This window comes from Oncorhynchus masou, chromosome 5 (genome assembly GCF_036934945.1).
Source record: "Oncorhynchus masou masou isolate Uvic2021 chromosome 5, UVic_Omas_1.1, whole genome shotgun sequence".
NCBI classification, from domain to species: Eukaryota; Metazoa; Chordata; class Actinopteri; order Salmoniformes; family Salmonidae; genus Oncorhynchus; species Oncorhynchus masou.
Window position 1 is genome coordinate 12,036,508 of NC_088216.1, and position 72,089 is coordinate 12,108,596.

A 72,089-nucleotide genomic window follows, 5' to 3' on the forward strand; every position below is an offset into this window, starting at 1 on the left:
ACCTGTAACACACACAATCATCCTACATGGGATGAGACCCGTAACACACACACAATGATTCCACATGGGACAAGACCAGTAATCATCTGCACAATCCACAATGGCACGAAAGCCAACACAACATAGCACAGGTACTCACACGCACCAACGGACATTGAGACAATAATCGACCGGACAATGGTGAACAAAGGGCACACTTATACAATTACTAATCACTGGGAATAGGAACCAGGTGTGCGTAATGACAGTTCCGGAGGGATCCGTGACAGATATACTGGTGATGCGAAATACACACCAGAGTAAAAAGTGACAACCAACCCCAGTCCCCCTACTAATGTGCTGGGTGGACACAGCACCCCAAACACACAGGGTGTATTCAGGTGGTGACAATGTAATGTAAATGTAAAGGAATCTGTTACTTTATTGTAACTATTCCCTCTTCATTTTCTGACAGTTTTACTGAAGCCAGTCCAGCTGCTAAGTGGTTCACCTCAGAGTGTAATAAATGTTTGAGACAGCTATATCGCTGTCAGCAATATGAGTGGATAAGATGATTGAAATACTGTACTGGTGTTATGTAAGTCATAAGAATCCTACTGGACCGTTTTAGCCAACTGAAATGTGAGACAAATAAAAGCGCCTTGAGAATCTTTTTAATAGATCATACTGTAGATAAATAACACATTAGATTTAACGGTTTTATAAGCTGTTATTGAAAGCCTGAATGTGTCCGTTCAAGCTTTCAAATATTAATTTAATGTGGTTCCACAGGGGTGATAAATCAAATTAAGCAAAGCACGAGGTAAAGGCCGACTCCGTCACAAGCATGAGGTGAGGAGACAGTTCAGATGTGTTTACAAGCTAAATATTATAAATAATAGGTGAACATATATATAAACTTGATGAGGATTAATGCTACTAAAATGGAACTAAATCAGGTCAGATTAGATTTAATGAAAACTATTTTAGTTCTAGTGGGGCAACATGGACTCAGTCCATTACAGTATATGAGGTTCCGTAGAAGTAACATTGGGATGAATCAAACTTTTGATATTGTCATAATTATTAGTAATGACATCTCTCATTTACGTAAAATCAGTGAAATTCAATTCAGAGACAAATATGACATTAAAAAGTCATGTAATGGGAGTGTGGTGCTCCTGGAAGTGGGAGGTGCTAGTGAGACACAGACACACAGAGGTCTCTCATCCAATACATGTCCTTTCCCAGAGTGGTCCATAATTAACTTTTGCCTGGTTGGCACTTCCAACCAGATATAAGGAGGCTGAGGCCCCAGCATCCATAAGTCAGATACCTTCTTCCTCTGTGGTAAGACCTCTCCACCTCCTTAGATTTGTACATTTGTCTCATCTTTACTCAGCAACTGAGGCAGTAGCTAACTGCACTGTTTGAATTGAGTGCTGCATGTCTCTTAAGATTTTACAATATGCAATCAAGTGTAATCCAGTAAAAAGGGCTTTATAAATACATTTAATTAATTGATTGAGTGCCATTGGTTTTAAAAAAAGTTTTTAATTAGTTTTTCTTTAAATGTGTATTACTTCAAATCTGTAAGTTCCTTCCTTTTATGTCCAAAAGTTGTGCTCCTGCACTTGTTTATAAATTAAGGGAGATGTCTAGAATTTAACAGGGTTTTCAGGGGTATTTATTTCAATATATGACAATGCGTAGTAAAGTGCCACTAGGAAAATTAAAGTTGGCAGCTGCACCTGTAGTTGAATTTGATATGGTTTTAATTATATAGTTGAATGTTTTTTGTTTTTTAACGTTTGGGCATTAAAATGGTAAGGCTTTAGACTTGTGCTTTTTCACAACACCTTACATTTCACAGGGTCCTCCAAGAAGTACACATTCATCTGTAGGAGGGGAAAAAGAAGGTGAGACATGGTTTGACTCTTCACATAAAAAGTGAGAGAATATTTGGTTAGAGATACCGCTCACCTAACTCTGTTGACTGGAGAGGAAGCACCACAGAGTCAATCATGTTTCTTGTTTTAACTCTTTCCTAGTTATCCGTCACCATGAGTACGGACGCTGAGATGCAAATCTACGGCAAGGCTGCCATATACCTCCGTAAGCCTGAGAGGGAAAGGATTGAGGCACAAACCGCACCCTTTGATTCAAAGAACTCCTGCTATGTGACAGACAAGGCGGAGCTGTACCTTAAGGGTCTGGTCACTGCCAGGGCCGACGGGAAGTGTACTGTAACAGTCACTAAACCTGACGGCACTAAGGAGGTAAGTCTGATCTGAAAAGTATTCAAGTTCAAGTTTGTGTAATTACTCTTTCATGAAAAATCATCAAAAACATTTCAATAGACAATGTGTCATCAGTAACAACAGATAGATTGAACATGCATTTAAATAGACCGGTTGCCATTGTATTAATTGTTCAGCAGCCTTATGGGGTAGAAACTGTTAAGGGCTTTCCTCTGACACCGCCTTTTATATAGGTCCAGGATGGCAGGAAGCTTGGCCCCAGCGATGTACTGGGCCGTGATCTGTATGTAATCTATATTCCTGACTATTTCAGGAAGGAAAAGAGTTCAAAGATGCAGACATCTTCGAGATGAACCCCCCTAAGTATGACAAGATTGAGGACATGGCCATGATGACCTACCTGAATGAAGCCTCTGTGTTGTATAACCTCAAAGAGCGTTATGCAGCATGGATGATCTATGTAAGAAACCTGCACATACACAAACAAAATAAATTCACACATACAGCACATAAATGAACGGAAGAAACCAAAACATACTGTATCAATACAGTAGACCCACATCAGTATACCGAAGTACACCCACATCCTCGCATAAATCCAGGCAAAAGTCCATCTGACTTTACTAATACACTAATTTAATCACTTTCATCCAGACCTACTCTGGGCTCTTCTGTGCCACGGTGAACCCCTACAAGTGGCTCCCTGTGTACGACGCAGAAGTTGTCAACGCCTACAGAGGGAAGAAGAGGATGGAGGCTCCACCCCATATCTTCTCCGTCTCTGACAACGCCTTTCAGTTCATGATGATTGGTACGATATCTCATGGATGGATGGAGGGATGAATGGTTGGTTGGATAGTTGGATGGATGTCCATTAAGTGCTCATGGATAGATGAACGGATGCATCAATGGAAATTGAAATGTGCTTCAGAGAGGTATCTACTATTTTCTAGTCTAGGTAATAACAGTTTGCTGGGAAAATCTGATTTCACTACCCTTGAATGGAAAATGTTCCAAATAGAAATTTGTGATGATGCTATGAATTAAATAATGTCCCCATGTGTTTTGAGCATGATAAGTAATGTGTTTTTTGGTTCCAGATAAGGAGAACCAGTCCGTCCTGATTACGTAAGTTGTTTACTAAAATGTCACTTGAGAAAGTGTTTCTATTGTAATAAGTTGGGTCACTTGGTGTGATGAAATACATGACAATATGAATGGATTAGAGCATCGGGTTATGTGTAATAGCGAGTTGATGAGAAGGATTATTTGTTAAAGATTTATGTCAGAACACAGGTTAACAGTGTATTTTTCTATGCTATTTCTTAGTGAAAGCCAATCTGACACTCAAACATGTAACTAAAACCCCTCTTTCTCTGTCATATAAACCAGCGGAGAATCCGGTGCAGGAAAGACTGTCAACACCAAGCGTGTCATCCAGTACTTTGCCACCATTGCAGTGTCTGGGGCCAAGAAGGAAGCAGAACCAGGCAAAATGCAGGTAAGTCATTCTTATGTTTGCCTTTTTAACACATTTCAGTTTGGTTGGCTGTGTAAACTGTTTTTCCAGTGGTGAATCCTCTTTCAAGCTATTGAGAAAAACTAACTTGAGCATGTTACCAGTTTTTGAGCAACTTGTGTTTGTCTCAATCAGGGGTCTCTTGAGGATCAGATCATTGCAGCTAACCCTCTGCTGGAGTCTTACGGTAATGCCAAGACAGTGAGGAACGACAACTCGTCTCGCTTTGTAAGTATGAAGGGCATACTGTGGAAGTTACCTTATATTGGAAAAATGTAATTCAGATGTTCCCTTCTATTATACAGATATTAGATGTTATGTTTATCTCTGGTTTAGTTGCTGAAAATTTGAAATTCAAACTTCTAGTGTTTTTAACGTTTTAAAATGTGAATATTTCCATTTAAAGTTTCAGACTTAATTCGCTGTAATATTATTGTTTTATCAACTCCTACAAAACAATGTCCATTATTTATAATCCACATTATAATTCACATTTACCGTTGCTGCAGGATTCTTTCCTCTGCTGTAGCAAACTGGATCATACATCCTACAACTGTATCAATAGACCCAACATCTGTCCAACAAACTAACATTTACAGGGGTCTATCAAAGTAAAATGTTAAGATTAATTTGTTGACCTATTTATAACCCCCATAATCTTCAACAGGGTAAATTCATCAGGATTCACTTCCAAGGTGGTAAACTGGCTAAAGCTGACATTGAGACATGTGAGTTGGTTTTGATTGTTTCTCAATGCTTTCCTAAATTCACACACATTTTTGGGGCGATCAAATTGAAATGTATCTCATGTTCTCTTTCTTGCTCTCTCTCTCTCATTCTCACTCTACTCTTCCTCTGTGTGTCATTCACTATCTCTCTCAGACCTGCTGGAGAAGTCCAGAGTGTCCTTCCAGCTGCCCGATGAGAGAGGCTACCACATCTTCTTCCAGATGATGACAGGCCACAAACCTGAGCTAGTTGGTACGACAAAATAGAGGTTCAGGGGAAATTATTCCCACCCCCATCAACGGAATCTAAAAAATATATTAATAATCCACAATATGAATAAAATTACATTAAAATTACAATGATTACATGCAAGGTATCAAGACTCTGGGAAATATCTATCAAGTAATGCACTGTGATCACACTAGTCTCAGTCTCCTCTTTTGATGCTATTTATTATATACTACATGTATCCTTGAGTCCATCTTTTGAGTAAAGGAGGGAGAGATACTGTTTATTTTTTTGTATTTAACCTTTATTTAACTAGGCAAGTCAGTTAAGAATAAATTCTTATTTACAATGATAGCCTCCCCAGGCCAAACAAAAACCCCGGACGACGGTGGGCCAATTGTGTGCCGCCCTACGGAACTCCAAATCACTGCTGGAATCGAGCCAGGGTCTGTAGTGACGCCTCTAGCACCAAGATGCAGTACCTTAAACCGCTGCGCCACTCAGGAGCCCCCCAAAAAACTGTAAAGGTGGGACAGCAGAATTCTAAGAGATTTAACTGACAAGCTGTTCTCTGTTGTCCACAGAATTGGCGCTCATCACCACCAACCCCTACGACTTCCCCATGTGCAGTCAGGGACAGATCACTGTGGCCAGCATCAACGACAATGAAGAGTTGGATGCCACAGATGTGAGTCAAACAAAGGGTTAACAAAACTCTAGATATGGAATGGATAGGACCACCATACACACTGAATGTACTGTGAAATTCCAACTTGGTGGCAGCTGGGAATTATCATGTGTTTTTGTTTGATTCTAAATGCCTTGTGTCAGTTAGGCATGTGCCTCAAGGAACTCTTCATGCCTTCCACTATAGAGCACCACTAAGTGCCCTGTGGAACTATGTAAAACAAATTTTGTGCTGCCATCTACTAATGTGTTTTCCAAGCGTAATCATGTGGAACAGAGAATCCAGTCAAATCTATCCATCCCATTTGTTCTGCAGTGAGCAGCACAGAACTGTAGTGTAATTGACCAAACTACAGTTCAGTTCATCTCTGTTGTACTTCCTCTTTAATGCCAGGATGCCATTACCATCCTGGGCTTCAGTAACGATGAGAAGCTTGGCATCTACAAGCTGACAGGAGCTGTATTGCACCATGGAAACTTGAAATTCAAGCAGAAGCAGCGTGAGGAGCAGGCCGAGCCAGACGGCACAGAGGGTGAGTCCCACTCATAGATATACAATATGTAGAGCATTAGTCCCATTCCCCAACATAGAAATAGGTGTTCTAAGACAGACAGTGCCACATGAAAGTCAGGCAGGAGATCATTTTTGGAGAACAAATTCTAATTCTAACCCCACAAAGAACCAAACTATTTTGTCAGTGTGATATCCAAAACAAGTGACCTTGTGTCCCTGAGTCTGTTGTTGTTGGTTCTCTCTCCAGTGGCTGATAAAATCGCCTACCTGCTGGGCCTGAACTCAGCTGAGATGTTGAAAGCTCTGTGCTACCCCAGAGTGAAGGTCGGCAACGAGTATGTGACCAAGGGACAGACTGTGCCTCAGGTAAGGTGGCCAAACACAGAATCTACCATTTTCTGAGCACAGGAATTATTTTGGGGACGAGTGCATTGCTTTTATTTTTACAAAGCTTGTTTCACCTTATCACCAGACATAGTCAATATCTCATGTATTAATTTGAGGTATTATCATTGCAGGTTAATAACTCAGTCAGTGCTCTGGCTAAGTCCATCTATGAGAGGATGTTCTTGTGGATGGTCATCCGTATCAATGAGATGTTGGACACCAAGAATCCAAGGCAGTTCTATATCGGTGTGCTTGACATTGCCGGGTTTGAGATCTTTGATGTGAGTATGAGACCAAAACAAGACAATTAGTTGTGATTTAGATTGATTACAGCCTTGTATGATGAAATTATCCCTTTTAAAATTCCATCAACAGTACAACAGCATGGAGCAGCTGTGCATCAACTTCACCAATGAGAAACTGCAACAGTTTTTCAACCACACCATGTTCGTCCTGGAGCAAGAGGAGTACAAGAAGGAGGGAATCGTCTGGGCCTTCATTGACTTCGGCATGGACTTGGCTGCCTGCATTGAGCTTATTGAGAAGGTAAGATGTCTGTGAGGATTTTAATGGACCATTATAATGAACCACTACAGCAAAGCTCATATGGAGCGTTGTGTGAAATATTCTCACAGTGGTACAACGTATACAGTATTAAAATCACTGGGGAAGCCAATCGAGTCAAAAAAATCCATATAAAAACCAATGTGTTAATTGCGTTGTTTGCTCTGTAACCTGTTAGTTTATATGCCGTGCCACTGTGATATATAGGTCTAAGGCCGAGACAATAAGAAGACACAGTGGCAGAATAAATTCAACCACATCTTTGTTTCCTCACAAAACCGGAGAGCAACATCTGTCCAGTGGAGTCCATAATGAATGTAACAAACAGTTACATGACCTACAACATGGTCAGTCAAGAACATTTTGCTGGCATTTTCGGACCACTAAACATCTATTGATTTAGAAACACGGAGAGTTACCGCAAATTGCGAAGAAAACAGGTTTTGTTGAGAGAGTTGCCTCCCTCCAATATTCCAGCGCCATTTCAACATCATCAAATCACCTATGCTGAGTCTAATACAGTGAAAACTAAAAGATTCCAAAAACTATTTTAGTCCAATCAACATAAACTAAATATCATATGGCTGTCCATGGTACTAATTTATGTGTTTGTGTGAGTAAGTAGAAAATACATGTTGAAAATACATCAATACATCAATAAAATTATGAGTACAAGTCCCTATCTCCATCCATGGTGAATTTAGGAAAGGGACCTGTTTTCCTCCAGAGGAAAACAGAGATGCAACAATTGAAGTTTTTCTTTCTGCCAATGACGTTGGGCTGGAATTGGTGTGAAGCCAAATCCAAACTGACTTCACTTGACACGGTTTTCGGTGCACCAGGACCAATCACAGATTAGCTCACTCAGTTTAGCTCAACTCTGATTCGCTGTAATTGTACACAAAAAAAATATCAAGGGAGGCCAAATGATCGCTGGCTTCTCTTGCATTCAATGATACAATATCATGCTCTTTTTGTCCAGACAGCATCAGATAGAAGGGCTACACATACAGGGACAGAGGGGCGCAGTTTTGCTCACTCGGATGCTTTACCTGGAGAGATACATTCAGCCTCTGGCTAAACGAGACAAAATATACTTTATTTTATATGTTAATTTTTGGGGGAAGCCTCACTTCCCTTGGCACCCATTAATATACGCCACTGACAAGTTATCTGACTGTTGAGAACTCAATATGTTTCCTATTATGTGTCCCTAAATTATTATAATCCTATTATAGCATGTTCGCTAAATGAATAAATGTGATCCTAAATGGAAATATCACTAATTTGAAATCTCTTTTCGTAAAGCCATTGGGCATCTTCTCCATCCTTGAAGAGGAGTGCATGTTCCCCAAGTCTTCAGACACTACCTTCAAGGACAAGCTGTACGCCCAGCATCTTGGCAAAACAAATGCATTTGAGAAGCCCAAGCCTGCCAAAGGCAAGGCAGAGGCCCACTTCTCCCTGGTGCACTACGCCGGAACTGTGGACTACAACATCACTGGATGGCTGGAGAAGAACAAGGACCCCCTGAACGACTCAGTTTGTCAGTTGTACCAGAAGTCCTCTGTCAAAATTCTGGCTGCCCTGTATCCCCCTCCCCCTCCTGAGGGTAAGACTGTCATCACGTCACAATATTTAACTAAATACTAGTTATAACTCAGAACCAAATGTTCTTTAAAGTCTTTCAATGTACCACAATTTCTTAGGGTTTATCACCTGGTTGATTTACTAATACACTTGGTTAATTTAATACAACAATAGATGTTATTCTACACAATCTCATTGGCAGCATTTGCCTCTAGATATGTGTGAAGTTAACCAGAGATTCTCTGGTTTATAATTAGTGTTTGCTGAAGACAAGACCACTCTAGATTTCTTACATACTCTTATTATTATTATTCTATTTATTCCACCCGCTCTAGGAAATGTACTTTTCTAGTCATCTTTAACTTTCCCCCATTTTAACAGATAAAGCCAAGAAAGGAGGCAAGAAGAAGGGTGGTTCCATGCAGACTGTGTCCTCCCAGTTCAGGGTGAGCTTTTGAAATGTGTATATTCAGTCCTTCAAAAGGTGCAATTATCATAAATGATGTCTGAGAAAATGGTTTGTAACCCTCTTACAGGAGAACTTACATAAGCTGATGACCAACTTGAGGAGCACTCATCCTCACTTTGTGCGCTGCCTGATCCCCAACGAGTCAAAGACTCCAGGTACAAGAAATATTGAGTTAAATATGTCATCTTATCAGTACAGTATCAGTAACCTTAACGATCCCAATCTAGAACCTGTTTATTAGTATTAAAAGAGACTTGTTTTGTTTTACCAGGTCTGATGGAGAACTTCCTGGTTATCCACCAGCTCAGGTGTAATGGTGTACTGGAGGGTATCAGGATCTGCAGAAAGGGATTCCCCAGCAGAATCATCTATGCTGACTTCAAGCAGAGGTACATACGCACAGGCACACAAACACACACACACACACACACACACACACACACACACACACACACACACACACACACACACACACACACACAATATATAAAATATCTGCTTCAAGGGTTTTCCCAGCATCAGAATAGGCTTACCTTTTACGAAATATAACCAACATATTACAACTTGACATGTTAAAAATGTCTCCTCATTCAGGTACAAAGTACTGAATGCCAGTGTCATCCCCGAGGGCCAGTTCATGGACAACAAGAAGGCTTCTGAGAAGCTGCTTGGGTCCATTGATGTGAATCACGAGGATTACAAATTTGGACACACCAAGGTCAGTCAAAAAACCCCAGCAAAAGCTGACAACAAAACACAACTTCAATGATAATTTAAACCCTTAACATAGAAAATCTCTCCAGTTTATCTATCCATCCTTTTGTTCTTTCTTCTTCATTTAACTAATGGAAAAGGTGGAATAACATTGTACTGTTTATTTTTTCAAAGCTGCAGGTATATGTATCTGTACATTATTAATCTACAACTGTACAATAACTAACATCTTAGAAACAACCTATCCCATGGTTTGTTTGAAACCGTTGCAAAGTGAATGTTGTTTAAATCAATCTAGTGGTGTTGTTCCCCTCTTTTGATTCAACCCTTTCTGTCTGTGGTTCTATTGACCATGTTAACCTGTGTTTCAGGTGTTCTTCAAAGCCGGTCTGCTGGGTGTCCTGGAGGAGATGAGAGATGAGAAGCTGGCCACTCTGGTCGGCATGGTCCAGGCTCTCAGTCGTGGATTCCTCATGAGGAGAGAGTTCACCAAGATGATGGAGAGGAGGTGAGGAATAGTAGACATCTTGGCAAAGCTTTCTGTCAACCACTTGTATCTAATGCATTATGATGACATACTGTATATGCTGTGAGTTGTTCAGAATGAGAAAGTACATCTTATAATGGTCTACTACAGCTTTTGGGTTAATTAATTTAGTCCAGAAATGGATGTAGCAACTAAGGATTCTAGCTTAATAGTTGGAGTTTGAGACTTGGCTGTTCAATTGTCATTTACATTTGTGGAATTTACCCATTCATTCTTGAAGTATATAAAATGCCTCATGAGCTTAGAATGCATGAACAGTCAGTACTTGCATCTAGAGAGCTGTCTATGTATTTAAGAGGGGTTACATTTCTCAAGCCCCATTCCTCTGCTGTAAACAAACATTGGAGGGGGGCCATTTTGTTGTTCTTCGAGTCACAGAGTGTAGCTTTAAGCATGTCACTCACCATGACACTCTATTCTTTCTGTCGATCAGAGAATCAGTTTACGCCATCCAGTACAACATCCGCTCATTCATGAATGTCAAAACCTGGCCATGGATGAAGTTGTACTTCAAGATCAAGCCCCTGCTGCAGAGCGCTGAGACTGAGAAGGAGCTGGCCAACATGAAGGAGAACTATGATAAGATGACGACAGACCTGGCCAAGGCTCTGGCCACAAAGAAGCAAATGGAGGAGAAGTTGGTGGCCCTGACACAAGAGAAGAACGACCTGGCGCTCCAAGTCGCATCTGTGGGTGAAAAAACAACCTTCATTACTGTCAAATTTACATTCACATGAATAAACATACATATGAACACACCTTTTTATTGCCAATATTATATACTTGACATATCTCGTGAATTTCGATTGATTTACTCTGACCTTCAATACACAAAGTGAGGCCTCTGATTTTTCCCCCTCTGCTCTGAAACCAGGAAGGAGAGAGTCTGAACGATGCTGAGGAAAGGTGTGAGGGGCTCATCAAGAGCAAGATCCAGCTGGAGGCCAAACTCAAAGAGACGACCGAGAGGCTGGAGGATGAGGAGGAGATCAATGCTGAGTTGACTGCCAAGAAGAGGAAGCTGGAAGATGAGTGCTCTGAGCTGAAGAAGGACATTGATGACCTGGAGCTCACCCTGGCCAAAGTGGAGAAGGAGAAGCATGCCACTGAAAACAAGGTCTTGTGTCTTACCATAGACAGTCTAACCAAACAATAAACCAAACAATAATCAACTCAAAACATAGCTTAACAGAAATGTAATTCACGTTGTACAATAGTAGAATTTCAGTTGTGGGGTACTCCCAGCATTCATTGCATGTTCTGCTCCCCCTCATTTATGACTTCCATTCAGTACACTGGCATGGTGAACACTGACATCTAGTGTTGAATATATAGTACAGTAATTGTTGATGCAGTGCGAATCTAAATTAAATTAATGCAATATATAACAAACTAACTCTCCCCTTTATGGTGGAGTGACCAAAGACTAATTTTGATGTTGCCGTTTTCAGGTTAAAAACCTGACAGAGGAGATGGCGTCTATGGATGAGAGTGTTGCCAAGCTGACCAAGGAGAAGAAAGCCCTCCAAGAGGCCCACCAGCAGACACTGGATGACCTGCAGGCAGAGGAGGACAAAGTCAACACTCTGACCAAGGCCAAGACCAAGCTGGAACAGCAAGTGGACGACGTGAGTGGAGTTTAACATTTTGGCCATGATAGTGTGTAAGATGATATTATCTTCAGTTGTTTAGATTTTAACAATATCTGTGTTTTTATCTTATAGCTTGAGGGTTCTCTGGAGCAAGAGAAGAAGCTCCGTATGGACCTTGAGAGAGCCAAGAGAAAGCTGGAGGGAGATCTGAAACTGGCCCAGGAGTCCATAATGGACCTGGAGAATGACAAGCAGCAAGCTGATGAGAAAATCAAGAAGTAAACACAAACAAATGAGAACAGTATTACCTGCTCTAATGGTTGTTTTTGACGAATTATTGTAATTATGAATTAGCATATGATTCAGTAAGGAAAGTGAATGGTATAATACTCTCCCTTTACACTATCAAAGCAAAAACAACTCTACAATCAACGTGTTTGTGTTTCTTAGGAAGGAGTTTGAGACCACCCAGCTCCTCAGCAAGGTTGAGGATGAGCAGTCTCTGGGAGCTCAGCTGCAGAAGAAGATCAAGGAACTCCAGGTACAGTACAGGATATAAGCTCCAGTACAGAAAAGCACAGACTTGAATCATTTCCTTTAAAAAATAATTACACTTTTTCTGGCAGCACAGTTTTCCAGGTGGCTTCTGATGGCTCAGTAGGTTGGAAGATGGTGTTTCTTGTTGGTGCTTCTTACCATCCCCACTCAGCCCTCAATGACAATATCCATGTTAAAATGGCTTATATCCATCTAGAGTCCTCTGTCTAACTTCTTACCTTTGAGGGTTTGGTTACTGCATGGGCCACTGTCTACTGAATATATTAGTGTAACTGGGTTTTTATTAAACACATTTATGCAAAATATACATACTATTATTATTTTGTGAGGTTCAATTGTTTCAACTGTATTGTAGTGTTCATCCCCCTGCTCCTGCCCCTGTTCTAGGCCCGTATTGAGGAGCTGGAGGAGGAAATTGAGGCTGAGCGTGCTGCCAGGGCTAAGGTTGAGAAGCAGAGGGCCGATCTCTCCAGGGAACTTGAGGAGATCAGCGAGAGGCTGGAGGAGGCAGGAGGCGCCACTGCTGCTCAGATTGAGATGAACAAGAAGCGTGAGGCTGAGTTCCAGAAGCTGCGTCGTGATCTTGAAGAGTCCACCCTGCAGCATGAGGCCACAGCCGCCGCTCTGCGCAAGAAGCAGGCCGACAGTGTGGCTGAGCTCGGGGAGCAGATCGACAACCTGCAGCGCGTCAAGCAGAAGCTGGAGAAGGAGAAGAGCGAATACAAGATGGAGATTGATGACCTCTCCAGCAACATGGAGGCCGTCGCCAAGACTAAAGTGAGTAGTGATGTTTTGATCAAGCAGTGTTGAGGAGGGTCAACTACATTACCATTCAAGTGAACTGAAGTTGAGAGGAGTCACATATATAAAGTAATGATGGAACATGTTTCACTAACAGGGCAATCTGGAGAAGATGTGCCGTACTCTTGAGGACCAGCTGAGTGAGCTCAAGACTAAGAATGATGAGAATGTTCGCCAGGTCAACGACATCAGCGGACAGAGGGCCAGACTCCTGACAGAAAATGGTACCATCAACAATGAACAACAAGCCAATGCTTTCCTTCAGTAGAACACAACATGTATTAGGGGCTATATCCACATAGTTTATACTGTACTATTCACCACCTAACATTGCCCTATGATACCTCAGAATCCATTTTCAATCTTAGAGAACAAAGACCCTATTAACAAGATGTCCCTCTGTCCCTGCAGGTGAGTTTGGTCGCCAGCTGGAGGAGAAGGAAGCCCTGGTGTCTCAGCTGACCAGAGGAAAACAGGCCTTCACCCAGCAGGTGGAGGAGCTGAAGAGGGCAATTGAGGAGGAGGTCAAGGTAAGGGACCCAAAATGGAGAGTTTAGAGCCATATCTTTACATAGACGGTGACTACACCATCCTCAAGACTCTTCTACTGTCTCTCCACCCTCACGATACTCCTACTGTCTCTCCACCCTCAGAGACTCCTACTGTCTCTCCACCCTCACGAGACTCCTACTGTCTCTCCACCCACAGAGACTCCTACTGTCTCTCCACCCTCAGAGACTTCTACTGTCTCTCCACCCTCAGAGACTTCTACTGTCTCTCCACCCTCACGAGACTGTCTCTCCACCCTCAGTCTCTCCCACCCTCAGAGACTCCTACTGTCTCTCCACCCTCAGAGACTCCTACTGTCTCTCCACCCTCACGAGACTCCTACTGACCCTCCTACTGTCTCTCCACCCACAGAGACTCCTACTGTCTCTCCACCCACAGAGACTCCTACTGTCTCTCCACCCTCACAAGACTTCTACTGTCTCTCCACCCACAGAGACTCCTACTGTCTCTCCACCCTCACGAGACTCCTACTGTCTCTCCACCCACAGAGACTCCTACTGTCTCTCCACCCTCAGAGACTCCTACCGTCTCTCCACGCTCAGAGACTCCTACTGTCTTTCCACTCTAAGAGACTCGTGTAACCAGGAGGACTATCTGTACATATTGGTGGCACAGACGCTGTTTCATCCTTTCCTACACTTAAATTACCCTTGCGTCTGAAGCTGGGCTTGCAGCAAGGCTATCCTCAACATAAGGTGATCGTTCTCCTGTATATTATGAGTACAGCGACTGCAGTTAGAAGGCATAATGTTAATGCTGGTGGAGGTCGTGTAGAACCATGTCCAGATAAAGTGTCAGGGGTGAAAAAGTTGAATGTAAAAAGTTGAATGAGGGAAAAAAATATATATATAAAACGGTAATTAAAAAGTAAAAACGTAATTTTGGCAGGTAGCAAAGTAACGTTAGCAACAAACTGCACAGCTTCACGTAAACAAGTCCACATAATTTGTTTGACTATCTCACTCATCTCTCCTTGTCTTTCTCTCTCACAGGCTAAAAATGCACTGGCACACGGTGTTCAGTCTGCCCGCCATGACTGTGACCTCCTGAGGGAGCAGTTTGAGGAGGAGCAGGAGGCCAAGGCAGAGCTGCAACGCGGCATGTCCAAGGCCAACAGTGAGGTGGCTCAGTGGAGGACTAAGTATGAAACTGATGCTATCCAGCGCACAGAGGAGCTGGAGGAGGCCAAGTGAGTCACACGCAACAGAACAACTCAAATATGGTGTGGATGGTGAGGGTGGTAGGGGGCTCTGAGAAAATGTTACATCAATATGTATTGTAACATATCTTTCACACCATAAAACCGACCTCTGTTGTCCAACAGGAAGAAGCTGGCCCAGCGTCTGCAGGAGGCGGAGGAGACCATTGAGGCGACCAACTCCAAGTGCGCCTCCCTGGAGAAGACCAAGCAGAGGCTGCAAGGAGAGGTGGAGGACCTCATGATTGATGTTGAGAGAGCCAACGCATTGGCCGCCAACCTCGACAAGAAGCAGAGGAACTTTGACAAGGTGAAAATGAATAAACCTATATTTTTTAATCAACTGTACAATCTTTGCATATTTCAAATTTAAAAACTCTTCATCTATGACTTCTAATGAAAATCCCATGGATTCTCCTAGGTTCTGGCAGAGTGGAAGCAGAAGTATGAGGAGGGCCAGGCTGAGCTGGAAGGAGCTCAGAAGGAGGCTCGCTCTATGAGCACTGAACTCTTCAAGATGAAGAACTCCTACGAGGAGGCTCTGGATCATCTGGAGACTCTGAAGAGAGAGAACAAGAACCTGCAACGTGAGCATTTGACGGCAAATCTATCATGTTTCATTTGCAATATTAATTGTTGTTAATAAATTCCCTGTTATTATGATTCAATGTCAACTTCAGTGCATTGGCGATATCCACTGAAAATCTCCCAAGTGTAAACTGCTTCTGTGTGTGTGTGTGTGTGTGTGTGTGCAGAGGAGATCTCTGACCTGACTGAGCAGATCGGAGAGACTGGCAAGAGCATCCATGAGCTGGAGAAGGCCAAGAAGACCGTGGAAACAGAGAAGTCTGAGATCCAGACCGCTCTGGAGGAGGCTGAGGTACAAACTACAGTCCAATGATCCCTGTATTGGAGTTTATTGTAGTCATATATATTTAATTCCTACATCCAAATATACTGAACACAATTGGCCTGACTGCTTCTGTTTGTCCAGGGAACACTGGAGCACGAGGAATCCAAGATTCTGCGTGTGCAGCTGGAGCTGAACCAGATCAAGGGAGAGGTGGACAGGAAGATCGCTGAAAAGGATGAGGAGATGGAGCAGATCAAGAGGAACAGCCAGAGGGTGGTTGACTCCATGCAGAGCACCCTGGACTCTGAGGTCAGGAGCAGGAATGATGCCCTGAGGGTGAAGAAGAAGATGGAGGGAGACCTGAACGAGATGGAGATCCAGCTGAGCCACGCCAACAGGCAGGCAGCTGAGGCCCAGAAACAGCTGAGGAATGTCCAGGGACAGCTCAAGGTAAAGGGACTGGGACATCAGGTTCAAACACCTGAAGATGGAGAGGGATTTGTTTTTGAATCTGTGGAAAATAATACAACAGAGGATTTGAATAGAGTGGTTTATGTACTAAAGGTAGCGATACTGGGGAAATTCTTACCAGTGAACATTTCTATCACTGATCGATCCTATCACCTCTACTTCCACAAGTCCTAATGAACGTATGTCATTGTGAACCCCAGGATGCCCAATTGCACCTTGATGACGCCGTCCGTGTCGCAGAAGACATGAAGGAGCAAGCAGCCATGGTGGAGCGCAGAAACGGTCTGATGGTGGCTGAAATCGAGGAGCTGAGAGTTGCTCTGGAGCAGACAGAGAGAGGCCGCAAAGTGGCTGAGACTGAGCTGGTAGACGCCAGCGAGCGTGTTGGACTACTGCACTCCCAAGTATGTGTCAAAGCCATTTCTAATGAAACTCAACCAAGCATACAGTTTAAACACACCTGTAATTGGACCGTGCTTGCCTTAGATTTTCATAATTTCAGTCTTGTGACTTGCAAGTTCTCTTGAGAGTCAAACAAATCGTCTTGTTTCCCCCATTCAGAACACCAGCCTTCTGAACACCAAGAAGAAGCTGGAGACTGACCTGGTGCAGGTGCAGGGAGAGGTGGACGACATCGTCCAGGAGGCCAGGAATGCAGAGGAGAAGGCCAAGAAGGCAATCACTGACGTGAGTCCTTGAATTACATCAACTTGTTTTGTCCCCAAGTGCCAATGGTAGCTGGGCTGGATAAGAACCACAAAGATCTCAGAGGGACGTTATGATTGGTGCCAAATGGTGCATAAATTAAACAAACTACTATTCCAGGCGGCTATGATGGCTGAGGAGCTGAAGAAGGAGCAGGACACCAGTTCTCACCTGGAGAGGATGAAGAAGAACCTGGAGGTCACAGTCAAGGACCTGCAGCACCGCCTGGATGAGGCTGAGAATCTGGCCATGAAGGGAGGCAAGAAGCAGCTCCAGAAACTGGAGTCCAGGGTGAGATACCTGCAGGGTGGATTAGGGTGGATTGAAAGACTGACTGCTGGAAATGAATTTGACCATATAAAAATAAACAGGAACATTGTTTAATGACTTGTTGTCGCAAAAACTCACCTCGATCAGGGGTTCCCAAATTTCTTTGCATCGGGGACCACCCCTTTTGTGATAGCGAATTCATCAGGGACCCCCTTCATAATATCAGAAAACAACCCCTACTTTAAAGTGCGATAAAAATAGCATCCACACATTCCTATGACTTCTTTAGTGCATGACTGGACTAACCAAGTCTCGGGCCCTGGGAAATACATTTTTTAAGTCCCCCCTCTTTGCATCAGAGAGAAAATGTTGCCGTTTTGAAGGTCATTTACTGTCACTCTACACATTTTGCCTTGGGACAAAGAGAAAATGTTGCAGTTCAAGTTCATAACAAAACAAATTATCATAATTGTACACTTATTTAGTGGAGTTGATGCAGGACCTTTAAATAAATTAAAATGTATTAATCTAGTTGCTTCATTCAGGCTTAATTGTCTCAGTAGACTTCTTCTAATCTGCCATTTCATTCAAAATAATAATAATTCACAGTAAATATCAACACAGAATATAATATACATTCATCGGTTTCATGTCATAGTAATAATAATAATAAGTAATAATCTCTCTGTTGTTACCTCTCAGTCACTTGCCGTTGCTAGGGAAGCTAGCGTTGCTACCAGGCTAATGGCTGAATTAGCTTGTTGGCTAGCGGACGTTAATAAGTTCATAAAACCTAAAAACACAACTTAACATCTCAACAAACATATGTATATACTCAAACATTACCGTCTTGAATATAGTGATTTTACACTCGCTTACCTTCAAAATAAAGAAAAACATGTATTTATGTCGGTGCTTCTGTCTTGCTGTTGGCTCACTTGGCAAACTACTCTCAACTGCCAAAGCGCGAGCTCCATAATAGAAGCAATGTCACAAATGTAATATTTGTGTTGTGAAGAAATGACCAGACAGGAGACGGGAATACAGTTAGTTTTCGTTTAGTCAAAACCCCTCGTGCTCTACAGTTCCCGGCACCCCAGTGCGCATGTGCATTTCCTATTAGGTGTAGTAACGTAACACTGCCGAAATGCATTACTGCTTAGTAACAGCACAGTATCTAATATAAACAGATGTCGATCCCAGATACTACAACAACATTAAAACATGCGAGGGGCGGCCTCTAGTTGCCGTACTGGTACGGCACCATACACCACAAAACTTATGAAAACATGGTTGAAAGTCATATTTCAAAAACAAGAAGAATTGAGTTGTGAGCCTCCCAGACCCGTTATTTAATCTAAGAGTTAATAACATAAATTGTGGATGAATAATATTATATTGTACAGTATTGCACCCTCCCACCCACCCATTTTCAAAAGATCCCGGGCTGTTTAATCTGTTCTTGCTATAAATATACATAAACAATTTGAAATGTAAATTCCACTTTGTGAACCACTGACCTAGATAATGAAAAGTTGTTGTTATTATTACAGCCCCCTTCAATTAACATTTTAAAAGAGTACATGGGAACAGATTACAATTGTGCCCCCTTGACTGGGTAGAAAACTATACCTCTTATACAAATATTTGTTACGATTTCACGACCTCCAATCAATTCCTACGTTTATTTCTTCCACAAAGGTGCGCGAGCTCGAGACTGAGGTGGAGGCCGAGCAGAGAAGAGGTGTAGATGCAGTCAAGGGAGTCCGCAAGTATGAGCGCAGAGTCAAGGAGCTCACTTACCAGGTAAGAGATAGAGAAAGTGCATTCTTCACACACTTGTCACTAACACAGACAGGTTTGTGTATAAAACTATTGTGACACTGATTCTTTGCTCTTCTCCCACAGACTGAGGAGGATAAGAAGAACGTTAACAGACTTCAGGACCTGGTAGATAAGCTGCAGATGAAAGTGAAGGCCTACAAGAGGCATTCTGAGGAATCGGTGAGTCACAGACTCTGAGCGCATACATTCGAAAATGTAGATTTTCTCTACAAACGTAATGTGCATATGGTTTAGTTGAAGTGTTGCTACAGCACGCCAGTCAACAATGACAATTGATAGTGCAAGTACATGCTGGAGAAATTATACACATTTGTGAGTGTCCCCTATGCCAATGTGTTACCATCTTAAAGGAGAGGGGGTTGAATATGAATTTGCTGGTCGAGTGGTAGTGCTGGAGGCAGCGGTTTGTTCCCGTTCTGCCACTCACTTTCTCTGCAGTATCATATATCTCCCTGTATACATTGCTATCCTAAATCTGCTAATATGTGTTTTGTTGAAAATATTATTTATATTTGCTACCTGAAGCTTCAAACGCTAATGTTCTGCTCTCCCTCCCTTTCCTCACACAGGAGGAAGCTGCAAACCAGCACATGTCTAAGTTCAGGAAGGTTCAGCATGAGCTGGAGGAGGCTGAGGAGCGTGCTGACATCGCTGAGACTCAGGTCAACAAGCTCAGAGCCAAGACCCGTGACTCTGGAAAGGTACAGAACTGCTGCTAAACCTGTACCTGACTCATGTTCAGATATGACCACATCATCACCACCTATGATTCAGTCTCCTCAGAAGTCAATACAGACCTTTTACACTCAACTGTATTGAAGATCTCTAAGAAGAACATTTCAGGGCAAAAATAATAAAAATATATTTCAAGCTGGTAGTTCAAAATTGAAAATCCAAGCTGAGCAGAGCATTAAATGCTCGATCCAAATATTTATCATGTTCATTGTTAACATTGATCCATTATATTCTATCCAAGTCTATCCGTATATTTATCATTTTCATTATTATTACTGATCCATTATATTCTACCCATAAATTTATCATGTTCATTATTATTACTGATCCATTATATTCTATCCATATATTTATCATGTTGATTGTTATTACTGATCCATTATATTATATCCATATATTTATCATGTTGATTGTTATTACTGATCCATTATATTCTATCCATATATTTATCATGTTTATTATTATTACTGATCCATTATATTCTTTCTTTCTTCTTACAGGGAAAAGAGGTTGCTGAATAAACAAGACCAAAGAATTGAAGATCAAAGTCTTACCATTTTCCTGTGATGCATAAAATATGATTTTCATAGTGAAATGTTGAGCATTGATTAAAAACATGTGGATCTACATACACTTCCTTTGTGACTGTGGACTTATTACTCAGAAAACAGCTTTTTAATACCATAAAATATTGTACTTTAAATAATGGAGCAATCTGGGATTCCAATAGCAATAGTGGTCACCCCGAAAAAGCAGTCAGTTTTTGTGGTAAACAGATGAGGGATGAGACTGGAGAAATGTAACCACTCTCAAATTCAGGATCCTTGGGACTTCCCTACCCTAAACACTAACCATGACCTTGACCCCTACCATTACCCTGACCTTGACCCCAGCCCTAAACCCTGAGCCTGACCCCTACCTTTACCCTAAACCTCAACTTAAAGGGATACTTCAGAATTTTGACAATGAAGCACTTTGTCTACTTCCCCAGAGTCAAATGACTCATGGATACCATTAATATGTCTATACATCCAGTATAAAATAACTTAAGAGTTTCGCAAGACAATGCTAACTTGCGTTAGCGCAATGACTGGAAGTCTATGGTATCTGTAGTGGCTCAACACTTAGTACTTATTGATGTAATAAGAAAGACTCTGAACACAAGCAATTGAACTGGAGCTTCACATTTACTCAAACGAGTTAGTACCAGAATAACATAGAACAACATTGCCATGACCAAGGGTGCTCCCGCCTTAAAGGGGACATCAGTAATTAACAGAACATAACATTCCTTCTCTTATACAATCAGAGTTACTTTTACCAAACCACAACTGAAACATTTCCCAGAACTTGTTGTAGTTATTTTGCATCTTTTAATTTGAACAGTTCGTTTTTGTTTGTTTGTTTATAAGTCTCGTCTGTCTGGTGGACGGTGCCTTCGTTCTGGGCAGCGCCTCGGATTGTCTGGAGGCTCCTGAACATCCTCAGTGTGTGCTTTTTCCATTATTGCTTCTGCTATAGCAGCACCTTCATCAACACGTTCCCTTCTTTCAGCCTGGGGTCTCTTTACTGCCCCACCGTCCTCTACAGTTCCCTGTGTGTCACTCTCAGGATCTCTCTGTGCCTGTTCTCTCTCGATTGTTGTGCTGTTTTCCGTAGAATGCATTTGGTTAATGTGACGCAGCCACATTATGTCTGGGCTCACTTGAACCTGGTAAGTTCTGGGTCCCGTTTGTGTGTGTACGGCCCCTCTTGTCCATTTCCCTCCTCTTCTGTAGTCTCACACCATCACTTCCTGTCTTGTTTGGAGATGGCGCTCCCGGCCACCGGAGAGCATCTTGGCTTGTTTATTCAGCACTTCATTACGCCTGTTTGGCTTCATGATGTCCAGCTGTGTGCGGAGAGGCCTCCCGAACATCAGTGCGGCTGGGCTTTCATTTGTCGTGGCATGTGGGGTGTTTCAGTAGGAGGCCAGGAACTTGGCCAGTTTTGTTTGCAAAGTCCCTTCATCTCGTTTTGCTGCACGGAGTCCTTGCTTTAGAGTTTACACAAAGCGTTCTGCCAACCCATTGGTGGCAGGGTGGTACGGAGCTGAGGTTGAGTGTTTGATTCCATTTACTAACATGAATCTTGTAAACTCGTCACTTACAAAAGCTTGCGCGTTGTCACTTACCAGCTGCAGCGGCAAACCGAAGCGTGCAAACGTTGCTCTGAGACACTCTATCGTCTGAGCTGAGGTGGAGGAGTCAGTGCAAAACACCTCTGGCCATTTGGAATGGGCATCAACTAGAACCAGAAACATGTGCTTTTCAAAGGGACCAGCGTAGTCCACATGAATTCTCTACCATGGCTCTTTGGGCCATTCCCATGGGTGGACTGGGACAGGAGCAGGCATGTGAAGGGTTTCCAAACATCCGCTACAGTTCTTTGCCATATTTTGTATCTGTTGGTCCAGACCTGGCCACCAGAAGTGGCTCCTTGCGAGCAGCTTCATTTTGACAGTTCCAATATGACCTTCATGTAGTTGCTGCAAGACTAGATGTTGGCATTTCTGGGGTATCATGACTCTCATTCCCCACATCAAACATCCTTGGTACGTTGTAATTTTGTTTCTCCGCTGGAAATACAGAGTCAGCTCCTTTCTGCCAGTAGCTGGCCATCCTGACATGGTGTAGGTGTACACCTTTGACAAGATCACATCGTTCCTTGTCTCATGTTTGATAACTGTGCTTGTGACTGCTACTGCTGGGAGAAATCACTGTGTTTAACTCCATTGTACCAATGAATTGTTCATCTGAATCGCTGCCACTGTTCTCTGCTAGTGCATTCACAGACCCTTTAATTTCTCAGTTTTCATGTTGTGACTAAATTTTGCTTTGCATGCTCTTTGAATGTGCCCCCTTCTACTGCATTTGTGACAAATTTTGTATTTGAAACGTCTGTCACGCCTGTTGCATTTGTCGGCCACATGGGGGCGCTGTCGACTGCGTGAAAACTTGTGTAGGGAAATTTGTGATAGGTCAGTACTTCTTTTACTTTGCAACTCAAATGCATCTTTAGTCGCGATTTCCATAGCCACAGCAATTTCAACAGCCTTTGCAAACGTGAGCTCTGATTCTGTGAGCAAACGTTTTTGAATGTGTTCATGTTTCAGTCCACAAACAAATCTATCCCTTAATGTGTCATTTAGGTTCTCTCCAAACTGGCAATGTTCAGACAGTTTATTCAACACTGCTACATATGTACTAACACCCTCCCCTCAATCTGATATCTCTTGTGGAAACGAAAACGTTCCGCGATGAGTGATTTTGCAATATCTCCACAATCTCTGTGAATGTTTTATTTGAGGGCTTCAGAGGGGCAGTCAGATCTCTTAGGAAACTGTATGTTTTTGGGCCAATTAAACTCAACAACGCAGGTACTCTTTTGTTATCAGCAATGTCGATTGCAATGAAGTACTGTTCCAGTCGTTCAATGTAAGTTGCCCAGTTTTCTTGCGTGTCATCAAACACATCTATTTTCCCGATGCTAGCCATTCTCTTTACCTCCGGCTCCACGGGTCTTTGATCTGCCGCCTCGTTCTCGTCAGCTCTCCCCTCGTCTTCGCTGCTTGCTAGCTGTTGTGCTACAGGGTCAAAATCTTCCTCTCTTCCTACGTCTTAACTCCATCTGTTTATTAATAAGTGATGCAATACAAGCAATTAATCATCCTCATTTACTCAAACATTGTAGTGTCTTAACACTAGTACTTATTTATGTAATAAGAAAGGGGACTCTGTAATTACAAACAATTTGAACTGGAGCTTCCATTTAATCAAAATCGAGTTAGTAAACCCCGAATAACATAGAACAACACTGCCGACATGAGCTGTTAAGTAATCGGAAGGTTGCAAGTCATTACTGGTCATTGTTGAACCAAGGGTGCTCCCGCCTTAAAGGGGACATCAGTAATTAACAGAACATAACAGTATCTACAAGTATGCAATTTATTGATATCTCCAAACACCTGTAGTATAACTATTCTCCAATAGAGGGCACTAAACACCAAGATTAGATGAAGCTATATGACGGGCCTTTTTTTGCCTGCCACTGCAAAGTTTCTGGAGGTGTCTGAAAGAGATCCTGGAGGGGAATGGGAGGAGCCTAAAGCATTGCGGAATCGGAGGAGTCGAAAGCATTGAGGAATGGGAGAAGCCTAAATCATTGCCAAAACAAACAGTTAATAATAACCAGAGTTAACCTCTCCACCCTGACCGTCTGCGAGTCAGCATGTAGTGAGGGCTTTCCCTGACAGTTGGTTGGTTGGTTAGCATATTTATAGACGACGTATGTGTGTTTTAGGAAGCTGGGGATCACGGCTGTACTCAGCAAGGGCTTCCCCTGGGCTGGCTGACAGTATTTATGGTCTACCGTGGTGTGTGTGTGCTCTTTAAGAAACAGACGGGATCACCGCTGTACATATGTGCACATAGAAGGAAATTGAATTATTTTCCCACCCAGTTTTTTAAAACCTTAATTAGCACGAGCAATGCAAACGGGTAATAATTATTTATAATTATAATATATTAAACTTCTATAGCGATTTTTCAACAGAAAGTAATCTTAAGGTGCTTCAAGAGCAATAAACAAACAACCAATACATTATCATGAGTAGCTTAGCTATAGCTAGCTAGGTCAACCAATATATCATCATGAGTAGCTTAGCTATAGATAGCTAGGTCAACCAATACATCATCATGAGTAGCTTAGCTATAGATAGCTAGGTCAACCAATACATAATCATGAGTAGCTTAGCTATAGCTAGCTAGGTCAACCAATACATAATCATGAGTAGCTTAGCTATAGCTAGCTAGGTCAACCAATACATTATCATGAGTAGCTTAGCTATAGCTAGCTAGGTCAACCAATACATCATCATGAGTAGCTTAGCTATAGATAGCTAGGTCAATCAATACATAATCATGAGTAGCTTAGCTATAGATAGCTAGGTCAACCAATACATAATCATGAGTAGCTTAGCTATAGATAGCTAGGTCAACCAATGCATCATATGTAGGTCAAACAATCATGAGTAGCTTAGCTATAGCTAGGTAGGTCAACCAATACATCATAATGGGTAGCTTTGCTATAGCTAGCTAGGTCAACTAATACATCAACATGAGTATCCTAGCTATAGCTAGCTAGGTCAACCAATAGAGGCCAAGTATTTTCGTGCATGCATGGAGAGGGACAGTTCCTGGCTTGATCAGAGGAAGGTGGTCAGAGAGATGGTTGATGAAGATGGGAGTCTAGTGACGATCTTGTAGAGGGCTACTCTGGGAACCAGCCTGAGTCATGTAGCCACTGGAATTCTCCTCCTTTGCAATGTGTAGCACAGACTTGGGTGATTCCTCAGCAGCTCTGGGTGCCAGAAAGCTCTCCACATATACAGTTCAGAGTAGTAGCCAGTCGTCCTCACTGAGCCCTCTGCCTCAGTACTACATTCCTACTGGGTCTCCTATTCCTCTCAAGCTTCAGGTGACTCCTCAAATGAAGGAACCAGCAGCCAGGTGAAACAAGACGCTGGTACTGTGTCCAGATGCATCATTCAAACAAAAACATAAGCCAGCTAGCTAGCAATGAAGAGTTACCCTGCCAGACAATCTGCAAACCTGTGGGTGAAAACCACCAGATATATGCAATAAAAACTACATGTTACCAAAAACAAAATACCTAAACATATAACTATTAAAAACACTTCAACATCCTGAGTGGTGTAGCGGTCTAAGGTGCTGCATCTCAGTCCAAGAGGTGTCACTGTAGTCCCTGGCTCAAATCCAGGCTGCATCACATCTGGCTGTGATTGGGAGTCCCATAGGACGGTGCACAATTGGCCCAGTGTTGTCTGGGCTAGGCCGTCATTGCAAATAAGAATGTGTTCTTTAACTGACTTGCCTAGTTAAATTAAGGTTTTCACGCATTTTTCACACCAGTAAATATTTACACAGAGATTTTCACACCAGTAGACCAGCCAGGTTTGCAGCCAGGTTTTCAATAGAGAAAATAGACCAGCCAGGTTTTCACACCAGTAGAGTAGCCAGGTTTCATAGACCAGCCAGGTTTTCATAGACATTTTCAACAGTAGAGTAGCCAGGTTTTCACTCAGTTTTCACACCAGTTTTTCAAATTCAGCCAGGATCCAGTGATGCCAGGTTTTCACACCAGTAGACCAGCACAGATATAGACCAGCCAGGTTTTCACACCAGTAGACCAGCCAGGTTTTCACACCAGTAGAGTAGCCACACCCTGCAGCCAGGTTTTCACACCAGTAGACCAGCCAGGTTTTCACACCAGTAGACCAGCCAGGTTTTCACACCAGTAGACCAGCCAGGTTTTCACACCAGTAGAGTAGCCAGGTTTTCACACCAGTAGACCAGCCAGGTTTTCACACCAGTAGACCAGCCAGGTTTTCACACCAGTAGACCAGCCAGGTTTTCACACCAGTAGACCAGCTCGCTACGTAAGCAACACCTTCTGTGGACATGTGATGATGGTTACAAGGCAGTGCATATTTAAATTTGTCAAGATAATATTTTTAATACGTTATGGTGTATTAAAAGGAGCAGTGTGTGACGCAGTGGCGGCAGCAGGAATATTTCCCTGAGGGTGGCTTGGTCACTGAGTAGGAGTGCTTAAGCAATAACAAGCAATAACAAGTCCATACCACGTTTAGAAGGAATAAAATGTTAATGTATTCGGTAATGTTACACTTATCCACGTTTACCAGAGGGTTCAAATTGCAATGAGTTAGATGCTAGATATCTTTGTCAGCATAGGCCTATCAAACACATAGCCGAGGCTTCACAGTTTTATGAGATGGCTATAAATAGAATCCACAGTGGCGGGAGAGGTTGGAATGAAGGCCCAACAGTCAGCCAACACAGACTAGATACATGGTGTCAGAAGGCAGGTTTTGGAGCAGTGAGCATTTACCTACTCTGTCAGATTACATTAGTTGTAGGTTTTGTGAAATCTGTGGTTCTGAAACACAATGGCCACCCTCCATGCTGACTACATTGAAGACGCATGCCAGATCCCAGAACGCCTGGATTGATGTTCATGAACATATCAGTTAACCACATCACATGGTTTAGCAATCTGACAATGGCACGCAACCATATGTTGATGCAATGCAACCAATAAGAGACTCTGGAGTCATGATCCTATATGACCTAAAGAGAAAGGTCCTGCCCCAAGGCCTTGGAGTGTGAGGGCAAGTTGATCAGACACATTGGTTCCACACTAATGTCACTTCAATGTGATTTTGAACATATTTAGCGTTCAACATGTAAAAATGAAGTGGATTATGAATACGTTCTGAAAGAGGAAACATTAACTACTTGAGAAAGGAAGGTTATCTAGAAAGTCACAGTCTCCATGTCACATAAGTGTAGCTATTAGAAAGCTATTGGGGTGGTTCCTCACCAAAATGGAATAACAAAATACAGATTTGGGAATTTTCAAATAATTTAATCCATAGAAGGGTCCGTTGGAGGAAGGATTGTTGACATATATTGGACATTTATATCTTAAAACATAATTAATTAATTAAAGTTGGAACATTTGTGACTTTTAACAACCCTGTTCTAAACAGTGATCATTGGTGGGGTCATCTAGTGGATTGGGCTGTCACTTGTCCTGACTCTTCTGAAAGGCTTGGCTTGGATGAGTCCCCTGCTCCCCCAGAGACGGTTGTGTTCCAAAAGGCTTGGCTAGGATGAGTCCCCTGCTCCCCCAGAGACGGTTGTGTTCCAACAGGCTTGGCTAGGATGAGTCCCCTGCTCCCCCAGAGACGGTTGTGTTCCAAAAGGCTTGGCTAGGAAGAGTCCCCTGCTCCCCCAGAGACGGTTGTGTTCCAAAAGGCTTGGCTAGGAAGAGTCCCCTGCTCCCCCAGAGACGGTTGTGTTCCAACAGATGCAGCTGAAGGGAGGTTGTGGGATTCCCAGTATTTGACTGGCCCATTTAATAGCCATATCGGGTATAAGTCTGTTTTGTATATGGTCATATCCTCTGGTGCACAGCTCAAATGGCAATATATCTGCCAATAAACCAATGTCAAAATACCTGAGATATATTGCTGTGGAAGCTGGATTTATTTCTGACACACCCATTTTTGAACATGGCCATATTGGGATTGTAAATGATGTGTTGCTTTGGCACACTTCTTGTAACTTTACCATCGACTGTATGGGATCAAATTGGAGTTTCAAGATCAGTTCAGCAGATGAGGTTTGATACCGTCTTTATGACGCAGGGTCATGAATCAATCCCAAACTACTTCAGGCTGCATGTATTTCTGATACCCGGATTAGAACAAGGCCATGTTTGGAAAAGGTCACAGGCAGGGAGTAATACTGTTGGAGTTGATCTGTAGATCTTACTGAAAAACACAACAGCTCTCCATTTGATCCAAGTGTTTCTCCTTGTAAATGTATTAGATTAATATTACATTTAGCCCTCCATTAACTTCACACCGTAAGCTGAAAAGTGAAGACGACATTCCTATACTGAGATATCTGATACAGGCCATCACATTATTTTGACCTTATTAGTCGACCATGAGGTCCTCACATTGCTGACACCATATAATAAATTTACAGCGAGATATGTGACCCTAGGAAATAAGATCTGAATTATCCGAGCCAAGCTTGGTTGTTTTGTGGATCCATGGCACAGCATGTGACATTTCATTTCCAGATTTAGATTTTTACTGGCTGTGACATTTGAATGGATCGAATCATGAAAATAATTCTGATGTGAGCCAAGGCGCTGGGGTGTCTCAGGTCAAACTCCTGTCTGTGGTGATAAAACTACTTTGTGAGTCGTTTCAAGCACCCTTAAAATGTATTGGATCAAGAGTTACTATCCAATCCTTCCAATACCCTGTTAATATATGTAAACAAGGTATCATACGTTTTATAATGACAGTTTACTCAACCGCTTAATGACATCTGAAACAAACTCCATCATGGCCACGTAGTGAGTAGTGTGTCTGCCAACATTTTGGAGAACATTTGTGAGCAAGTTGGTAAATCTTCATCTATTTTTAAGAAGTGTCGCAACTGAACATCTAATATATGAAAAAAATATGTAAAGTATAGTTTTGGGACTAAAATGTATGTTTTCTGGGATGTTCATCTGTCCAAATAAAAGATAACCAGCCACATGTTAGCCAAGGGGATTTTTTTTTTACAAAATGATAGTAGTTAAACACATAAATGACAACTTAATGTATTTTGATTTTTTTTTTTACAAATGTTTTATGCCTCCACTGCCTTGTTGTCAAGGATGTAACCCACATTGCCTTCCGAGAGTATTGCCTGTTTCCACATTTTGAACATTACAGCCGTATTCTAAAATTTATTAAATCGTTTTTTTCCCTTCATCAATCTACACACAATACCCAAAAATGACAAAGCAAAAAAACAGTTTTTTTTTAAATTGTAGAAAAATGTTCACAATATTAAAAACTGAAATATCACATTTATGTAAGTATTCAGACCCTTTACTTAGTACTTTGTTGAAGCACTTTTGGCAGCGACTACAGCCTCGAGTCTTCTTGGGTATGATTCTACAAGCTTAGCACACCTGTATTTGGGGAGTTTCTCCCAGTCTTCTCCAGAGATCCTCACAAGCTCTGTCAGATTGGATGGGGAGCGTCGCTGCACAGCTATTTTCAGGTCTCTCCCAAAGACGTTTGATCGGGTTCAAGTCTGGGCTCTTGCTGGGCCTCTCAAGGGCATTCAGAGACTTGTCCTTAAGCAACTCCTGCATTGTCTTAGCTGTGTGCTTAGGTTTTCATCTCTCTGTACTTGGCTCCGTTCATCTTTTCCTTGATCCCGACTAGTCTCCCAGTCCCTGCCGCTGAAAAACATCCTCACAGCGTGATGGTGCCACCACCATGCTTCACCGTAGGGATGGTGCCAGGCTTCATCCAGACGTGACTCTTGACATTCAGGCCAAAGAGTTCAATCTTGGTTTCATCAGAACAGAGAATCTTGTTTCTCATGGTCTGAGAGTCTTTTGTTGCCTTTTGGCAAACTCCAAGCGGGCTGTCATGTGCCTTTTACTGAGGAGTGGCTTCCTTCTGGCCACTCTACCATAAATGCCTGATTGGTGGAGTGCTGCAGAGATGGTTTTCTTTCTGTAAGGTTCTCCCATCTCCACAGAGGAACACTAGTGCTCTGTCAGAGTGACCATCCCAGGGCGGCCAGCTCTAGGAAGAGTTTCGGTGGTTCCAAACTTCTTCCATTTAAGAATGATGGAGGCCACTGTGTTCTTGGGGACCTTCAATGCTGCTTTTTTTTTATACCCTTCCCCAGATCTGTGCCTCAACACAAACCTGTCAAAAAACTCTACAGACAATACCTTCGACCTCATGGCTTGGTTTTTGCTCTGGCATGCATTGTCAATGCTGGGACCTTATATAGACAGGTGTGTGCCTTTCCAAATCATGTCCAATCAATTGAATTGGCCACAGGTGGACTCCAATCAAGTTGTAGAAACATCTCAAGGATGATCAATGGAAACAGGAGGCAGCTGAGCTCAATTCAGAGTCTCATAGTGAAGGTTCAGAAATTTTTTTAGGCCTTGGCTCGGGTGGCTGAGGTCCTTGATGATCTTCTTGGCCTTTCTGTGACACCGGGTACTGTAGATGTCCCGGAGGGCATGCAGTGTGCCTCCGGTGATGCGTTGGGTGGACTGCACCACCCTCTGGAGAGCCCTGTGCTTGCGGGCGGTGCAATTGCCTTACCAAGGAGTAATATAGCCCAACAGAATAATCTCGATGGTGCAACTGTAGAAGTTTGTGAGGTTCTTAGGAACCAAGCCAAATTTTGGTGTCGCGGTAGAGGGACCATTTCCGGTCCTCAGCGATGTGCATGCCAATTTGGAGGCGTGCTCTCTCTGCTGTCTCCTGTAGAGGTTATTTTCCAATTACCACTCTGCCAGGGCGCTCACCTTGTCCCTGTACTCTTGTTGTTATTGGTAATCAGGCCTACCACTGTTGTGTCGTCAGCAAACTTGATGATTGAGTTAGAGTCGTTCGTATCCACACAGTCATGTGAGGGTACAAGAGGGGGATGAGACTTCACCGTTGTGGTTTCCCTGTGTTGAGGATCAAAGTGGTGGAGGTATCGCTTGCTACCTTCATCAGCTGGGGTTGGCCAATCAGGAAGTCTAGGACCCAGTTGCACAGGAAGGGGTTCAGACATATGACCTAATGGCGATTCCGCGGATCTGTTGGAGCGGTATGCAAATTGTAGTGGGTCTTGGGTGTCTTGGTAAGGTGTAGGTGATAAGATCTAGCCTCTCAAAACACTTCATGATGACAGAATTGCTATGTGGTGATAGTCATTTAGTTCAGTTACTTTCGCTTTCTTTGACACAGGAACAACGGTGGACATCTTGAAGCAAGTGGGGACAACAGACTGGGATAGGGAAAGATTGAATATGTCTGTAAACAATCCAATATATAAATCAAAATGTGTCAATTTTGTAAGAAAATATTGTAATTTCACATAACCATACCACAAGGTAGCTACTCTACCTGCTTCATTCATGACAAGAAAACTAACTGGAACTAGCTAGTTAGCCAAGTTACTAGTTAGTTACTTCGCTAAGTAGCCAGCTAGTTAAGCAGTAAAACAAAATACGCCTAAATGTTTTAAAACAAAACGTTAGCTGTCACCTTGAGGGTTGATAAAGGGTAAAAATGTTATTCCCTGAAGGAAATTTCGTTATTTGTTAGCTCGCTAGGCTACCAGTTAGCTTTACCCCTCTATCAAGCCTAGCTAGCTAGCCCTTATCTACCATATCAAAATGCATATCAAGATCCTGATATAGACCTCAGCCAAGAGCATATGCATTGTACACGTGCTGAGAGAATATACTATGTACACCTTTTTGATTTAATATTTGTCAAATTATTGAGCATGTGCTGAAAAATCAGAAATGCATCAGAAATGGTCCTTATTTCAGCATATCAAGATCCGGATATGAACCAGGAGATGCACATCTGGACTCAATGTAGCTTCACACGTTGAATGTGCTGAGAAAACACAGCTATGCTATGTATACAGTCAGTATTTTTCAACATGAAGAGAGGAAATAGGATATGAACCAGGATATGCACATCTGGACTCCATATAGCTTCACACGTTGAATGTGCTGAGAAAACACAGCTATGCTATCTATACAGTCAGTATTTTTCAACATGAAGAGAGGAAATAGGATATCACATATCTCAGGATATTGAATGAGTCCATATCTGGCCATAGGAAATGTCCATGTGTGATATTCTGAGTATTCCCAGTATTATACATGTTTAAAAGACATCTGTATTCAGAATTTGTCAGGATTCGTTGCAAATCCACAAAACTACAGATACACATTGGAAATGGTCTGTATTCTCTACAATATCAAAAATGGGTCATGTAAAGATATCCCCAAAATATGGACCCTATTCGCCAAGTGGTGCAGAATTTTAGCAACCAGAAAATGGCAGAGCGATTTCTACATTGGCCGCTTGCCCCAGCCTGCCATTGTTCGTTGTGCTCGAGGAGGAGACGACCACGCCATTTAGTGATGCCGATGCAAAAGAGGGAGGGTGCAGTTTTCCCATCTAGAAGCCGGTCTGGCTTTTGTTGTCAAATAGAACGTCTGCATTTTTTAAGGAGATTTTGTATTGGATCAAAACATTTTTGAGGTGAAAGAATATTGCGAAACACTATCATTTCACTATTACTGCACATAAATGATCGAACCAGGGACCCTCTGCACACAGACAACAGTCACCCACGAAGCATCGTTACCCATCGCTCCACAAACTTCACATCCGTTACATAGGCAGAAGCTCAAAACAGGAAGTACCTGTGCAACAGACTATTCGACACTAGTCTGACCAATTGGAATCCATGCTTCTAGATTGTTTTGATTACACGGACTGGGATATTGTTCCTGGGTAGCCTCAGAGTAATATCGACGATATATCGACAGGATACAGTGACTGAGTTTACCAGGAAGTGTATAGGAGATGTTATACCCACCTTGACTATTAAAGCTCCCCACACCAGAAACCGTGGATAGATGGCAGCATTCGCCCACAACTGAAAGTGTGAACCATCGCATTTAACCATGGCGACTGGGAATATGGCCGAATACAAACAGTGTCGTTATTCCCTCCTCAATGCAATCAAACAGGCAAAACGTCAGTACAGAGACAAAGTGGAGTCACAATTTTTTTTTTTTTTACCTTTATTTAACCAGGCAAGTCAGTTAATAACAAATTCTTATTTTCAATGACGGCCTGTGAACAGTGGGTTAACTGCCTGTTCAGGGGCAGAACGACAGATTTGTACCTTGTCAGCTCGGGGGCTTGAACTTGCAACCTTCCGGTTACTAGCCTAACACTCTAACCACTAGGCTACCCTGACACCCCAATTCAATGGTTCAGACACATGACGTATGTGGTGGGGTCCATAGACAATCACGGACTACAGAGGGAAAACCAGCCACGTGAGGATGCCACCGGCCAGCTACTAAGGACTGTGGGCTCTCCTTCTCCGTGGCCAACGTGAGTAAGACATGGCCAACGTGAGTAAGACATTTAAGTAACGTAAGTAACGTAAGTAAGACATTTAAGCGTGTTAATCCTCAAGGCTGCCGGCCCAGAAGGCATCCATAGACGCGTCCTCAGAGCATGTGCAGGCCAGCTGGCTGGAGTGTTTACAGACATGTTCAATCTCTCCCTATCCTTGTCGGCTATCCCCACATGCTTTAACATGTGCACAATTGTTCCTGTACCCAAGAAAGCAAAGGTAACTGAACTAAGCACTCACTTCTGTCATCATGAAGTGCTTTGAGAGACTAGTCAAGGATCATATCACCTCCACCCTACCTGACACCCTAGACCCACTCCAATTTGCTTACCGCCCCAATAGATCCACAGACGATGCCATCGCCTTCACACTGCACACTGCCCTATCCCATCTGGACAAGAGGAATACCTATGTAAGAATTCTGAAATGGTCCACCCACACATTTGGCATGGCACATAAAACCCTCACAAACTTTTACAGATGCACAATTGAGAGCATCCTGTCAGGCTGTATTAGCACCTGGTATGGCAACTGCACCACCCGCAGCCACAGGCTGCTGCCCGAAATACATAGACTTGAAATCACTGGCCACTTTAATAATAGAACACTAGTCACTTTAATAATGTTTACTTATTTTGCATTACTCATCTCATATGTATATACTGTATTCTATTCTATTCTACTGTATCTTAGTCTATGCATTACTCATCTCATATGTATATACTGTATTCTATTCTATTTGACTGTATTCTATTCTATTCTACTGTATTTTAGTCTATGCTGCTCTGACATTGCTCGTCCAAATATTTGTATATTCTTAATTCCATTCCTTTAATTTAGATTTATGTGTATTGTTGTGAAATTGTTAGATATTACTGCACTGTTGGAGCAAAAAACGCAAGCATTTCACTACACCCGCAATAACATCTGCTAAACATGTGTATGTGACCAATAGAATTTGATTCGATTTGAAATGGCCGATTCCATTTCATAGGGTTACAGAGGTATTCATTCTGACCAATGGGCCATGGTGGCAGCAGAAATCCTAAACCAGTCAGTTCTATAGAAAACATCCTAATACTTCCTTCATTTTTACAACTGATCATAATCAAGTCAAGTATGTTAGTGCTGAAGTGGAAGAAACACAATTCAGTTAATTCAAGAAGTATGTAAACTGAAATAAAAAATGTTCACAAGGCTTTAAAAGAGAAATAATTTCAGTTCGCTTCCTGAATTGACCTGGATTGACCCCAGCCCAGATCTCAATACAGTGCTCACTGCATTGTGAGAAGACCATGGCTGTAAAGTCAGTTGAGGACTTTGGGGAAAAATGCACAGTTGTCTAGTTGGGTATGACAGCTGTACATATTCCTTTGACACTGATCTAAGGTCAGTTTTATCCCGGAGGGTAACTTCTGCCCAGAGAAAGTTTGGAGCTAAGCATGTCCCTCAAATACAAAAACACAGGTCATATATCATGCAAGATCTTTGCACATTAAAATGACATGAATGTCTGCATGGTGCTAATGTTCCCTCCACCCACAAACATGGCAAGTAAATATATTGTCTAATAACAGTGGTATCGGTGCCAGAATTAGGCTGCGTTGGCAGATATACCAAACAATAAATCTTGGCTGCAGTGAAGACGAGACCACAGTCCAAGAAATGAAAAGGCCTTGATGGGATCCTTCCAGATGGTCACCCTGCTCAACTAGTGTATCCAGCAGATATGGGGCTTCTTGTACTGATGTGCTGGGTGGACACGGACCCTGAACAAACAGGGTGTATTCAGTGAGGTGAAATGTTCTGAACATTGCTGATAGAAATGTATTGAATAGAGACAACATGGTTTCTATGTGTTTGATGCCATTCCATTGGCTCCGTTCCAGCCATTATTATGAGCCATCCTCCCCTCAGCAGCCTCCCCTGATGCAAAGGAATTTGTTACTGTATTGTAACTAATCGTTTTATATCAGTTTTATTGAAGCCAGCTCAGCTGCTAACTTCAGAGTGTAATAAAAGTTTGAGACAGCTATATCGCTGTCAGCAATATGAGTGGATAAGATGATTGAAATACTGGTATGGTGTTATGTAAGTCATAAGAATCCTACTGGACCGTTTTAGCCAACTGACATGTGAGACAAATAAAAGCCCCTCCAGAATTCATTAGATCATACTGTAGATAAATAACACATTAGATTGAAAAGTGTTACTGAAAGCCTAAATGTTTCTGTTCTAGATTTAAATCTTAATTTAATAGGGTTCCACCAGGATGATAAATCAAATTAAGCAAAGCACGAGGTAAAGGCCAACTCTGTCACAAGCATGAGGTGAGGAGACAGTTCAGATGTGTTTACAAGCTAAACAATATAAATAACAGGTGAACATATATATTAAGTTGGGAGAAGGAGAAATGGGGAAGGCTAGTTGCTGTGGGGGTGCAGTTGCAAATTGTTGGTGTTCTAGAATGTAACTGGGTTTTCAGGGAATTTATTTGAATTCCTGACAGAATGTGTAGTAAATTGAGTTGGTGTTCTAGAATGTAACTGGTTTTCAGGGAATTTATTTTGAATTCCTGGCAGAATCAGTTGCCAATAGAAAAATTAGGTTGCAGACATGTATGAGGATTAATGACACTAAAATGGAACTAAATCAAGTCAGATTAGATTTTCATTAAATTATTTTACGATAGAGGGGCAACATGGATTCCATTACAGTATGAGGTTCAATGGTTGTAACATTATAATCAATTTGATGAAACATCTTTTGATATTGTCATAATGATTAGTAATGCCATCTCTCTTGTATGTAAATTCAGTGGAATTCAATTCAGAGACAAATATGACATTAAAAAGAGGGGGGGGGATGATCGTGGCAGCTTTCCAATCTTTGGGAATCTCAGACAACACGAAAGAGAGGTTGAACAGGCTAGTAATAGGGGTGGCAACAATTTTGGCAGATCATTTTAGAAAGAAAGGGTCCAGATTGTCTAGCCCGGCTGATTTCTAGGGGTCCAAATTTTGCAGCTCTTTCAGAACATTTGCTGACTGGATTTGGGAGAAGGAGAAATGGGGAAGGCTTGGGCGAGTTGCTGTGGGGGGTGCAGTTGCAAATTGAGTTGGTGTTCTAGAATGTAACTGGGTTTTCAGGGGAATTTATTTGAATTCCTGACAGAATGTGTAGTAAATTGAGTTAGTGTTCTAGAATGTAACTGGGTTTTCAGGGGAATTTATTTGAATTCCTGACAGAATGTGTAGTAAATTGAGTTGGTGTTCTAGAATGTAACTGGTTTTCAGGGGAATTTATTTGAATTCCTGGCAGAATGTGTAGTAAAGTCAGTTGCCAATAGAAAAATTAAAGTTATCAGTTGCACCTGTAGGTGAATTTGACATGTAATGAGTTAGTTAAATGTTTCTAGCCCTTCAGGGGATTAATGATAAGGCTTTAGACTTGTGGGTTTTCACAACACTCTCATGTTTCATAGGGTCCTCCAAGTAGTACACATTCATCTGTAGGAGGGGAAAAGAAGGTGAGACATGGTTTGACTCTTCACATAAAAAGTAATGAGAATATTCTGTGAGAGATACTACTCACCTAACTCTGTTGACTGGGGAGGAAGCACCACAGAGTCAATCATGTTTCATCTCTTTCCTAGTTATCCGTAACCATGAGTACGGACGCTGAGATGCAAATCTACGGCAAGGCTGCCATATACCTTCGTAAGTCTGAGAAGGAGAGGATGGAGGCACAAGCCACGCCCTTTGATTCAAAGAACTCCTGCTATGTGGCAGACAAGGTGGAGCTGAACCTTAAGGGGTTGTCACTGCCAGGGCCGACGGGAAGTGTACTGTAACAGTCACGAAACCTGAAGGCACTAAGGAGGTAAGACGGACCTGAAAAGTTTCAAGTTTGTGCAATTACTCTAATTCTTGAAAAACCATTGATATGATCCAAACAATGTCTATAGGCAATTAGAAATCACTAACAAAACATATATAAAGAAGCATTTCATTGTTTTTTGTTGACATTATATGACCTTGAAATACATTGTTATTGCTGCTATTTAAAATGACATGATATGAATGTCTTATGTTGACTCGACAAGAATCACCAGTTATGTGTCAGTGGGTGATAACTAAGTAGTTGGATTAAATGTGGATATGCATTTTTTAAATGATTAAACTTGCATTTAATGAGCAAAAAGCATTTTTGTCATGTCCAGTTTGATCTGTGTGTAATCTAGATTTCTGACTGTTTCAGGAAGGAAAAGAGTTCAAAGATGCAGACATCTATGAGATGAACCCCCCCTAAGTACGACAAGATTGAGGACATGGCCATGATGACCTACCTGAATGAAGCATCTGTGTTGTATAACCTCAAAGAGCGTTATGCAGCATGGATGATCTATGTAAGAAACCTGCACATACATACACACATAGACAAATTCACACAGACAGTACAACACATAAATGAATGGTTTGATTCCAAAACAGTTTACTAAAGTACACCCACATTCTCACATAAATCCAGATAAAAGTCCATCTGACTTTGTTAATCTCCTAAACTCATTATGCTTTCATCCAGACCTACTCTGGGCTCTTCTGTGCCACGGTGAACCCCTACAAGCGGCTCCCAGTGTACGACGAAGAGGTTGTCAACGCCTACAGAGGAAAGAAGAGGATGGAGGCTCCACCCCATACCTTCTCCATCTCTGACAAAGGCTTTCAGTTCATGATGATTGGTAGGAGCTCTCATGGATGGATGGAGGGAGGGATGGATGTCCATTAAGTGCTCATGGATAGATGAACGGATGCATCAATGGAAATTAAAATATGCTTCAGAGAGGTATCTACTGTTTTCTAGTCTAGGTAATAACAGTTTGCTGGGAATATCTGATTTCACTACCCTTGAATGGAAAATGTTCCAAATTGAAAATCATGATGATGCTATGAACTATATAATGTCCCCATAATGTGTTTTGAGTATGATAAGCAATGTGTTTTTTGGTTCCAGATAAGGAGAACCAGTCCGTCCTGATTACGTAAGTTGTTTACTAAAATGTCACTTGAGAAAGTGTTTCTATTGTAATAAGTTGTGTCACTTGGTGTGATGAAATACATGACATTATGAATGGATTAGAGCATCAGGTTATGTGTAATAACGAGTCGATGAGAAGGAGTATTTGTTAAAGACTTATGTCAGAACACAGGTTAACAGTGTATTTTTCAATGCTATTTCTTAGTGAAAGACAATCTGACACTCAAACATGTAACTAAAACCCCTCTTTCTCTGTCATATAAACCAGCGGAGAATCCGGTGCAGGAAAGACTGTCAACACCAAGCGTGTCATCCAGTACTTTGCCACCATTGCAGTGTCTGGGGCCAAGAAGGAAGCAGAACCAGGCAAAATGCAGGTAAGTTGTTCTTATGTTTGCCTTTTTAACACATTTCAGTTTGGTTGGCTGTGTAAACTGTTTTTTCAGTGGTGAATCCTGTTTCAAGCTATTGAGAAAAACTAACTTCACCATGTTACCAGTTTTTGAGCAACTTGTGTTTGTCTCAATCAGGGGTCTCTTGAGGATCAGATCATTGCAGCTAACCCTCTGCTGGAGTCTTACGGTAATGCCAAGACAGTGAGGAACGACAACTCGTCTCGCTTTGTAAGTATGAAGGGCATACTGTGGAAGCTACCTTATAATAGAAAAATGTAATTCAGTAGTTCCCTACTGTTACACAAATGTAAGATATTTTTTATTGCTGAAAATTTGAAATTCAAACTTGTAGTGATTTCAATGGCCTAAAATGTGTATTTTCCTCTTTAAAATGTAATTTGCTGTAATTTTTTTGTTTCATCAACCCCTACAAAATAAATTCCATTATTTTATAATCCACATAATTCAAATTTCCTGTTGCTGCAGGATTCTGGATCCTACATCAATAACCTATATCTGTATCAATAGATCCAACATCTGTCCAACAAACTAACATTTACAGGGGTCTATCAAAGTCAAATGTTAGATTAATTTGTTGATCTATTTATAACCCCATGCTCTACTACAGGGTAAATTCATCAGGATTCACTTCCAAGGTGGTAAACTGGCTAAAGCTGATATTGAGACCTGTGAGTTGGTTTTGATTATTCCTCAATGCTTTCCTTGATGTGAGTATGAGACCAGAATAAGACAATTAGTTGTGATTGAGATGGATTACAGTCTTGTATGATGAAATGATCCCTTTTAAAACTCCATCAACAGTACAACAGCATGGAGCAGCTGTGCATCAACTTCACCAATGAGAAACTGCAACAGTTTTTCAACCACACCATGTTTGTCCTGGAGCAAGAGGAGTACAAGAAGGAGGGAATCGTCTGGGCCTTCATTGTCTATCCATATATTTATCATGTTCATTATTATTACTGATCCATTATATTATATCTATATATTTATCATGTTCATTATTATTACTGATCCATTATATTATTTCTTTCTTCTTACAGGGAAAAGAAGTTGCTGAATAAACAAGACCAAATAATTGAAGATCAAAGTCTTACCATTTTCCTGTGATGCATAAAATATGATTTTCATAGTGAAATGTTGAGCATTGATTAAAAACATGTGGATCTACATACACTTCCTTTGTGACTGTGGATTTATTACTCAGCAAACAGCTTTTTAATACCATTAAATATTGTACTTTAAATAATGGAGCAATCTGGGATTCCAACAACAACAAAGCAGACACCCCAACAAAGCAGACACCCCAACAAAGCAGTCACCCCAACAAAGCATCTACATACACTTCTGTACTTGTATTTATTATATGGATGCCCATTAGTTCCTGCCAATGCAGCAGCTACTTTCCAGGGTTCCGTCAAAATTAAGGCAGTTATACCATTTAAAAAACATTACATTCATAACAGATTTCACAACACACTAAGTGTGTGCCCACAGGCCCCTACTCTACTACCACACATCTACAACACAACATCTTTTATTGTGTGTGAATGCATGTGTCTGTGCCTATGTTTGTGTTGCTTCACAGTCCCCGTTGTTCCATAAGGTGTATTTTTATCTGTTTTTTAAAATCTGATTCTACTGCTGCATCAGTTACCTGATGTGGAATAGAGTTCCATGTTGTCATGGCAGTGTGTAGTACTGTGGAATAGAGTTCCATGTTGTCATGGCAGTGTGTAGTACTGTGCACCTCCTATAGTCTGTTCTGGACTTGGGGACTGGGAAGAGATCTCTGGTGGCATGTCTTGTGGGGTATACATGGGTGTCTGAGCTGTGTGCTAGTAGTTTAAACAGACAGCTTTGTTCTTTCAACATGTCAATTCTCCTCACAATTACAATTAGTGATGAAGTCAATCTCTCCTCCACTTTGAGCCAGGAGAGATTGACATGCATATTATTAATGTTTGCTCTCTGTGTACATCCAATGGCCAGCTGTGCTGCCCTGTTCTGAGCCAATTGAAGGCCTGTAGGACCTGCCTTGTTGATAGTGCTGTTAAGAATGTAGAGCAGCGCTTTACAATGGACAGACTTCTCCCCATCTTAGCTACTATTGTATCAATATGTTTTGACCATGACAGCACACCATCCAGGGTTACTCCAAGCAGTTTAGTCACCTCAACTTGCTCAATTTCCACATGATTTGAGAGAGAGAGAGCTGTGTGCAGAGGAAGGTGTCTGTGCCTGTCACGAACCGGCTCAAAGCCCGTAACAAAGGGAGACAACGTGGAGATAAGGAGTAACAAAATATATATTTATTAACCAAAGCAACTAAGGAAAATATACAATGGTGTGTGTAATCAGTAATCAGTAGTGTAAGTGAGTGTTTTGCATGCATGAATGTGATAATGCAGGGTGTTGAAAGGTGCCAATGCAAACAAACAAAAGGCCACCAAGAACCACAACACAATCTACAAAGGTGTCTGCATGGAGAGAGTCTCCTCCATGAATGTAGAAGAGGTCTATTTATCCTGGGACACACCTGGCCCAGGTGTTTCCCATGTAGCTGACGACCCTCCCCAACTCCGCCCACCGGCATCCTAATAAGGAAACAAGAACAAAGACAGAATACGGCAGACAGAATGGGAGGGTCGTCACAGTGCCTCAGTGTGTCAGGCGAGCAGGCTTGTCTGCTGTGAGCTGCAGACTGTCGACGTGGCTGAATGGGGGCAGCAGTAGGGACGGGACACAGACCTACAGCCGGTGCTACAGTGGGTAGAGGCGCAGGTGAGGCCACGATGGGACGAGGTGGCAGCGCTCTCACTCGCGACCAAAGGGTTGTGGTCAAAGTTTGAGAGTCTGCGGCTGGCTGATAGCGTGCTACAGCGGGCTTGGAAGGAGTCAGCTACGAGAGAGGAGAGGTGGTAGGTGGTGGTCCCAATAGCACTGCGGGAGGCAGCACTAATGGGGGGGTGGGGACTGGACACTTTGGGGTCACGTAAACACTGCGCCGCCTCCATCAGGGCTTTTACTGGTGGCAGAACAAGAGGTATGTTGGAGGACTTTTGCCACAGCTGTGACAACTGCACAGCGAGAAAGAGCCCCCCAGGCCGCACTCATGCTCAGCTCCAACAGTTCTCAGTTGGGGCTCCCATTGAGAGGGTGGGAGTGCATGTAGTTGGGCCGTTCCTCACCACAGACAGTGGAAACCGCTGGGTGCTCATGGCCATGGACTATTTCACAAAATGGCACGAGGCCTATGCTCTGCCTGACCAGGAGGCAGAGACCATCGCCGATGCCCTGACAGCGGGGATGTTCAGCAGGTTTGGAGCTGTGGAGTCCATCCACAGCAACCAAGGCAGAAACATTGAGTCCCGTGTGTTCGCCACCATGTGTGAAAGGCTGGGTCTGCACAAGACCCGCACTACTCCTCTCCATCCTCAACGTGATGGCCTTGTGGAGCGCTTCAACAAAACGCTTGGACAGCAGCTGGCCATTGTCTCTGCCAAACACCAGCATGACTGGGACAAGAACCTGCCTATGGTCCTCATGGCATGCCGCTCCGCTGTCCAAGACTCCACCTCCTGCACGCCTCCTCATGCTGGAGAGAGAGATCCGCACCCCTGCGGAGATGGTGTTTGGTCAGCCCCGGGATAGTCCTCCTGTTCCCCCGGGGCCGGAGTATGCCCGGAGATTTCCAGGACTGCCTGGAGAAGGCCCACACCTTTGCAGGAGAGCAGCTGGTGAATGCAGATGTGAGGCAGAAGAGGAACTATGACGTGCACTTTGTGGCTGGGGAGCGGGTCTGGGTCTACAGCCCCATGAGAAAGAAAGACAGAAGCCCCAAGTTGGACAGCCACTGGGTGGGGCCCTGCAGCATCCTGGAGAGAGTAGGGGAGGTTGTTTATCGGCTGCAGCTTTCTCCTATGGGGAGAGAGGTGGCACTCCACTGGGACCTGAAGCCCCATACAGAGGGTTCTCTTCTCCCCAAACACCAGGGACGTCCACAATTCCCCTCTCTGGCAATTCTCTGGCAAGTTTATATGAGTATCTTTCATTTATTTGGCGTGGGCTATGACCAAACAGTAGCCTGTGAGGAGTTGGGTTAATAAACCGTGAATTCGTATATTTAATCAACTGTCTGGACAATTGCTCCTTTAACAATCTAGCCAGTTCATTACAATATATATTGCATGCCCTAATGAACATGACATAACTCATAGGCCTTATTTAGGTCAGTGCTATCCGGGATCCTTGGGACTTCCCTACCCTAAACCTTAACCCTGACCTTGACCCCTAGCCTTACCCCAATGAAGCCTTTTATCTACTTCCCCAGAGTCAGATGACTCATGGACACCATTTATGTCTCTGCATTTAGTATAAACTCCAGTTAGCCAACGCTAACTAGCGTTAGTGCAATGACTAGAAGTCTATGGTATCTATTAGTATGCAATTTATTGATATCTCCAAACACCTGTAGTATAACTATTCTCCAATAGAGGGCAGTAAACACCAAGATTAGATGAAGCTATATGACGGGCCTTTTTTTGCCTGCCACTGCAAAGTTTCTGGAGGTGTCTGAAAGAGATTCTGGAGGGGAATGGGAGGAGCCTAAAGCATTGTGGAATGGGAGGAGCCTAAATCATTGAGGAATGGGAGGAGCCTAAAGCATTGAGGAATGGGAGGAGCCTAAAGCATTGCGGTATGGGAGGAGCCTAAAGCATTGAGGAATGGGAGGGGCCTAAAGCATTGCGGAATGGGAGGAGCCTAAAGCATTGCGGAATGGGAGGAGTCTAAAGCATTGCGGAATGGGAGGAGCCTAAAGCATTAAGGAATGGGAGGAGCCTAAAGCATTAAGGAATGGGAGGAGCCTAAAGCATTGAGGAATGGGAGGAGCCTAAAGCATTGCGGAATGGGAGGAGCCTAAAGCATTGCGGAATGGGAGGAGCCTAAAGCACTGCCTTAACAAATAATAACCACCCTGACTGTCTGTGAGTCAGCATGTAGTGAGGGCTTTCCCTGGCGTTTTTTTTTTTTAACCTTTATTTGACTAGGCAAGTCAGTTAAGAACAAATTCTTATTTTCAATGACGGCCTTCATAGTTTTAATGTCTTCACTATTATTCTACAATGTAGAAAATAGTAAAAAAATAACGTAAGAACAGTTCAATGAGTAGGTGTGTCCAAACTTTTGACTGGTACTGTATATTTGTTGATATGCTTAAGATTACTCAGTGTTTATTAACTTAATTAATTAGTGATGACTACCCCATTCACCACAGATAGGGGAAACCATACACGTATCTTTGCTATCTTTGTGGAGTATCTTTGCTAACACCCTACAGTCAGGTTTTCGTAGTAGACTACAATACCTTAGTGATTATGGTTACAAGGTGGTGGAATTTTACATTTGGGAAGATCATATTTTTAATGCGTTACCATTAGTGTATTGAAAGGAGTAGATAGCGTGAGACGCAGTGGCAACACCAATACTTTTTCACAGAGGGTGGCTTGGTTGTTGCGTAGGGGGTGCTTGAAATAATTCAATAATATATTATTAGACAAGCAATAAGTCTATACCCGTTTAGGAAAAAATCATTTAATGTGTTCGGTAATGTTACACTTATCCACATTTACCAGAGGGTTCAAATTGCAATGAGTTAGATGCTAGATAGCTATTTCAGCATTGGCCTACCAAACACATAACTGGGGCTTCAGAGTTTTATGAGAAGGCTATAAATAGAATCCACAGTGGCGGGAGAGGTTGGAATGAAGGCCCAACAGTCAGCCAACACAGACTAGATGCATGGTGTCAGAAGGCAGTCATGGAGCAGTGAGCAGTTACCTACTCTGTCAGATTACATTAGTTGCAGGTTTTGTGAAATCTGTAGTTCTGAAACACAATGGCCACTATTCATGCTGACATCAATGAAGACGCATGCCAGATCCCAGAGCGCCTGGATGGATGTTCATTAACATATCAGCGAACCACATCATATGGTGTAGCAATCTGACATGGCACACAACCAATAAGAGACTCTGGAGTCATGATCCTATATGACCTAAAGAGAAAGGTCCTGTCCCAAGGCCTTGGAGTGTGAGGGCAAGTTGATCAGACACATTGGTACCACACTGATGTCACTTCAATGTTGTGAATTTAAACAAACTTAGTGTTCAACAAGTAAATAGGAAGAGGTAAGTGGATTATGAACAGGTTCTGAAGGAGGAAACATTAACTACTGGAGAAAGGAAGGCTATCTAGAAAATCACAGTCTGTTTGCCACATTAGTGTAAACTAGAAAAAAAAGATTTAGGGATTTTCACATTTAATCCATAGACGGGTCCTTTGGAGGAAGGATTGTTGACATATATTTGACATTTGTATCTTAAAGCATAATTGAGAAATAATTAATACAAGTTGGAAAACTCTTGACTTTTTATTTTAACAGGCAAGTCAGTTAGGAACAAATTATTATTTACAATGACGGCCTACTAAACCCTATGAGTCTCCCAATCACGTCCGGTTGTGATACAGCCTGGAATCGAACCAGGGTCTGTAGTGACGCCTCTAGCACTGAGATGCAGTGCTGTAGAGCGCTGCGCCACTCGGGGGGCCCCCACAACAGGTTTTAACGACCCTGTTCTAAACATTGATCATTGGTGGGGTCATCTAGTGGATTGGGCTGTCACTTGTCCTGACTCTTCTGAAAGCCTTGGCTAGGATGAGTCCCCTGCTCCCCCAGAGACGGTTGTGTTCCAACTTGGATGAGTCCCCTGCTCCCCCAGAGACGGTTGTGTTCCAACAGATGCAGCTGAAGGGAGGTTGTGGGATTCCCAGTATTTGACTGGTCCATTTAATGGCCATATCAGGTATAAGTCTGTTTTGTATATGGTCATATCCTCTGGTGCACAGCTCAAATGGCAATATATCTGCCAATAAAGCAATGCCAAATTACCTGAGATATATTGTTGTGGAAGCTGGATGTATATTTGACACACCCATTTTTGAACATGGCCATGTTGGGATTGTAAATAACGTGTTGCTTTGGCACTCTTCTTGTAACGTCACCATCGACTGCATGGGATCAAATTGGAGTTTCAAGATCAGTTCAGCAGATGAGGTTTGATACCATCTCTATGATGGAGGGTCATAAAGCAATCCTAAACTACTTTAGGCTGCATGTATTTCTGACACCCAGTTTTGGAACATGGCCACGGTTGGAGAAGGTCACTGGCAGGGGGTAATCATTTATGAGTTGTTTGTCTAAAGATCTGTAAAACACAATAGCTCTCCATTTGATCCAAGTGTTTCTCCTTGTAAATGTATTAGATTCATATTACATTTATCCCTCCATTGACTTTACACTGCATGCTGAAAGGTGAAGACCTCATACCTTTACTGTGGACCACAGAGAGATCTGATACAGGCCAGCACATTATTTTGACCTTATTAGTCGACCAGAAGGTCCTCACATTGCTGACACCGTAATAGATTTATAGTGAGATATGTGACCTGGAAAATAAGATCTCAATTAACCGAGCCAAGACTGGTGGTTTTGTGGATCCATGGCACAAGTATCTGACCTTTCATATCCAGATTTAGATTTTTACTGGCTGTGACATTTGAATGGATTGAATCATGAAAATAATTCTGATGTGAGCCAAGGCACTGGGGTGTCTCAGGTCAAACTCCCGTCTGTGGTGATAAAACTACTTTGCGAGCACAGACAGTCATTTAAAGCACCCTTAAAATGTATTGGATCAGGACTTACTATCCAACTATCCAGGGCCCTGATTAAATACTTCAAATATGTACAATACAGTTTTATAATGACAGTTTACTCAACTGCTTAATGACATCTGTCAGTTAATAACAGTATATCAGGGGGCTTCAACTCCTGCTCTGGACAGCCCATCCACATGGTGTGCAGGCTCTTGTTCCACCCCAGCACTAACACAGCGGCTCCAGCTGAATCAATCTGTTGTGAAGGGTCTTGCCACTCCCACAGGAATGTTATAATATTACATTGAAAGACACTAATCTTATTAATAGTTTTGTTTATTTAGTAACATATAAAAATAAATAAAATGCTGTCCCCTATTGATGTCACTACTGAAACAAACATTAAAAGACTGCCCCCCACAAATATCAAAAGGTGATGGGATTGGACCCCTCTCAAGCATGGCCACATTGTGTGTAGTCTGTCTGACAACATTTTGGAGAACATTTGTGAGCAAGTTGGTAAATCTTCATCTATTTTTAAGAAGTGTCACTACCGAACATCTAATATATAAAAAAAATATTTCAAGATTGGTTTTGGGACTAAAATGTATGTTTTCTGGGATGTTTAACTGTCCAAATGAAAGATAGCCAGCCGCATTTTAGTGAAATGTAAAGCGTCTGTGTGTAGCTGGTGAGATGAGTCAGGCGCAGGACAGCAGATATGAGTAATGAAAGCAATTTTACTCAAATATATCATAATACACGTTGCAGAAATGGAGCTCCAGCTTGAGTAGGAACCCCTGGCATCCGGCAGCAGTCCCATCATACTCCCTCGGGAGCGCGAGCCGAATCCTGCTGGGACCAGGTGAAGGAGAGGTGGACAGTGGGACCTGCTGTAGTGGGGCTGGTGGAGGCGCTGAACGACCTCCTCCTCTCTCCTAACGATCCATCGTCTGCAGCACGCGATCGTTGCAACATGGTCGCGTGCTGCTGGACGCGCTCCTCTACAGCCACAGGGAGGGCGTCTGCTCCTGCTGACTCCATTCGGTGGTAAGTAATTTTGTAAAGCGTCGGTGTGTAGCTGGTGAGATGAGTCAGGCGCAGGGCAGCAGATATGAGTAATGAAAGCAATTTTCTCAAATATATCATAATACACGTAATACATACGGACCGCAATACAACAAACAATTACTCACAAACAAACATGGGGGAACAGAGGGTTAAATAATGAACAAGTAATTGGGGGATTGAAACCAGGTGTGTAAGACAAAGACAAAACAAATGGAAAATTAAAGTGGATCGGCGATGGCTAGAAGGACGGTGACGTCGACCCATGAAAGCTGTTGAACACACATCCTCAGCCTTTGCCACCTTCTATAGGAATTTAACAACTGCATAGGGCTATGTTTTGGATGACTGGCTGCAAATGTTTATTGAATTGTTTTATTTCTGCCTTTTCTATTCTAGACATTCTGAAATTCACTAAAGCATCCCATGTATGTGACTTCAGTCTTTCACTTTTCAATGATTTAACAACTGCATAGGGCTATGTTTTGGATGACTGAACAAGGAGAGGGACCGACTTCGGCAGTAGTCGTGACAGTACCCCCCCCTTGATGTCCAGCAGCGCGCCGACACCGACACCGACCTCGACACTGACCTCGACACTGACCCAGAGGACGAGGAGCAGGGCGATCTGGATGGAGATGGTGGAACTCCCGCAGCAATGAAGGGTCTCGGTCAGCCTCAGACTTAGAAAACCTATCCACAACGACCAGGATCGTGGTGTTGCCCTGTCCCCCTGCCTGATACGCACCATGGTGTAAGCGCTCCTGAGATTCCATTTTGTGAAGAAGCGCGCCCCGTGCATTGACTCGATCGCACTGGCGCAGGAGAATCAATAAGGAAGAGACTGATTCTCTCCTTGTGATCCTCCTGCGTAACCATGCTTAGTGGAGCGGTGGCCTCCCCAATCAGCCCTGACCCTAATGGTTGACTATCTAGGGCATGCACAGGGAAGGGCATATCTACAGGAACAATGGGAATCCCTAAACTATGAGCAAATGAAAGGTCAATAAAATTCCCAGCTCCGCCTGAATCTACAAGGGCCTTATGCTGGGAATGCGGGGAAAACTCAGGAAATGTAATAAACACATACATGTGAGCAACAGGGGGCTCTGGGTGAACCTGGTGCCGACTCATCTGGGGTGACACGATAGTGCCCTGCCTGCTGCCTCGGCTCCTTGAGGAACCCCACCAGCACCGACCAGCAGTGTGCCCTCTGCGGCCACAGATGGTGCAGGAATGGCCCCTCCTCCAGTCGCCCTACGTGCAGCACCTCCCAACTCCATGGGCGTCGGAGCGGAGGTGCTGGTGGATGGAACTGACAGGCCTCGATCCGGACATCCTCGGGTAGGCAGTAGGTTGTACAGCCGGATGGACAGGTCCACCAGCTGGTCCAACGTGAGGATGGTGTCTCGGCAGGCCAACTCCCGACGGACATCCTCAACCAGACTGCACCGTTAGTGATCGATCAGGGCCCTGTCGTTCCATCCCACGCTGGCGGCCAGGGTCCGGAAGTCCAAAGCAAAATCCTGCTCGCTCCTCGTCCCCTGCCAGGTGGAACAGACGTTCACCCGCCGCTCGACCATCAGGCGTGTGGTCGAAAACTGGCGGGTGAACTCTGCGTAATGGTCCAAAGCCACGTCTGCTTCACTCCATATGGCGTTGGCCCACTCCAGGGCTTTGCCTGAGAGGCAGGAGACAAGGGCGGACACGTTCTGACGTCTCGAAGGAGCCGGGTGGACGGTCGCCAGTTAGAGCTCCAGCTGGAGTAGGAACCCCTGGCATCTGGCAGCAGTCCCATCATACTCCCTCGGGAGCGCGAGCCAAAGGAGTGGACAGTGGGACCTGCTGTAGTGGGGCTGGTGGAGGCGCTGGACGACCTCCTCCTCTCTCCCAACGATCCATCGTCTGCAGCACCCGATCCATGGCGATGCCCAGACGTTGCAACATGGTCGCGTGCTGCTGGACGCGCTCCTCTACCGCCACAGGGAGTGTGTCTGCTCCTGCTGACTCCATTCGGTGGTAAGTAATTCTATAAAGCGTCTGTGTGTAGCTGGTGAGGTGAGTCAGGCGCAGGGCAGCAGATATGAGTAATGAAAGCAATTTTTCTCAAATATATCATAATACACATTGTAAAAATACAAGGCCACACATACAGACCGCAATACAACAAACAATTACTCACAAACAAACATGGGGGAACAGAGGGTTAAATAATGAACAAGTAATTGGGGGATTGAAACCAGGTGTGTAAGACAAAGACAAAACAAATGGAAAATGAAAGTGGGTCGGCGATGGCTAGAAGGACGGTGACGTCGACCCATGAAAGCCGCCCGAACAAGGAGGGGCCCGACGTCGGCGGAAGTCGTGACACCAAGGGGATTCTTTACATAATGATAGTAGTTAATCACTTAGCATTAGAAAACAATATAAATGAAAGCACAATACATTTTGATATTTTTACATATGTTTTATGACTTTTTGTCACTGATGTAACCTACAGTGCCTTCGGAAAGTATTCAGACCACTTGACTTTAAAAAAATGTTACCTTACAGCCTTTTTCTAAAATTGATTAAATTGTTATTAACCTTCATCAATCTACACACAATACCCCATAATGACAAAGCACTTTTTTTTTTAACGAATACAAAATAAAAATCTGAAATATCAAATGTACATAAGTATTCAGACCCTTGACTCAGTACTTTGTTGAAGCACCTTAGGCAGCGATTACAGTCTCGAGTCATCTTGGGCATGATTCTACAAGCTTAGCACACCTATATTTTGGGAGTTTCTCCCATTCTTCTCTAGAGATCCTTGCAAGCTCTGTCAGGTTGGATGGGGAGTGTCGCTGCACAGCTATTTTCAGGTCTCTCCAGAGATGTTCGATCAAGTCCGGGCTCTGGCTGGGCCACTCAAGGACATTCAGAGACTTGTCCTGAAGCCACTCCTGTGTTGTCTTGACTGTGTGCTCAGGGTCGTTGTCATGTTGGAATGTGAACCTTTGCCCCAGTCTGAGGTCCTGAGCGCTCTGGAGCAGGTTTTCATTAAGGATCTCTGTATTTTGCCACCACTATGCTTCACCGTAGGGATGGTGCCAGGTTTCTTCCAGACATGATGCTTGGCATTCAGGCCAAATAGTTCAATCCTGGTTTCATCAGACATGAGAATCTTGTTTCTCATGGTCTTAGAGTCCTTTAGGTGTCTTTTGGCAAACTCCAAGCAGGCTGTCATGTGTCTTTTACTGAGGAGTGGCTTCTGTCTGGCCACTCTACCATAAAGGCCAGATTTGTGAAGTGCTGCAGAGATGGGTGTCCTATTGGAATGTTCTCCCATCTCCACAGAGGACCTCTGCCAACTCTAAGAAGAGTCTTAGTGGTTCCAAAACACTTCCATTTAAGAAGTCTCGGATTGTGTCAAGGCACAGATCTGGGAAAAGGTACCAAAACATGTCTGCAGCATTTAAGCATTTAAGGTCCCCAAGAACACAGTGGCCTCCATCATTATTAAATGGAAGACAATTTAATCAATTTTAGAATAAGGCTGTAACGTAAAGGCACTGTATAATCAAAGACAGGAAAGGTTAATGATAATATTAAGAAAATGTTTTGATTAGCAATAATGTACTGTAAAGCAGGTACGTGTAAAGGTCTATTGTGTAACACCAGTGACGTTAACATCGGTGTCGCGTAAAACTATTTCAACCTCTTTTCGCCCAATCTAAAACACAGCCAGAATTTTGTTGAATTCCTAGTGTTATCACTATGCATCAAAAAGCACAACCAAATTCCAATGGAAAACAATGTATGTTTTGGTTTCGTTGTCTTCTTAATCAAATCAAATGAAAATGCAGCGAAATGCTTTTGTTCCTAGCTCCAGCAGTGCAGTAAATGATTGTGTTCCTAGCTCCAGCAGTGCAGTAAATGATTGTGTTCCTAGCTCCAGCAGTGCAGTGCAGTAAAGGATTGTGTTCCTAGCTCCAGCAGTGCAGTGCAGTAAAGGATTGTGTTCCTAGCTCCAGCAGTGCAGTAAATGACTGTGTTCCTAGCTCCAGCAGTGCAGTAAATGATTGTGTTCCTAGCTCCAGCAGTGCAGTAAATGACTGTGTTCCTAGCTCCAGCAGTGCAGTAAATGATTGTGTTCCTAGCTCCAGCAGTGCAGTAAATGATTGTGTTTCTAGCTCCAGCAGTGCAGTAAATGATTGTGTTCCTAGCTCCAGCAGTGCAGTAAATTATTGTGTTTCTCGATCCAGCAGTGCAGTAAATGATTGTGTTCCTAGCTCCAGCAGTGCAGTAAATTATTGTGTTCCTAGCTCCAGCAGTGCAGTAAATGATTGCGTTTCTAGCTCCAGCAGTGCAGTAAATGATTGCGTTCCTAGCTCCAGAAGTGCATATGCACAATTTCAGTTTGGTTCCTGAATTGACCTGATTGACCCCAGCCCATATCTCGATACTGCATTGTGAGTAGACCATGGCTGTAAAGTCAGTTGAGGACTTTGGGGAAAAATGCACAGTTGTCTAGTTGGGTATGACAGCTGTACATATTCCTCTGACACTGATCTAAGGTCAGTTATATCCCGGAGGGTAACTTCTGCCCAGAGAAAGTTTGAAGCTAGACATGTCCCTCAAATACAAAAACACAGGTCATATATCATGCAAGATCTTTGCACATTAAAATAACTTGAATGTCTGCATGGTGCTAATGTTCCCTCCACCCACAAACATGGCAAGTAAATATATTGTCTATTAACAGTGGTATTGGTGCCAGAATTAGGCTGTGTTGGCAGATATACCAAACAATAAACCCTGGCTGCAGTGAAGATTACAGTCCAAGATATAAAAAGGCCTTGATGGGATCCTTCCAGATGGTCACCCTGCTCAACTAGTGTATCCAGCAGATATGGGGCTTCTTGTACTGATGTGCTGGGTGGACACGGACCCTGAACAAACAGGGTGTATTCAGTGAGGTGAAATGTTCGGAACATTGCTGATAGAAATGTATTAAATAGAGCTGACATAATTCCTTGTTCTATCTGACAGACAGTCATAGCTGTTCTTCACAATACATTTCTATCTGAATGTTCCGTAAGGATTTACCCTATTAAAGATTAATTTGGCTGCACCATATTAGACACAAATAACATTGAAACAATAATTTGAATGCAAAGGTTTGAAAGCAGAAGAGATGGGATTGACACTGAAGAATGTGAAATGTGTTCAATTACATGTATTAAAAATGATATAAACCAATTTCTCTACAAGTTGCTAGAGCTGTCTTTTGGAAGGATATAACACTGTAATGTAACGGATTCATTTAAACATATTGTAAGTGTTAAGGAATTACTTTATTGTAACTATTCATCTTATATCAGTTTTATTGAAGCCAGTTCAGCTGCAAAGTGGTTAACTTCAAAGTGTAATTAAAGTTTGAGGCAGCTATATCGCTGTCAGCAATATGAGTGGATAAGATGATTGAAATACTGTACTGGTGTTATGTAAGTCATAAGAATCCTACTGGACCGTTTTAGCCAACTGAAATGTGAGACAAATAAAAGCACCTCCAGAATTCATTAGATCATACTGTAGATAAATAACACATTAGATTTAACGGTTTTATAAGCTGTTATTGAAAGCCTAAATGTTTCTGTTCTAGATTTAAATCTTAATTTAATAGGGTTCCACCAGGATGATAAATCAAAGTGAGCGAAGCACGAGGTAACGACCATCTACATCACAAGCATGAGGTGAGGAGACAGTTCAGATGTGTTTACAAGCTAAACAATATAAATAACAGGTAAACATATATATTAAGTTGTTGATGAGGATTAATGCCACTAAAATGGAACTAAATAAGGTCAGATTAGACTTAATGAAAAGTATTTTAGTTGTAGTGGGGCAACATGGACTCAGTCCATTACAGTATATGAGGTTCAGTAGAAGTAACGTGGACTCAGTCCATTACAGTATATGAGGTTCAGTAGAAGTAACATTGGGATGAATCAAACTTTTGATATTGTCATAATTATTAATAATGACATCTCTCATTTATGTAAATTCAGCAAAATTCAACTCAGAGACAAATATGACATTAAAAAGTCATGTAATGGGAGTGTGGTGCTCCTGGAAGTGGGAGGTGCTAGTGAGACACAGATACACAGAAGTCTCTGATGCAATTCATTTCCTTTCCCAGAGTGGTCCATAATTAACTTTTGCTTGGTTAGGCACTTCCAACCAGATATAAGGAGGCTGAGGCCCCAGCATCCATAAGTCAGATACCTTCTTCCTCTGTGGTAAGACCTCTCCACCTCCTTAGATTCGTAAATTTGTCTCATCTTTGCACTCAGCAACTGAGGCAGTAGCTAACTGCACTGTTTGAATTGACTTCTGCATGTCTCTTCTAAGATTTGACAATACTTGCTTAGTGATATTGGTTTAAATAGTAAAAAATAAATACAAATTACATCATATTTTTACCTTATTAAATCTGTAACTTTCATTTACAGTCAAAGTGGTGCTCCTGCACTTGAAAGGGTGTTCTAGAATGTATCTGGGTTTTCAGGGGAATGTATTTGAATTCTTGACAGAATATGTAGTAAAGTGAGTTGCCAATAGAAAAATGAAGGTTATCAGATGCACCTGTAGTTGAATTTGACATGTAATGAGTTAGTTAAATGTTTCTAGCCCTTCAGGGGATTAATGATAAGGCTTTAAACTTGTATGTTTTCACAACACTCTCATGTTTCATAGGGTCCTCCAAGTAGTACACATTCATCTGTAGGAGGGGAAAAAGAAGGTGAGACATGGTTTGAGTCTCCACATAAAAAGTGATGAGATTATTCTGTGAGATACCGCTCACATAACTCTGTTGACTGGGGAGGAAGCACCACAAAGTAAATCAAGTTTTTTCATCTCTTTCCTAGTTATCCGTCACCATGAGTACGGACGCGGAGATGCAAATCTACGGCAAGGCTGCCATATACCTTCGTAAGTCTGAGAAGGAGAGGATGGAGGCACAAGCCGCACCCTTTGATTCAAAGAACGCCTGCTATGTGGCAGACAAGGTGGAGCTGTACCTTAAGGGTTTGATCACTGCCAGGGCCGACGGGAAGTGTACTGTGACAGTCACCAACCCTGACGGCACTAAGGATGTAAGTCTGATCTGAAAAGTATTCAAGTTTGTGCAATTACTCTATTTTTTGAAAAATCATTGAAATGATCCAAACAATGTCTACAGGCAATTAGAAATCACTAACAAAAAATATATAAAGAAGCATTTCACTGTTTTTTGTTGACATTATATAACCTTGAAATACATTGTTATTGCTGCTATTTAAAATGACATTATATGAATGTCTTATGTTGACTCGACAAGAATCACCAGTTATGTGTCAGTGGGTGATAACTAAGTAGTTGGATTAAATGTGGATGTATATTTTTTAAATGATTCAACTTGTATTTAATGAGCAAAAAGCATTTTTGTCATGTCCAGTTTGATCTGTGTGTAATATAGATTTCTGACTGTTTCAGGAAGGAAAAGAGTTCAAAGAGGCAGACATCTATGAGATGAACCCCCCCAAGTATGACAAGATTGAGGACATGGCCATGATGACCTACCTGAATGAAGCCTCTGTGTTGTATAACCTCAAAGAGCGTTATGCAGCATGGATGATCTACGTAAGAAACCTGCACATACAAACACACACATACATGAACATAATAAATATACACATACAGTACTACACATAAATGAATGGTAGAAACCAAAACATATCAATACAGCAGAACCACATCAGTTTACCAAAGTACACCCACATTCTCACATAAATCCAGGTAAATGTCAATCTGACTTTGTTAATCTCCTAAATTAATTATGCTTTCATCCAGACCTACTCTGGGCTCTTCTGTGCCACGGTGAACCCCTACAAGTGGCTCCCTGTGTACGACGCAGAGGTTGTCAACGCCTACAGAGGGAAGAAGAGAGTGGAGGCTCCACCCCATATCTTCTCTGTCTCTGACAATGCCTTTCAGTTCATGATGATTGGTACGAGCTCTCATGGAAGGATACATGGTTGGATGGAGGGACAGATGATTGGATGGATGAGGGAGGGACAGATGATTGGATGGACAGATGATTGGAGGGAGGGAGGGATGGAGGGAGGGAGGGAGGGAGGGAGGGAGGGAGGGAGGGAGGGAGGGAGGGAGGGAGGGAGGGAGGGAGGGAGGGAGGGAGGGAGGGAGGGAGGGAGGGAGGGAGGGAGGGAGGGAGGGAGGGAGGGAGGGAGGATTGGATGTCCATAAATGGGTATGGATCTCAAAGTCATAAGTGCTTATAGATGGATGGATGGATCAATAGAAGTTCAAATATGCTTTAGAGGGGTATCTACTGTTTTCTAGACTAGGTTAGAACAGTTTGCTGGGAAAATCTGATCTCACTACCCTTGAATGGAAAATGCTCCAAAGTGAAATTCATGATGATGCTATGAATTAAATAATGTCCCCATGTGTTTTGAGTATGATAATCAATGTGTTTTTTGGTTCCAGATAAGGAGAACCAGTCCGTCCTGATTACGTAAGTTGTTTACTAAAATGTCACTTGAGAAAGTGTTTCTATTGTAATAAGTTGGGTCACTTGGTGTGATGAAATACATGACAATATGAAGGGATTAGAGCATCAGGTTATGTGTAATAACGAGTCGATGAGAATGATTATGTGTTAAAAGACTTATGTCAGAACACAGGTTAACAGTGTATTTTTCTATGCTATTTCTTAGTGAAAGCCAATCTGACACTCAAACATGTAACTAAAACCCCTCTTTCTCTGTCATATAAACCAGCGGAGAATCCGGTGCAGGAAAGACTGTCAACACCAAGCGTGTCATCCAGTACTTTGCCACCATTGCAGTGTCTGGGGCCAAGAAGGAAGCAGAACCAGGCAAAATGCAGGTAGGTTGTTCTTATGTTTGCCTTTTTAACACATTTCAGTTTGGTTGGCTGTGTAAACTGTTTTTCCAGTGGTGAATCCTCTTTCAAGCAATTGAGAAAAACTAACTTGAGCATGTTACCAGTTTTTGAGCAACTTGTGTTTGTCTCAATCAGGGGTCTCTTGAGGATCAGATCATTGCAGCTAACCCTCTGCTGGAGTCTTACGGTAATGCCAAGACAGTGAGGAACGACAACTCGTCTCGCTTTGTAAGTATGAAGGGCATAAACTTTTTCAGGACATTTTTATTCTGTAATTCCCTATTGTTATACATATTTAAGATATATATAAGATATTTATATATATATGATATATATATATATGATATATATATTCATTGCTGAAAATGTGAAATTCAAACTTGTCGTGTTTTCAAGGTTCTAAAGTTTGCAATTTCCTCTTTAAAATGTCAGACTTGATTTGCTGTATTATTTTTTGCTTCATCAAACCCTACAAAAAAATAAAATAAATAAATAATCAAATCCATTATTTATAATCCACATAATAATTCACATTTCCTGTTGCTGCAGGATTATTTTCCCCCGCTGTAGCAAACTGGATCCTACATCAATAACCTGTATCAATAGATCCAACATCTGTCCAACAAACTGTAACGTTTAAAGGGGTCTATCAAAGTCAAATGTTAGATTTATTTGTTTCTAACCCCCATGCTCTACTATAGGGTAAATTCATCAGGATTCACTTCCAAGCTGGTAAACTGGCTAAAGCTGACATTGAGACCTGTGAGTTGGTTTTGATTGTTTCTCAATGCTTTTCTAAATTCACAGAGATACATTTAAATGTAAAGATATCCAACAAATGATCTCATTTTCTCTCTCTCTCTCTACTCTTTCTTTGTGTCATTCTCTCTCTCTCGCTCTCTCTCTCTCTCTCCCCTCAGACCTGCTGGAGAAGTCCAGAGTGTCCTTCCAGCTGCCCGATGAGAGAGGCTACCACATCTTCTTCCAGATGATGACAGGCCACAAACCTGAGCTAGTTGGTATGACAAAGTAGAGGTCCAGAGGAAATTATTCCCACCCCCCCCATCTATGGAATATATAAAAAATATTCATAATCCACACTAAAAATACTATTACAACAAGTACATCCAAGGTAACAAGGCATCTAGACATGTGACAGGTCTCTGGGAAATATCTATCAAGTAATGCACTGTGATGCACTAGTCCACAAGTCTCAGTCTCCTCTTTTGATGGTATTCATTATATACTACATGTATCATTGAGTCCATCTATTGAGTAAAGAAGGGATAGATAATGTAAAGTAGGAGAGCAGAATTTTAAGAGATTTAACTGACAAGCTGTTCTCCGTTGTCCACAGAATTGGCGCTTCTCACCACCAACCCCTACGACTTCCCCATGTGCAGTCAGGGACAGATTACTGTGGCCAGCATTAATGACAATGAAGAGCTGGATGCCACAGATGTGAGTCAAACAAAGGGTTAACCAAACTCCAGATATGGAATGGATAGGACCACCATACACACTGAACGTACTGTGAAATTCCAACTTGGTGGCAGCTGGGAATGTTCATGTATGTTTTTGTTTGATACTAAATGCCTTGTTAGTTAGGCATGTGCCTCAAGGAACTATTCATGCCTTCCACAAGAGAGCACCACTAAGTGCCCTCTGGAAATGTGGAACTGTGCTGCCATCTACTAATGTGTTTGCCAAGCGCAATCATGTGGAACAGAGAAGCCAGTCAAATCTATCCATCCCATTTGTTCTGCAGTGAGCAGCACAGAACTGTAGTGTAACTGAGCAAACTACAGTTCAGTTCATCTCTGTTGTACTTCCTCTTTAATGCCAGGATGCCATTACAATCCTGGGCTTCACTAATGAAGAGAAGCTTGGCATCTACAAGCTGACAGGAGCTGTATTGCACCATGGAAACTTGAAATTCAAGCAGAAGCAGCGTGAGGAGCAGGCCGAGCCAGACGGCACAGAGGGTGAGTCCCACTCATAGATATACAATATGTAGAGCATTAGTCCCATTCCCCAACATAGAAATAGAACACCTAAGACAGACAGTGCCACATGAAAGTCAGGCAGAAGATCATTTTTGGAGAACAAATTACAACCTCCAAAATGTGGGTGAATCAAAACCTAACCCACAAAGAAGTTACCCAAACTATTTTGTCAGTGTGAAATCAGAAACAAGTGATCTTGTGTCCCTGAGTCTGTTGTTGTTGGTTCTCTCTCCAGTGGCTGATAAAATCGCCTACCTGCTGGGCCTGAACTCAGCTGAGATGTTGAAGGCTTTGTGCTACCCCAGAGTGAAGGTCGGCAACGAGTATGTGACCAAGGGACAGACTGTGCCTCAGGTAAGGTGGCCAAACACAGAATCTACCATTTTCTGAGCACAGGAATTATTTTGGGGACGAGTGCATTGCTTTTGTTTTTCCCAAGCTTGTATCACCTTATCACCAGACATGGTCAATATCTCATGTATTAATTTGAGGTATTATCATTGCAGGTTAATAACTCAGTCAGTGCTCTGGCCAAGTCCATCTATGAGAGGATGTTCTTGTGGATGGTCATCCGTATCAATGAGATGTTGGACACCAAGAATCCAAGACAGTTCTATATCGGTGTGCTTGACATTGCCGGGTTTGAGATCTTTGACGTGAGTATGAGACCAGAACAAGACAATTAGCTCTGATTGAGATGGATTACAGTCTTGTATGATGAAATGATCCCTTTTAAAATTCCATCAACAGTACAACAGCATGGAGCAGCTGTGCATCAACTTCACCAATGAGAAACTGCAACAGTTTTTCAACCACACCATGTTCGTCCTGGAGCAAGAGGAGTACAAGAAGGAGGGAATCGTCTGGGCCTTCATTGACTTCGGCATGGACTTGGCTGCCTGCATTGAGCTTATTGAGAAGGTAAGATGTCTGTGAGGATTATAATGGACCGTAACAGTAAAGCTTATATGAAGCCCTGTGTGATATATTATCACTGTGCCACAACGAATAAATTCAACCACATCTTTGTTTCATCACAAAACCGGAGAGCAACATCTGTCCAGTGGAGTCCATAATGAATGTAACAAACAGTTACATGACCTACAACATGGTCAGTCAAGAACATTTTCCTGACATTTTCGGACCACTAAACATCTATTGATTTAGAACCACAGAGAGTTACCGTTAATTCACAAAGATAACAGGAGCTGCCTCCCTCCACTATTCCAGCACCATTTCAATTTCAACCTTTCAACGTCATCAAATAACCTGTGCTTAGTTTATTCCAATCAACATCAGCTAAATATCATGTGGCTGTCCATGGTACTAATTTATGTGAGTAGAAAAAACATGTTGACTAACTCTACTTGTAGAGAAACGCCATCCTCCTGTCTTTCATGTTGCTGAAACAGTCTCTGTCATACAGTACAACATTTACATTGACATTTTTGTTGTCCTTGGCTACCTGGCTAAAACCATTGCTCGCTATTCTAACTTCCTTTCCTGGGCAACGATTAGCCAGCTAACATTAGCCTTCTACATCTAGCTACATGTTGAACTTCCATACTCTCAGATCAAAAGAACAATGTATGAATTTATGGTTGGATCAGAATTGCTGTTAGAATCATTGGCAAGGACGGTGAAATAAGTAATACTAAGAGGACAAATCCCTGTCTCTATCCATGACTAATTTAGGAAAGGGCCCATTTTAGCTAGCAAGCTATAACACCGGAGGACAACAACAATGAGATGCGACAACTTATGATGTTTGGATTGATGTGAAGCCAAATTCAAACTGGCTTCATTTCAGTTTTGCTCGCTCGCATTCTTTACCTCGAGAGATACATTCAGCCTCTTGCTAAGCGAGACGAAAGATATAAAATAATGACATTTTTGGGGGGGAAGCCTGGCTTCCCTTGGCACCCATTAATATACGCCACTGACAAGTTATCTGACTGTTGAGAACTCAATATGTTTCCTATTATGTGTCCCTAAATTATTATAATCTGATAATAGCATGTTCGCTAAATGAATAAATGTGATCCTAAATGGAAATATCACTAATTTGATATACATCTCTTTTCGTAAAGCCATTGGGCATCTTCTCCATCCTTGAAGAGGAGTGCATGTTCCCCAAGTCTTCAGACACTACCTTCAAGGACAAGCTGTACGCCCAGCATCTTGGCAAAACGAAGGCGTTTGAGAAGCCCAAGCCTGCCAAAGGCAAGGCAGAGGCCCACTTCTCCCTGGTGCACTACGCCGGAACTGTGGACTACAACATCACTGGATGGCTGGAGAAGAACAAGGACCCCCTGAACGACTCAGTTTGTCAACTGTACCAGAAGTCCGCAGTCAAAATTCTGGCTGCTCTGTATCCTGCTCCACCACCTGAGGGTAAGACTGGCATCACATCAAAAGATTTAATTAAGCACTACTTATAACTTAGACCGAATGTTCTTTAAAATCTTTGAATGTATAGCAATTTCTCAGGATATTTTCACCAGGGTAATTTATTCATACACTTGGTTAATTCAAATCACAAATTAGGTGTTATTCTACACAATCTCATTGGCAGCATTTGCCTCTAGATAACTGTGAAGTTAACCAGAGATTCTCTGGTTTATAATTAGTGTGCTTGCTGAAGACAAGACCACTCTAGATTTCTTACATACTCTTATTATTATTCTATTTATTCCACCCGCTCTAGGAAATGTACTTTTCTAGTTATCTTTTACTTTTCCCCATTTTAACAGATAAAGCCAAGAAAGGAGGCAAGAAGAAGGGTGGTTCCATGCAGACTGTGTCCTCCCAGTTCAGGGTGAGCTTTTGAAATGTGTAGATTCAGTCCTTCAAAAGGTGCAATTATTCTAAATTACAGTCGGCCTGAGAAAATGGTTTGTAACCCTCTTACAGGAGAACTTACATAAGCTGATGACCAACTTGAGGAGCACTCATCCTCACTTTGTGCGCTGCCTGATCCCCAACGAGTCAAAGACTCCAGGTACAGGAAATATTGAGTTAAATATGTCATCTAATCAGTACAGTATCAGTAACCTTAACGATCCCAATCTATAACCTGTTTATTAGTATTAAAAGAGACTTGTTTTGTTTTACCAGGTCTGATGGAGAACTTCCTGGTTATCCACCAGCTCAGGTGTAATGGTGTACTGGAGGGTATCAGGATCTGCAGAAAGGGATTCCCCAGCAGAATCATCTATGCTGACTTCAAGCAGAGGTACACGTACACAAACACACACGCACACACACCACATAAAATATCTGCTCCAAGGGTTTTCCCAGCATCAGAATAGGCTTACCTTTTACGAAATATAACAAACATATTACAACTTGACATGTTAAAAATGTCTCCTCATTCAGGTACAAAGTACTGAATGCCAGTGTCATCCCTGAGGGCCAGTTCATGGACAACAAGAAGGCTTCTGAGAAGCTGCTTGGGTCCATTGATGTGAATCACGAGGATTACAAGTTTGGACACACCAAGGTCAGTCAAAAACCCCCAGTAAAAGCTGACAACAAAACACAACTTCAATGATAATTTAAACCGGTACCATATAAAATCTCTCCAGATGATCTATCGATCCTTGTTCTATCTTCTTCATTTAACTAATGGAAAATTGGAAAAACATTGTAGTGTTTTTTTTCTTCAGTAATTCATCACAAGTATAGAAGAGAAACTAAAGTCATTATCATGTACATTGTGTTAGAGTGGTATGGCTGCAGTTATCTGTATCTGTGTACATTATTAATTTACAACTGTGCAATAACTAACAACTTAGACATAACCTATCCCATGGTTTGTTTGCAACTATTGCAAAGCTTATGTTGTTCAAACCAATCTAGTGGTGTTGTTCCCCTCTTTTGATTCAACCATTTCTATCTGTCACCATCTGTGGTTCCATTGACCATGTTAACCTGTGTCTCAGGTGTTCTTCAAAGCCGGTCTGCTGGGTGTCCTGGAGGAGATGAGAGATGAGAAGCTGGCCACTCTGGTCGGCATGGTCCAGGCTCTCAGCCGTGGATTCCTCATGAGGAGAGAGTTTAGCAAGATGATGGAGAGGAGGTGAGGAATAGTAGACATCTTGGCAAAGCTTTCTGTCAACCACCTGTATCTAATGCATTATGATTACATACTGTATATGCTGTGAGTTGTTCAAAATGAGAAAGTACATCTTATAATGGTCAACTAAAGCTTTTGGGTTAATTATTTTAGTCCAGAAATGGATGTAGCAACTAAGGATTCTAGCTTTATAGCTGCAGTTTCGGGTTTGGCTGTTCAATTGGCTTTTAAATTTGTGGTATTTATCCATTAATTCTGGAAGAAAATAAAATGTCTCATGAGCTTAGCATGACTGTCAGTCGTTGCATCTAGGGCACTCACTATGCATTTAATAGGGGTTACATTTACCTAGCCCCATTCCTCAGCTGTAAACAGTGGTGTGGGGCCCCATTTTGTTGTTCTTCGAGTCACAGAATGTAGCTTTAAGCATGTCACTCACCATGCTACTGTATCCTTTCTGTCGACCAGAGAATCAGTTTACGCCATCCAGTACAACATCCGCTCATTCATGAATGTCAAAACCTGGCCATGGATGAAGTTGTACTTCAAGATCAAGCCCCTGCTGCAGAGCGCTGAAACTGAGAAGGAGCTGGCCAACATGAAGGAGAACTATGAGAAGATGACGACAGACCTGGCCAAGGCTCTGTCCACGAAGAAGCAAATGGAGGAGAAGTTGGTGGCCCTGACACAGGAGAAGAATGACCTGGCGCTCCAAGTAGCATCTGTGAGACAGCAACAAGCTTCATAAGGGCACATCCACACACACAAATACACACACAGACATACATACAAACCAACAAACACATATGAACACACTGTGAAGGTTTAACACGTTTTTATTGCCAATATTATATATTTCATGAATTTCTATTGATTTAATCTGACCTTCAATACACAAAGTGAGGCCTCTGATTTTTTTTCTGCTGTTCTGAAACCAGGAAGGAGAGAGTCTGAACGATGCTGAGGAAAGGTGTGAGGGGCTCATCAAGAGCAAGATCCAGCAGGAGGCCAAACTCAAAGAGACGACTGAGAGGCTGGAGGATGAGGAGGAGATCAATGCTGAGTTGACTGCTAAGAAGAGGAAGCTGGAGGATGAGTGTTCTGAGCTGAAGAAGGACATTGATGACCTGGAGCTCACCCTGGCCAAAGTGGAGAAGGAGAAGCATGCCACTGAAAACAAGGTCTTGTGTCTTACTATAGACAGTCTAACCAACAATAATCAAAACATATCTTAACAGAAAGGTAAATCAAGTTGTATTATGGGTGCAGGAAATATTAAGACACAATAGTAGAATTTCAGCACTCCCCACATTCATTGTATGTTCTGCTCGCCTTAATTTTTGACTTCAATTCAGTACACTGGCATGGTGAACACTGCCATCTAGTGTTGAATCTATAATACAGTAATTGTTGACACATTTCTAATTTAAAGTAAATGAATGCAAAGGTATATTAACCTAAACCTCCCATTTATGGTGAAGTGACCAAAAATAACATTAGCTGTTTTCAGGTTAAAAACCTGACAGAGGAGATGGCGTCTATGGATGAGAGTGTTGCCAAGCTGACCAAGGAGAAGAAAGCCCTCCAAGAGGCCCACCAGCAGACACTGGATGACCTGCAGGCAGAGGAGGACAAAGTCAACACTCTGACCAAGGCCAAGACCAAGCTGGAACAGCAAGTGGACGACGTGAGTGGAGTTTGACATTTTGGCCATGATAGTATGTAGGATGATATTATCTTCAGTTATTTAGATTTTAATAATATATATGTTTTTATCTTCTAGCTTGAGGGTTCTCTGGAGCAAGAGAAGAAGCTCCGTATGGACCTTGAGAGATCCAAGAGAAAGCTGGAGGGAGATCTGAAACTGGCCCAGGAGTCCATAATGGACCTGGAGAATGACAAGCAGCAAGCTGATGAGAAAATCAAGAAGTAAACACAAACAAATGACTACAGTATTACCTGCTATAATGGTTGCTCTTGACTAACTATTGTAATTATGAATTATTATTTGCATGTGATTCTTAAAAGCAAAGTGAATGGTATGATCCTCTGCCTTTACACTATAGAAACAAAACCAACTCTGCAATTTACGTGTTTGTGTTTCTTAGGAAGGAGTTTGAGACCACCCAGCTCCTCAGCAAGGTTGAGGATGAGCAGTCTCTGGGAGCTCAGCTGCAGAAGAAGATCAAGGAACTCCAGGTACAGTACAGGATATAAGCTCCAGTACAGAAAAGCACAGACTTGAATCAATTCTTGAAAAACATTATTCTGGTAGCAAACATTTTTCCAGGTGGCTTCTGACAGCTGAGTAGGTTGGAAGATGGTGTTTCTTAACATTGTGGTTTTGGTTCCTTAATGGGACACTGTCTAATGAATATATTAGTGTAACTGGGTTTTTATTAAACACATTTATGCAAAATATACATACTATTATTATTTTGTGGAGTTCAATTGTTTCAACTGTATTGTAGTGTTCATCCCCCTGCTCCTACCCCTGTTCTAGGCCCGTATTGAGGAGCTGGAGGAGGAAATTGAGGCTGAGCGTGCTGCCAGGGCTAAGGTTGAGAAGCAGAGGGCCGATCTCTCCAGGGAACTTGAGGAGATCAGCGAGAGGCTGGAGGAGGCTGGAGGCGCCACTGCTGCTCAGATTGAGATGAACAAGAAGCGTGAGGCTGAGTTCCAGAAGCTGCGTCGTGATCTTGAAGAGTCCACCCTGCAGCATGAGGCCACAGCCGCCGCTCTGCGCAAGAAGCAGGCCGATAGTGTGGCTGAGCTCGGGGAGCAGATCGACAACCTGCAGCGTGTCAAGCAGAAGCTGGAGAAGGAGAAGAGCGAGTACAAGATGGAGATTGATGACCTCTCCAGCAACATGGAGGCCGTCGCCAAGGCTAAGGTGAGTAGTGATGTTTTGATCAAGCAGTGTTGAGGAGGGTCAACCACATTACCATTCAAGTGAACTGAAGTTGACAGGAGTCCCACATATAAAGTAATGATGGAACGTGTTTCACTAACAGGGCAATCTGGAGAAGATGTGCCGTACTCTTGAGGACCAGCTGAGTGAGCTCAAGACTAAGAATGATGAGAATGTTCGCCAGGTCAACGACATCAGCGGACAGAGGGCCAGACTCCTGACAGAAAATGGTACCATCAACAATGAACAACAAGCCAATGCTTTCCTTTAGTAGAAAACAAAATGTGTTGTGGGCTCAATCCACACAGTTGCTACTATACAATTCACTGCCCTATTGCCCTACAATACCTCAAAATACATTTTCAATCTTAGAGAACAGAGACCCTATTTACAAGATGTCCCTCTGTCCCTGCAGGTGAGTTTGGCCGCCAGCTGGAGGAGAAGGAAGCCCTGGTGTCTCAGCTGACCAGAGGAAAACAGGCCTTCACCCAGCAGGTGGAGGAGCTGAAGAGGGCGATTGAGGAGGAGGTCAAGGTAAGGGACCCAAAATGGACTCCATGTCCACAGAGTTTAGAGCTTTTTCTTCATATAGACTGTGATTACGCAACCCTCTGAGACTTAAATGTAAATGTATAGACTGTGACTACGCAACCCTCTGAGACTCCTACTGTCTCACCATCCTCAGAGACTCCTACTGTCTCACCATCCTCAGAGACTCCTACTATCTCGCCATCCTCAGAGACTCCTACTGTCTCACCATCCTCAGAGACTCCTACTGTCTCTCCAACCTCAGAGATTTCGACCATAATTTGTTTGACTATCTCTCTAATCTCTCTTTGTCTCTTTCTCACAGGCTAAAAATGCACTGGCCCACGGTGTCCAGTCTGCCCGCCATGACTGTGACCTCCTGAGGGAGCAGTTTGAGGAGGAGCAGGAGGCCAAGGCAGAGCTGCAACGCGGCATGTCCAAGGCCAACAGTGAGGTGGCTCAGTGGAGGACTAAGTATGAAACTGATGCCATCCAGCGCACAGAGGAGCTGGAGGAGGCCAAGTGAGTCCCACAGATCAGTAAAACTCAGATATGGTGTGGATGGTGAGGGTGGTAGAGGGCTTTGAGAAAATGTTACATCAATGTGTATTGTAACATATCTTTCACACCATCAAACCACCATCTGTTGTCCAACAGGAAGAAGCTGGCCCAGCGTCTGCAGGATGCTGAGGAGACCATTGAGGCGACCAACTCCAAGTGCGCCTCCCTGGAGAAGACCAAGCAGAGGCTGCAGGGAGAGGTGGAGGACCTCATGATTGATGTTGAGAGAGCCAACGCATTGGCCGCCAACCTTGACAAGAAGCAGAGAAACTTTGACAAGGTGAAAATGAATAAAGCTATAATTTTTTTATCAAGTTTATAATTGTTGAATATTTCAAATTTAAAAACTCCACATCAATGACTTCAAATGAAAATCCCATGGATTCTCCTAGGTTCTGGCAGAGTGGAAGCAGAAGTATGAGGAGGGCCAGGCTGAGCTGGAAGGAGCTCAGAAGGAGGCTCGCTCTATGAGCACTGAACTCTTCAAGATGAAGAACTCCTACGAGGAGGCTCTGGATCATCTGGAGACTCTGAAGAGAGAGAACAAGAACCTGCAACGTGAGCATTTGACAGCAGTTCTATTTGGCTCATGTTTAATCAGCAAGATGAATTGCTGTTAATTAATTCACTGTTATTATGATTCAATATCAACTTCAGTACATTGACATATCCACTTAAAATCACCCAAGTCTAAACTTCTTGTTGTGTGTGTGTGTGTGTGTGTGTGTGCAGAGGAGATCTCTGACCTGACTGAGCAGATTGGAGAGACTGGCAAGAGCATCCATGAGCTGGAGAAGGCCAAGAAGACCGTGGAGACAGAGAAGTCTGAGATCCAGACCGCTCTGGAGGAAGCTGAGGTACAAACTACAGCTGTTTGTTGGGAAAAGCAGTGTTAACTAACCAATGCCAGCTACAGTGAAAGGCCCTGTGTATTGGTGTTTGTTGTAGTCATATATATTTCATTCCTACATCCAAATGTATTGAACACAATTGACCTGACTGCTTCTGTTTGTCCAGGGCACACTGGAGCACGAGGAATCCAAGATTCTGCGTGTGCAGCTGGAGCTGAACCAGATCAAGGGTGAGGTGGACAGGAAGATCGCTGAGAAGGACGAGGAGATGGAGCAGATCAAGAGGAACAGCCAGAGGGTGGTTGACTCCATGCAGAGCACCCTGGACTCTGAGGTCAGGAGCAGGAATGATGCCCTGAGGGTGAAGAAGAAGATGGAGGGAGACCTGAACGAGATGGAGATCCAGCTGAGCCACTCCAACAGGCAGGCCGCTGAGGCCCAGAAACAGCTGAGGAACGTCCAGGGACAGCTCAAGGTAAAGGGACTGGGACATCAGGCTCAAAAACCTGAACATGGCTAGGGATTTGTTTGTGAAACACCCCTACTTCCACAAGTCCTAATGAACGTATGTCATTGTGAACCCCAGGATGCCCAATTGCACCTTGATGACGCCGTCCGTGTCGCAGAAGACATGAAGGAGCAGGCAGCCATGGTGGAGCGCAGAAACGGTCTGATGGTGGCTGAAATCGAGGAGCTGAGAGTTGCTCTGGAGCAGACAGAGAGAGGCCGCAAAGTGGCTGAGACTGAGCTGGTAGACGCCAGCGAGCGTGTTGGACTACTGCACTCCCAGGTATGGGTCAAAAGCCATTTCTAATGAAACTCAACCAAGCAAACAGTTTAAACACACCTGGAAATTGACCGTGCTTGCCTTAGATTTTCATAATTTCAGTCTTGTGACTTGCAAGTTCTCTTGAGAGTCAAACAAATCGTCTTCCTCCTTCAGAACACCAGCCTTCTGAACACCAAGAAGAAGCTGGAGACTGACCTGGTGCAGGTGCAGGGAGAGGTGGACGACATTGTCCAGGAGGCCAGGAATGCAGAGGAGAAGGCCAAGAAGGCAATCACTGATGTGAGTCCTTGAATTACATCAACTTGATTTGTCCCCATGTGCCAATGATAGCTGGGCTGGTTAAGAACAACAAAGATCTACGAGGGACATTATGATTGGTGCATAAATTAAACAAATTACTATTCCAGGCGGCCATGATGGCTGAGGAGCTGAAGAAGGAGCAGGACACCAGCTCTCACCTGGAGAGGATGAAGAAGAACCTGGAGGTCACAGTCAAGGACCTGCAGCACCGCCTGGATGAGGCTGAGAATCTGGCCATGAAGGGAGGCAAGAAGCAGCTCCAGAAACTGGAGTCCAGGGTGAGTTACCAGCAGGGTGGATGAGGGTGGATTAAAAGACTGATTGCTGGAAATGTATTTGATCATGTTAAAATACACAGGAGCATTTTGTAATTACTTTTCATCTCAATAACCCATCTAGATCAGGGGTTCCCAAACTGTTTTGTGGCACGACCACTTTTGTGATAGCAAATTCATCAGAGACCCCCCTCATAATATCAGAACACAACTCTTACTTTAAAGTGCGATAAAAATAGCATCCACTCAGATTTACTATGACTTCTGCAGTGCATGACTGGACTAATCTAGTCTCAGGCCCTCAAGTCCCCCCTCTTTGCATCAGAGAGAAAATGTTGCAGTTTAAAGCTTACATTACAGTGAATTTATGATCACAACAAAACCAATTATAATAATTGTACATTTATTTAGTGGAGTTGATCCAAAACCTTTAAATAAACGCAAACGTATTCATCTAGTTGCTTCCTTATGGCTTAAACTGTTGTTTAAGCCATAAGACTTCTTCTTATCTGCCATTTCATTCATTATAATAATAATAATTGACAATAAATATCAACACACAATATAATGTACATTCATCGAATTAATGTCATAGTAATAATTTCTCTCTCTATTGTTACGTCTCATTCAACAACCGTTGCTTGGCAAGCTAGCGTTGCTATGCGGGGCTACCAGCTAGCAGGCTAATGGCTGAATTAGCTTTTAGGCTAGCGGACTTTAATACGTTCATAAAACCTGAAAATACAACATAACATTTCAAACATATGTACCCTCTCCATAAACAGTACCGTTTGAATATGGTGATTTTTACACTCGCTTACCTTCAAAATAAAGACATAAAAATGTATTTATGTCGGTGCTTCTGTCTTGCTGTTGGCTCACTTGACAAACTACTCTCAACTGCCAGAGCGCGAGCTCCATAATAGAAGCAATGTCACAACATTAAAACATGCGAGTGGCGGCCTCTAGTAGCCGTACAGGTACTGCACCATACACCGCTAAACTCATGAAAACTTGAATAAATAGTCATGTTACAAATACAAGAAGAATTTGGGTTGAGAGCCTCCCAGACCAATTGTTTAATCTAAGAGTTAATAACATAAATTATGGATGAATAATATTATATTGTACTGTATTGCACCCTCTAAACTTTTTGCCAAGATCCCTGACTGTTTAATCTGTTCTTGCTATAAATATTAATAAACAAATGTAAATGTAAATTTCACTTTGGGAACCACTGACCCAGATAATGAAAGTTGATGTTATTATTACAGACCACTTCAATTAAAATAATGAAATGACTTGACTGAGTAGAACACTTTTCCTCTGTTTTACAAAACGTCTGATTTCACCACCTCAAACAAATGCCTACATGTATTTCTTCCACAAAGGTGCGTGAGCTCGAGACTGAGGTGGAGGCCGAGCAGAGAAGAGGTGTAGACGCAGTCAAGGGAGTCCGCAAGTATGAGCGCAGAGTCAAGGAGCTCACTTACCAGGTAAGAGAAAGTGTCAAGTTTGTGAAGAATGAACTAACACAGACAGGTTTGTGTATAAAACTATTGGGGCATTGATTCGTTGCTCTTCTCTCACAGACTGAGGAGGATAAGAAGAACGTTAACAGACTTCAGGACCTGGTAGATAAGCTGCAGATGAAAGTGAAGGCCTACAAGAGGCATTCTGAGGAAGCGGTGAGTCACAGACTTAGTCAAATACTCAGAAAAAAAAACATTTTTCCCCCCTACAAAACGTAATGTCCATGTGGTTTAGTTGAAGTGTTGCTACAGCACACCTGTCATCAATGACTCAATTGATATTACAAGTAATTGTTTAAGAAATTATCAACATTTCTGAGTGTTTGCTGCGCTGGGGGCTGGTCTAGTGATCGTGCTGGAGGCAGCGGATTGATCCCCCGTTCTGCCATTCACTTCCTCTACTGTATCATCCAGCTCCCTGTATACATTGCTATTCTAAAGCTGTCTTTTTTTGTATTTCGTTTTTTTTAAACAGAATATTAATTTGCTTCCTGGTTTCAAACTTTAAATGCTGATGTTCTGCTCTCCCTCTCCTTTCCTCACCCAGGAGGAAGCAGCAAACCAGCACATGTCTAAGTTCAGGAAGGTTCAGCATGAGCTGGAGGAGGCTGAGGAGCGTGCTGACATCGCTGAGACTCAGGTCAACAAGCTCAGAGCCAAGACCCGTGACTCTGGAAAGGTACAGAACTGCTGCTAAACCTGTACCTGACTCATGTTCAGATATGACCACATCAACACCACCTATGAATCAGTCTCCTCAGAGGTCAATACAAACCTTTTACACTCAACTGTATTGAAGATCTCTAAGAAGAACATTTCAGGAAGGGCTAAACAATCTAATGAGAGTAATTCAGTTGGTACTTCAACATCAAATATCCAAGCTGAGCACTGAGCACTAAAGACTTGATCCATTATATTCTATCCATATATTTATCATGTTCATTGTTATTACTGATCCATTATATTCTATCCATATATTTATCATATTCATTGTTATTACTGATCCATTATATTCTATCCAAGTCTATCCATTATATTCTATCCATATATTTATCATGTTCATTATTATTACTGATCCATTATATTCTATCCATATATTTATCATGTTCATTATTATTACTGATCCATTATATTATTTATTTTTTCTTACAGGGAAAAGAAGTTGCTGAATAAACAAGACCAAAGAATTGAAGATCAAAGTCTTACCATTTTCCTGTGATGCATAAAATATGATTTTCATGGTGAAATGTTGAGCATTGATTAAAAACATGTGGATCTACATACACTTCCTTTGTGACTGTGGACTTATTACTCAGCAAACAGCTTTTTAATACCATAAAAATATTGTACTTTAATTAATGGAGCAATTTGGGATTCCAACAACAACAAAGCAGACACCCCAACAAAGCCGTAACCTCTTTTGGTAAACATCTGAGGGATGAGGACGGAGAAATGTAACCACTATCAAATTCTTAGACTGAGCTATGTATGTAAGGACTGACCATTGTAGTGGAGATTTCAGTACAGAGAAAGACTTGGACAATTATTCAAACAATCATCTTTATTCAACATCGATTAATTATTGCAATAATGAAACCGTCGACCGGTCGACCGAAATCGTCGATCGCACACTCCA

At 42.5% G+C, this 72,089-nt stretch overlaps 1 protein-coding gene, 2 long non-coding RNA genes and 1 pseudogene across 4 annotated transcripts; 3 read left to right on the top strand and 1 right to left on the bottom strand.

The window, feature by feature from the left end:
* The first annotated feature begins 2,024 nt into the window (after positions 1–2,024).
* On the top strand, positions 2,025–20,419 carry LOC135533186 (myosin heavy chain, fast skeletal muscle-like; annotated as a pseudogene).
* LOC135533210 (uncharacterized) lies at positions 9,712–18,309 on the bottom strand. 2 transcript variants are annotated; one of them, XR_010454462.1, is made up of 5 exons: positions 18,086–18,309; positions 17,345–17,418; positions 17,108–17,236; positions 10,002–10,875; positions 9,712–9,769 (listed from the first exon to the last, which is right to left on the bottom strand). It is a non-coding gene; the product is annotated as an uncharacterized LOC135533210 (long non-coding RNA). The 2 variants fall into 2 exon arrangements; XR_010454463.1 differs by lacking the exon at positions 9,712–9,769 and having other exon boundaries at positions 10,025–10,111; positions 10,593–10,875.
* A 17,729-nt stretch (positions 20,420–38,148) lies between the features above and the next one.
* LOC135533221 (uncharacterized) lies at positions 38,149–38,803 on the top strand. Its single transcript, XR_010454464.1, has 3 exons — positions 38,149–38,164; positions 38,437–38,464; positions 38,729–38,803. It is a non-coding gene; the product is annotated as an uncharacterized LOC135533221 (long non-coding RNA).
* A 15,603-nt stretch (positions 38,804–54,406) lies between these two features.
* Positions 54,407–71,724, top strand: LOC135533163 (myosin heavy chain, fast skeletal muscle-like). The gene is made up of 40 exons (XM_064960570.1): positions 54,407–54,453; positions 54,581–54,808; positions 55,188–55,334; positions 55,545–55,701; positions 56,202–56,229; positions 56,495–56,603; positions 56,757–56,849; positions 57,323–57,383; positions 57,542–57,640; positions 57,979–58,082; positions 58,468–58,606; positions 58,863–58,981; positions 59,134–59,283; positions 59,378–59,548; positions 60,718–61,033; positions 61,381–61,445; positions 61,541–61,628; positions 61,745–61,862; positions 62,006–62,129; positions 62,572–62,708; positions 63,174–63,429; positions 63,644–63,886; positions 64,216–64,392; positions 64,489–64,634; positions 64,814–64,904; positions 65,209–65,598; positions 65,720–65,846; positions 66,032–66,150; positions 66,470–66,666; positions 66,802–66,985; positions 67,098–67,263; positions 67,438–67,562; positions 67,723–68,031; positions 68,143–68,346; positions 68,500–68,625; positions 68,754–68,924; positions 70,313–70,417; positions 70,514–70,609; positions 71,001–71,132; positions 71,606–71,724. The coding sequence occupies exons 2-40, from the start codon at positions 54,593–54,595 to the stop codon at positions 71,624–71,626; spliced, it is 5,826 nt and encodes a 1,941-aa protein (XP_064816642.1). The 5' UTR covers positions 54,407–54,453; positions 54,581–54,592; the 3' UTR covers positions 71,627–71,724.
* Positions 71,725–72,089: the final 365 nt, after the last annotated feature.

Coding starts and splice junctions, on each gene's coding strand:
- LOC135533163 (XM_064960570.1), top strand. CDS start 54,593: ATGAGTACGGACGCGGAGATGCAAATCTACGGCAAGGCTGCCATATAC. Junction 61,034..61,380: donor ACCTGAGGGTAAGACTGGCA/TCACATCAAAAG, acceptor CCATTTTAACAG/ATAAAGCCAAGAAAGGAGGC. Junction 61,629..61,744: donor CAACGAGTCAAAGACTCCAG/GTACAGGAAATA, acceptor TTGTTTTACCAG/GTCTGATGGAGAACTTCCTG.